This window comes from Astyanax mexicanus, chromosome 21 (genome assembly GCF_023375975.1).
Source record: "Astyanax mexicanus isolate ESR-SI-001 chromosome 21, AstMex3_surface, whole genome shotgun sequence".
In the NCBI taxonomy this organism is placed as follows: Eukaryota; Metazoa; Chordata; class Actinopteri; order Characiformes; family Acestrorhamphidae; genus Astyanax; species Astyanax mexicanus.
Genome location: NC_064428.1, coordinates 11,752,326 through 11,807,741, shown reverse-complemented (window position 1 = coordinate 11,807,741; position 55,416 = coordinate 11,752,326). Strand labels below are relative to the sequence as shown.

The following is a 55,416-nucleotide window of genomic DNA, read 5'->3' as shown; positions in this document are numbered from 1 at the left end:
CCACTCCTTCTACCTACTCTTCCTCTTCTGCTGCCAAATGGAAGGTAAGCCTTTCATCCATTATTCATCCACTGCTGCTGTTTAAAAATGTCTGGTTTTGTAATTTTTGTCATTTCATGTCTCTGAAACAAACAGGTTGGATATCCAGATGTAATATTTTACTCTCAGGAGGAAAAAAGCACCTTCAGTACTCGTAAAATATGTGTTAAATATAATTGGACCCTCATATATATATATATATATATATATATATATATATATATATATATATATATATATATATATATATATGCACAAATTACTGTTACAAACTTAATCTACACCTGAACTTAATCCACACCTAAACCGAAACTTAATCTACACCTAAACTTAATCCACACCTAAACCGAAACTTAATCTACACCTAAACTTAATCTACACCTAAATCTAATATTAATCTAAACCTAAAATTAAATATAATCTACACCTAAATGTAATCTAAACCTAAACGTAATCTACACCTAAACCAAAACTTAATCTAAACCTAAACCAAAATATAATGTACACCTAAATCTAATCTACACATAAATTTTAATTTAATCTACACCAAATTGCCTAAACCTAAACTGAATCTACACCTCAACCTAAATTTAATATATACCTAAACGTAATCTACACATAAACCTAAATTCAATCTACACCTAAACCTAAATTTAATATATACCTAAACTTAATCTACACATAAACCTAAATTCAGTCTACACCTAAACCTAAATTTAATCCATACCTAAACTTAATCTATACCTAAAACTAAATGTAGTCTACACCTAAACCTAAACTTAATAAACACCTAAATCTAAACTTAATCAACACCTAAACTTAATCTACACCTAAACCTAAACTTAATCTACACATAAATCTAAACATAATCGACACCTAAAATTAAACATAATGTACACCTGAACCTAATCTTAATTGATGCCTAAACCTAAACCTAACTTAACTAAAATCTTACCAAAACTTAAATATGAACCAAATCTACAGCTAAACTTAATCTACACCAAAACCTAAATGTAATCCACAACTAAACTTAATTTAAACCTAACCTAAACTTAATCTACACATAAACTTATACTTAATCTACATCTAAACTTAATCTACACCTAAACCTACACCTAAATGTATTCTACACCTAACCTTAACTTAATCTACATCTAAACTTAATCTACACCTAAACCTACATATAAACTTAATCTACACATAAACTTAATCTACACATAAACCTAAACTTAGTCTACACCTACATTTTATATATACATAAACCTTAATCCACACCTAAACTTAATTTATGCCTATACATAAACTTAATCTACACCTAAACCTAACCTTAATCTAGACCTAAACCTAAAATCAATCTACACATAACCCTAAACATAATCTATACCTAAACCTAAGATTAATCTACACCATAACCTAAATTTAATCTACTCTTAAACCTAAAATTAATCTAATTAATCTACACCTGTACTTACTGTAATACCTGTAATAACTGCTAATCTAATTCTTACCTTTAAAAAAGCAGTAGTTCTGTAGATAAACATGACCACTTAAAGATGATTGTTGAAGTTTTTGGGAGGTTTTGAGACGCCGAAGGGAACAGTATTCTGATAATGACCCAGGTAAGACTGTTAAAACTGCTAAATTTGGTGGAAAGCTCTGGAGAATCCTGCAGAACAGATCCGTCTTAGTCAGGTTTCCAGCAGGTGGACCTAAAATCCTGGAAGTGAGAAAAAGCGGAGAGCGACGGAGCGATGCTGGCAGTTCTGAAGCTCTCTTCAAAGGCCTTTGGTCTTCCCGTGTCTCTCAGGAACGCTGCTTTCCCCGGCTCTCGCTCTCAGAGCGACAGAGCACGGATCGTTCTTTCCTCCACTGGAGAACGGAGGCCTCTGCCACATGACGCCGCTTTGAGAACTCGCCTGTGAAGAGACGACGGGGGGAAAAGAGCGGAAATCGATGCCGGAGCCTGACAAAAGCAAAGCAAAGCGTTTCCCCACCTTCCTTCCGATGGGATCGGTTCGGAAGAGGGCGGCCTCGTCATCCCGCCTCGCCTCCACGCCTCGTCTCCGTCTTTTCGGGGGGTATGAAGGTGGTTCTTCAAAGGTGCCACTCGAGCACCTTGCCTCAAACGCTTTCGAACTTTCGCTTTTACTCTCTCTCTCTGTATTTCTCTCTCTTTACCTCGCTCTCTTACTCTTCCTCCCACGTGTTTACTTACCTTTTCTTCCCCCCGTCTTCCCTCCAGGCTTTATTCCCTACAGAACTGCAGCAGAGACGGAACGCCGAGCGAACAGGAAAGTGGGGGAATGATATAACGGAGTGGAAGTGGTGCAGCGAGAGCTTCGGCTTGCTTGCTCAGCTCTAATGTGTCTGTAATCGCTTTTCTTCAGGACTCGGATTCTTCAGAATTTGAGTTTGAAGCATTGCTGTTGTTGTTGAAACAGCTAATCTTGTTTGTTTGTTTGTTTGTTTGGAGTAGGTAGAAAGATCCTTGAACTCCTAGACTCCTTGAATTTCTCTAGTGATTCTATCCTGGCAATGGGAATTACAGGTGCGCCACTGACCGATTAAAACCCTGTCAACAGTCAACAGTCAGCCACCCAAACCTATCTTAGCCATGCAGGAGCGTTGTGGATTACAACATTACTCAAATAGAGTTATTCACTGTATACCTGTAACTCTACCACTGCACAACTTTACATAACTGATGCTCTCAAATACTTTATTAAGAGACAAGAAATTCAAGTAATTAACTCTTGACAAGTTCAGCACAGCTGTTAACTGAAAGCCTGAATTCCATGTGACTCTACCTCATAAAGTTGACTGAGAAAATCCAGCAGAGATGTGCAAAACTGATCATCTAAACAAGAGGTGCTGCTTTGAATAATCTAAAATATAAAACATATTCTGGTTTGTTTAACACTTTTTTTTTAGCAAAATAATTTATATTGCTTTTCTCCATACTTTGGATTATATTAGTATTAACCTACAATACATAATATTTTTAAAATATTGAAAAAAGCATAAGCAAAACATCTAGACAAAACAGCAGACAAATTATGAGGGTTAAAAACCAGAGCAAAACACAATGTAAAACAAGCAAAAAGAGCAAGTCAAAATCAGAGACAAAAATACTGTAAATAGACAAACACAGAATTAATGCTCATTTTGCAGCTGAATCAACAGAGGCAATACTTCACCACAGGCTAAACAATCAGTCAGATATTTATACATGGGAAAACAGGTGAACAGAATCAAAACTCAGGTGAGTCTGATCTACCAATCAAGTACTGATTGGCTGACTGAGACACATGACTTAGAGGTGCATTCTGGGAATTAGAGTTCATAAAGGTGTCTGTAAAGGATTTGAAAGGCGTGACACTTTAACAGTATTTTAATTTATGTTTTTACAACAATAAGATGCTGTACATTTTTTGATAACTTATCTGGAAACAATGTTGTTTTGATTGATTATAATTAGCAGTGCAAAAATTCCATATCGGTGCATGAAAACAGTATATTTAATCATACAATAGCATAATGACACTGTATTTATTACAATTTGCAAATGTGCAATGATCCCTAAATAAAAACTTAATATATTTATCCATCTAACATCTATACATCTGTAATTTCATAGTTTTCCTTTTTTGTTTACAGAACAAAAGCGGCACTCATAGCTATGATGCGCACCATTTGAAATTGAGTGAAAACACCCATGATAAGCATTATAAGAGTATATTTTTATATATGTATGTATATATATATATATATATATATATATATATATATATATATATATATATATATATATATATATATTTTTTTTTTAAATGTAGATCTTCCTACACAGCTATAATCCTAGCCAACTATGTGATACATCAAATATTTACTTATTCAATTGCCAGACAGAGCACAGACTGAGCTCTCCAGAGCCTCTGGGCTGAGAATTGAAGCACTGCTGACCTTTCTCTGCTCCTGGACGACATGGGACTCTGTCCTCGTCCTCATCCCCGCGGTGAACAGAGCGCAGTAATGACTCCGGGGATCCTCCTCCAACTACACACTTCTAAACCGAATTAATCCAGACTGGCAGCCAATTAAAGGCACAATCAGGGATTTCAGAGCAAGAAATTGAGAAAGTCAGCGCAGAATTCTCTTAATCGAGGGGCTGTCGCTGCGCTACACATCTTACACATCTGATGTGAAGAAGCAGTGGAGAAAGATTTACAAGGCTGTGGAAGATCATTCAAGAATATACAGCACTCCATGCTTCCCTCTGCTGACAAGTTTTATGGAGATTTATGCAGATTTCATTTTCCAGCAGGATTTGGCACGCTGCCCACACTGCCAAAAGCACCAATTGGTCTTATAATATAATATTCACATTTTCTGAGACACTGATTTTTGGGTATTTATTGGCTGTAAGCTATAAAATAGAATAAAATAGAATAAAAAGTATATTAATATTATGCTTTCATTAAATGTTTAAAAGTAAACTTTGATCACACTTTTTTAAAAAGTACAATATAGTGTATTTAAAAAAATAGACTACTATGAAGTAGACTTTTGGTTTAATGTAATTCAATATACTTCTAAAATACTTATTTCCAAATATACTTTTGTACAAGTATATTTTCAGCAAAGTGTGTTAAAAAAGCTGTTACAGTAGTTGATTTAAAAAAACAATGTATCATATGACTTTTTAGAAAGTAAATAAATTACTATAATAAATTACTACTACTAATAAAAAAAATAAAGTACATTTGTAACATGCTAAGAATTGTCGTACAGTATATTAAAATATATTTTTCTACCCAACGTATACCAGGTACATATACTAGAAGTGTGCTACTTGCAAAAGACAGGAACAAGAAGCATGCATATTTGTACCCTAATGTACAGTAAATAGATCACATATATTTAACATCAGTTCTTCAGTACATCCCTAATATATATGTGGTGTATAATATATTAGTGATACAGTTGTAGTACTCTAATAATTAAATGTATTATAATTTTACTGTAAGCATATTTAAAATATGGTGTTACATACATGAAGTAGTTTAAATGTTTAAATGTCACTTAATTATATTTAAAATCCATTTAAATATACATTTTAGAACAGTTTAGAAAAGTACACTTAGCACAATTTAATAAGTAAGACTTTTGTAGTGTTTTTATACTGTAATTAAAGTGTAATAAGCACAAAAACAGGTTGTTCCATTTTAGTACACTTTAAATATACTGATTAATAATAAAGTGGCTACAAGAACACTTTAGTGCACTATTTAAGCAATAGAACACGAGAGGGAGTGTGTTATCACAATAACATCAGGGCTGTGATCCGGTCGCAGGCACGAGCCGAAGGCAAGTACAGTAGATCATCACAGCCGTGATGTTACTCGTGATAACACACGACCTCGAGTGTTCTATTGCTTTTATACAACAGTTTCTTTTTTTACTAAATGAATAAAGAAAATAAATCAAAGAACTTCAGAATGAATATGCTTTAATATGGACTGTGCCTTCCGCCAAAAAGTAGTTCCACCACAACTGTAACAGAACTGAAACTTAACTACAAAACGGTGTATGATTCATACAGACTAACACCACGAAAGTTAGCTTGAAATCAAAATTGGAATAAGAGAAGATGGTAACGTGAAATAACGCTAATACTCTCCTCTCCTGCTCTGTGGAGTCGTCTTCAGGTGAACGCTGCCCATTTTTAGAGCATTTCTGCTTGTTTTGCTGGGTGGTGTTGGTTTTAGCTAGCCGGCTGGACTGTGGTTAGGTTAGCGTATCTTGATTTCTAGCTCAGCATTAGCTTAGCTTAGCTTAGCCTAGCCTGGCTGGTTAGCGTTTTGGCTGTCAGACGGCATTAGCCGAACGATTTTCTTTCCCTTTTTTTCCACGAAAGACGAGTCAGCGCTGCGGGCGAGCGTGCCGCGACTGAGCACTAGCCTGTGCTAAGCTAACGCAGCTGCGGGTGTCTTGTGTGTATACGCCGTTACTCGGAAACGCGTCGGCGGAGTGATACAAGTTTAGTGTGAGAAGGCCGTGATATTATCACAAATATCAGCACGGCTAGAACACTTCTCAACCAATCAGATTGTGAGGTCGGAACTAACTGTTGTATAAAGCATAATAATGCTTAGTATACTTTAATCTACTTTTTTCACTAGGATGACTACAAGACACAAGAGACTGCAGCTCACTGTACGAACAGAAACTCTGAAGCGCTGACTCGGAGCTGCAGGGTGGGCGGAGTTTGTACACAGATAACACGAGGCCGTCCAAGTCTTGGGTGGACGTCAGCGGTGGACTTGGCTGAGCTCAGGCTCCGTATGCAGAAGGAGACAGCTACAGGGGAGACACTGGCACGGTGAAGCTCCGTCTGGAGAAGACACCTGTTCGAAGATCCTGAGATTAAAGAGAGAGGACGGCTGGATGGAGAACTCTGAATGAAACCCTGCTGAACGCTGAAGCTTCATGTTCACGGCTTCAGATAAACCCACTGGCTATGACAGCATGCATACAGACTCTATAGAGAGCATGAATTGGCTTTAATAACTGGGGATTTGAATAATCAAAAGGAACACAGAAGTTGGGATTTGTAGAGCTGATTGCAACATATAGTGCAATTCTCACTAGAATTTATCAAATCAAAAAAGTTCTAGCTCTCCCTGAAACCTGTATTATGGCCCCAATTGCTTTGTCACGTCCTCGCCCTGTTCCTGTCTGTCCTCGTGCCTGTGTGTTATTCCCACGTGACCCCTGCTCCTCTGTGTCTCCTGTCTCAGTAGTTTTCCACCACGTGTCTCATTTGTAGCTCCGCCCTTCCCCAGGTGTTCATTGTTTCCTGTTCCTATTTATAGATCTCTCGTGGCACTGTGTCTTCGTCGGTCTTTGCACCTTCCTCTGTTGTTTTGTCGCTCCTCGTTTTCTCTAGTTTATTCTCCTCGTCCCCCAGTTCCTTGCTCTGTGTTTTTCTCTGTTTTTGTCTTGTATATATATTTAGTCTATTTCCTTGTTTTTTTCTTAGTGTATTTCTTGTATATATATTTCCCTGTCCTGTTTAGTTTGTTTCTTATTATTATCCCTAGTTGGTTTAGTTGGTTTATGTTCTTTAGTTTCTCTCGTTTGTTTTGGTTTTTGGTTATTTGTTTATCTATTTTCAGTTATTTAGTTTATTCCCTAGTTCCTTGTATATGTACCTCCCTGTTTTATGTTTACGTGTTTACTTGTTCCTTGTTTCTTTGTTTATTTGTTATTTATTTATTAAATATTCTTTCTTACCTGCATTTACGTCCACCTCCACGTCTTCCCTGCACCACACCCTGACATGCTTATTCTAATCATGCTTTTTTCCCATAAAAGCAAGAGGGATTATTATTTAGAAAAACTGTATATTGAAGGTACTTTTGTATCATTCTCTCAACTCAAATTGAAGATTGATCTGCCCACATCTCATTTTTTTTTTCTCGATATCTCCAACTACTTAGTTATGTCAAGGCCAACCACTGGCATAGGGACCATCAGAAATTGGTGAATTTGTCCCCCCAAAAATAATAGAGCAGAAAAAGCCCCCGCCGTAAAAAAAAAGTGTTCCTAATTCCTAAAGTTAGCTAAAGCAATTATCTCTGAGTGAGTGAGAGTTGTATGCAAAGTTTAAAAAAAATATAAAATAAATGCAAAAGCATACCTCAGGTGACTCTGTTTGTGGCGTGCTTGCAGAAATGGCTTCTTTCGCATCACTCTCCCATACAGCTTCTCCTTGTGCAAAGTGCGCTGTATTGTTGACCGATGCACAGTGACACCATCTATAGCAAGATGATGCTGCAGCTCTTTGGAGGTGGTCTGTGGATTGTCCTTGACTGTTCTCACCATTCTTCTTCTCTGCCTTTCTGATATTTTTCTTGGCCTGCCACTTCTGGGCTTAACAAGAACTGTCCCTGTGGTCTTCCATTTCCTTACTATGTTCCTCACAGTGGAAACTGACAGGTTAAATCTCTGAGACAACTTTTTGTATCCTTCCCCTGAACAACTATGTTGAACAATCTTTGTTTTTAGATCATTTGAGAGTTGTTTTGAGAGAGCCCATGATGCCACTCTTCAGAGGAGATTCAAATAGGAGAACAACTTGCAATTGGCCACCTTAAATACCTTTTCTCATGATTGGATACACCTGGCTATGAAGTTGAAAGCTCAATGAGGTTACCAAACCAATTTTGTGCTTCAGTAAGTCAGTAAAAAGTAGTTGGGAGTATTCAAATCAATAAAATGATAAGGGTGCCAATACTTTTGTCAAATTTTGGTTTAATGCATATTGCACATTTTCTGTTAGTACAATAAACCTCATTTCGATCCTGAAATATTACTGTGTCCATCAGTTATTAGATATATCAAACTGAAATGGCTGTTCAAACACCCAAATATTTAGAACTAAAATGATTAAGATTAATAGGGGTGCCCACTATTCACTAAGAATGTTTACTAGTGCATTACAAAAACAATAATAATATCATTGAAAAGTTACTTTATTTCATTAATGGAATTAGTGGAGGTGTAGGAACAGACCACAGGACTGAGTAAAGCCAAATGTCCCATACACCCCCCCCCCCCCTTCCCCCATCCTCCCATCCTCCCATAGTTAGGAACACCAGCAGCTCTACGGAGGTGACCTTGATAGAGAGAGTGTGTGTGTGTTTGTGTGTGTGGGATTCAGTGTCCTACTGTCTGAGAGTGTCCTAATACCCCCCCGCCCTGATGTCTTTCTGTCTCAGTGTCAGGAGGCACCCATGCAGGAACGCCATGCCTGAGAACACCCAACATTTATCATGTCCACAGTCGGCCACCAGCCATCACCAGCGACAAAGATCTGTGTTTGTGTGTGTGTGTGTGTGTGTGTGTGTGTGTGTACTGTAGGTCACCAATGATTTTTCTCATAAATCACTGTCTAAACAAAAAAAAATACAGTACCAGAGTTTACACACAACTTAAATTCAGTGTTTTTCCATTATTTTAAATGTTCTGCATTGTAGATTAAAACTTTAAATATACTTAATTATTTAGTAAACAAAAACGTCTTAAACAAACCAGCTTTATGAGGTAGAGTCACCTGGAATTCTGAAGGCTTTCAGTTAACAGCTGTGCTGAACTCATCAAGAGTTAATTACTTGAATTTCTTGTCTCTTAATAAAGTGTTTGAGAGCATCAGTTAAAGTAAAGTAGTGAAGAGGTAGAGTTACAGGTATACAGTGAATAGTGAATATTTGAGTAATGTTCGAATCCAGATTGTACAGAATAAGTTTATCAGAGTTACCAGCCTCAGAAAACGCACGTTAACAGCTCCCCAGAAATGAGCATCCAAGTATTATATTGTTTTTTTTTTAACACATTTAAGTTACTACATGATTCCTTATGTGTTCCTTCATAGTCTGATAGATCACTTTACTATTTATTGCAGCCTAAAAATACTCTATAAACTTATGGTGTAGCCTAATCCACACCACTCCAGAAATATAACCAGCAGCAGGAGCAGCTGTGATTGCATTCCTGCCTTCACCACTAAACTGCAGAGCGAAGCAGAGACACCAACACACAACTGCAGGTTCAGGTCAGGGCAGTGGCTGGAGCTCTTAAGGACATTTACTGAGTTCTCACTAAGCCACTGCTGTGTTGTTTTGGCTGTGAGTGTAAGGTTGTGCATTCTCTTGTTGGAAGGTGAACCTTCGTCTCAGTCTGAGGTCCTCAGATCTCTGGATCAGGTTTTCTGGAACCTTCCTCTTTGGCAAAAATACTGGTTTAATTAGACAAGATTTTTTGTGGCCCACACAAATTTCGAGTCAAGTCTCAAATCATGTCCCAAGTCTTGTTCCAAGCCTTGATACTCAAGTCCTGAGTCAAATTCAAAGTCCATATAGTCAAGTCCTGAAACAAGTCTTAAGTCTTGACACTTTACTCCAGAATCAAGTCCCAAGTTTAGATACTCAAGTCCCAATTTAAGTCCCAAACCTTGGCACTCAAGTTCCAAGTATTTACGCTCAAGTTCCAAGTCCTTATATGCAGGTCCTGTGTCATGTTCCAAGTATTTTCACTCAAGTCATGTGCCCAATTTCAAGCGTATACACTTAAAACCAAGTTTTAACACTTATGTCCTGTGTCAAGTTCCAAATCTTGATACTTAAGTCCTCTGTCAGGTTCCAAATCTTTGCACTCAAGGCCTGTGTCAAGTTACAAGACCCTATAGACAAGTCCTGGATCAAGTATCAAGTCTTGACACTTTCAGGTTCAGTGTCAATACAGGCAAGTCTCAAGTCTTGACACTCTATTCCTGAGTCGAGTTCAAAGTGAACATAGACAATGCCCAAGTCAAGTCCCAACTTTTGACACTGAAATCTCAAGCCAGGTCTCAAGTCTTTACATTCAAGTTTCAAAACTTTACACGTCTAATCCCAAGTCTTGACACTCAAGTCCCTTTTCAAATCTCAGGTCGTTTCACTCAACCCTGTGTCAAGTCCCAAGTCAATATAGACAAGTCCTGAATCAAGTCTCAAGTTGTGACACCTTAGTCCTGATTCAGGTTCCAAGTCAATAAGAAGTCACGAGTCATGTCCTAAGTCTTGACACTCTAGTCTCAAGCCAAGTTCCAAGTCTTTACATTCAGTTTCCAAGTCAAGTCCCAGGTATTGACACTAAAGTCAGGTCCCAATTAAATATAAAAACTCAAGTGCATATTTATGGTCAACACCTGGACACTTAAATTCTGAGTCAAGTTCAGTTATTATAGTCAAATCCAAGGTCTTGACACTTTAGTCCCACCCCAAGTCCCAGGTCTTGACATTTAGTTCCCAAGTCACATTTCACCTCAAATTCCAAGTCTTGACCCTTAGGTCCCTTTTCAAATCCCAGATCTTTACACTCAATCCTGTCCAAGTCCTGAATCAAGTCTCAAGTCTTGACATCTTAGTCCTAACTCAAATTCCAAGCCAATGTAGACAAGTCATGAGTCAAGTCCTAAGTCTTGACATTCTAGTCTCAAGTCTTTACAAGTTTCAAGTCTTTACATTCAGGTCCCAAGTCAAGTCCCAGGTCTTGACACTTAAGTTTTGAGTCAAGTTTCAAGTCAATATAGTCAAATCCTAAGGCTTGACACTCTAGTCCCAAGCTGAGTCCCAAATCCTCAAATCTCAAATCTTGACTCAGGCCTCTAATCCAAGTCTCAGGTCATGTAGTAATTAGTATTAAACTGAAAATAATAATGGACTTTTTAAACTTTAAATAAAGAGATGGTCATAATGTAATGCTTCATCTGTGTATCTCCTAAATAATAAACACTATTGATTAACAACTAATAATATACAACATTATCACCATTAACATCACAACTGTCCAACTCATATCCCTCCCCTCCCCCTGAGCTTTCTGAGCTCTCTCACATCCAGCACACTGAGCACTCTGCTCTAATGCACCCCTTCATTTCACTCCCCGCCTCTGCTGCTCTCTGATTGGCTGGGACAGGAATGATAGGGGTGCATTCGACTCCGCGAGAGGGAGACGGAGAGCCAGGCTGGAGGAGAGACCTTCACACTGTTCCCCTAAAAAATAGTCCAGGTCTCGGAAGCTGGAAGTGGCGGCATGTATGAGCTTTCATTACGGAAAGTGCAAACGCTCACATTCACATTAAGAGTGTAGCAGAGTGTAGGGTGTGGGGGGGGGGGGGGGGGGGGGTTCCACACATTATCCTAATGGGAGGAGGAGCACTAATGACATTACTACACCGGGACGTGAGACGCAGTCCAACAACAGCTCTTACACTGTAACAGGGGGACGTCTTATTATACAGCATGTCCCAGTAGACTTTAACCCTTAAAACCCTACAGACGGATTTTCCGTCCAAAATCTCACCTTGTGTTCTCAGCTTAATTACTCAGGAATCCCTTCACACATAAACATAATCCATATATGGGTAGAAAGGGCGGAGCTTACTCTTTCTAAAAATAGCAATCACATCCCAGTGCGGTAAAGCTAAATCTACAAGAAACTCATTGAGAAAAACACCTAAAAAACGTGAAAAAATCTCCTTCCCCAACCAATATTATTTACCTTTAGTGTTTCAAACATATTTATATGATGTTTCAAACCAAATCATTTTTGTAAATTACTTTATATAGTTTTTATTTTACCTGCTTATTTTTACTAAGTAGTTATTTTGCACTAAACATTTTTATTTATTTAGACTAAAAAAAGTTTACATTTTTGTATATAAATTGTTTTCTTTGTGTGTCCTGATTAAAATACTGAAAGGCATAGGCTGCTCTGAGTATCAGGTTTTTAGTATCTACATGTATCCTAGAGGTGTGATTATTGATTATCAAGAAAAATAAATCCGCCTGATGCTGTTTCTCCATGTATTTTATCAAAGTAATAATTAATAAATATTTAAAGTCTATACATTCAAAAATAAGTAAAAAAAAAAAAAAAAAAAAAAACAGGCGCTTGGTAAAATTTTGAGCAAAACCTGATCAGTTCCAGGAAAATATAACAATTCTGCTTCCTTTTACATTTTAAATGATTATATTTATGAGCAGTCATATGTCTTCTGGAGTAAAAGAGATCAGGGCATGTGACTGTCTGATGTAATTACTGTGTTATAAGACCTGAAAGAGGAACTAAAAACAAAAACTGAGAAAAAACACACCAATACAGACTAGAGTTTAAAGGGTTAATTTACCTATAGGGCTGGGTGATACCACTAAACACTAATGAGCATATATCAATAACCTGATAAATATTTATATAAATTTTTTTTTAAATTAGAACCCTATTTTTTTGCTAAGATTTTTCTTCTTCTTCTTCTTATTATTAGGGGTTCGAGCACGTAGTGCTAGAAACCCTATTGTAATTGTTCTGATTATTATTATTAGGGGTTCGAGCACGTAGTGCTAGAAACCCTATTGTAATTGTTCTGATTATTATTATTCTTATTCTTTTTCTGCCATAGAAGTGATCGGGCAGAAGAAACCGTAAGGCCCACAGGGCTGAGACTTGGTCATATGGTAGTACTTCTCACCGCTACTCAGATTCAAAAGATGAGCCCTATCGGCCTCAAGGGGGCGCTATGGCAAAGCAAAACGCCTTTTGCCCTGTAACTCCCACGCCCTGATAGCTAGAGCAAAAATTCTTGCATTATATGATTCCTTGGTTAATGGCAAATCAAAAAGGTCAATAGAACCACTAAGCTCCGCCCACTTAGATTTTTTGCTATTTAGCATAATATGCAAAACCTACTTTTGAGAACTTGTCCTAGGGTCATTGACCAATCCTGTCATATTTGGTGTCAAACAACTCAACAGAGTCCCAACCTTAATAATTATCAAAAAAATTGTGAAATTTGTAAACAATATGGCCGCCATATGCAAATTAATCTTACCGTAGCACACCTAAATTTACTCTAACAGCTGTAACTTTTGAATGCTTAAACCGACACTAATGCCACTTTAGACCTTTGATTCCAACATGATTCTAAGGTAGCCTGTCAATCTGTGTAGACATACGCCTCCAGGGGGCGGAGCCAAAGCTAAAAATCTGTTTCTCAGGAACCGTACAAGCTACGAAGCTCTCCTTTGGCATGTATCATCTATGGCCTATGTTCTAATGTTTGACAGAAGGAAAATGTGATATGCAAATTTTAGCAATCGCTATTAGCCAATCAGGTTCCAGCAAGCTTTTGACAGGCTAAACAATCACCAATCAGGACGATACTTATAACCTACATGTATCTCAGGGCCTTCTATCATCCATTAAAATATGGCGTTGATTGGCCTCAAGGGGGCGCTATAGCAGAAAATCAGTTATATCTAAAGGTACAAGTAGCCTAGGCTTGTTATTCTTTTTTAGTTGCATACTTTGCTGTAGCCTTTACAACTTTGTAATTACATATGTTTACCAAAAATGCAAAGATTTTCATCAGTGGCCAAAAGAGTAAAAATTGCTCTTTTCGAACTTGTCTTTAAGTCCTTAATCAATCAAAACAAATTTGGTCTTGATGCAATCTTGAGACCCTGTAGGTAAATAATTATCAAAAAAATCTTGACATTTTAACTATTTGAGGCCCATAAACCTTGATCAAACATGTACGTGAAAGCCTTTTCAGAGTTATTTGGCCAAAACTCTGTCAAAGTTTAAAACATGCCAAAACTGTTGAAGCTACTAATTAACAATGACATTTGAAGTACATGTGCCAAGTATGAGCCAAATAAGTCTTCAGTAGGCTCTACAGTGAAAAAATAACTATTTTCAATTTATTCTATTTATCGCTATTTTCCAACCTAAATGTACAGAAGACAGGAACCTTTCACCCTATCAACACACACATTTATACACATATATAGACTGATAATCTGATCTTGATTGCAAATTTTCAGCCAAATCTGACATGTTTTGCCTCTACAACTGCTGGAAAACTACAGCGATTTTGTAGGCCTCAAGCCTGTATTATCGCTTTTTTCCAATCTAAATGGACAGAAGTCAGGAACCTTTGACCCTACTGACACAGAAATTGACATACATATATAGACTGATATTGTGATCCTGATTGCAAATTTTGAGCCAAATCAGATATTTTTTGCCTCTAATATGGCCAAAGAGCAACAGCCATTTTGTAGGCCATAAGCCTGTATTATCACTTTTTTCAAACCTAAATGGTCAGAAGTCAGGAACCTTTGACCCTATCAACACACAAATTTACATACATGTATATACAGACCACTTGATCATGAGTACCAATTTGGAGCCCAATCGGACTTTTCTTCTCTTTTTAATAAATAGAAACACACTGATAGGGAATGTTCTGTCTTTCTGATAGAGTGATAGATTTCCAGCAGGTTATATGTGGTCTCTTGCTGCGCTCTGGTGGTCATTTGGTGAAACAGCTACAGGTGAATTAATCTAAATTAAAGCTCTGCTGAACTTATTCAATCTTGCTTGTCTTGCTTAATTGAACATCTTTATCCTTCTTGGTCATGCTGGTCAGCCGCCTGGGTCATTCTTGTTTATGCTCCACCCACTTAATTTTTTTTTAAATTTGCATAATATGCAAAACCTACTTTTGAGATCTTGTCCTTGGATCCTTGACCAATCATGACATGTTTGGTGTCAAACAGTTCAGCAGAGCTTACTCCTCAATAATTATGAAAAAAATATTTACATTTATAAACAATATGGCCGCCATATGCAAATGAGTTCTACCATGGTGCAGTAAAATGTCTTTAACACTTATAACTTTTGAATGCTTAACCTGACACTAATACCACTTCAGTTCTTTGATCATTACATGATTCTCAGATACCCTGTCAGTTTAAGTAGACATACACCCCCCCAGGGGGCGGGGCCAATGCTCCATAGCTGTTTCTCTAGAACCATACAAGCTATCAAGGTCATCCTAGCCAATTATCATCTATGGCCCATGCACTAATGGTACACCAAATGAAAATTTGATATGGACACTTTTGTGGTCACTATTAGCCAATCACATTCCAGCAAGTTTTTAACAGGCGGAATGTTAATCAGGTCAAAACTTATATACTATATACGGGTTATTTATATGCCCTTTTTATGCCTTGTGTTTTTTCAATTTAAGAACTGAATTTGTTTCACCAAATGCCCACTAGAGTGCAGTAAGACACCACATAAAACCTGATGAACACTACAGCTCAATTTATCAATGCTTTTCAACTAGTTTACTCACACCACTCATCTAGCATTGCCATTATGGTCTTTATGGTCATGCTGGTCACCCAGCTTGGTCATGCTGGCCATTCACATTGGTCATTATGGTCCTGCTGGTCATTCAGCTTTGTCCTCATAGTAATGGTGGTCTTCCAGCTTGGTCATACTGGCCAACCACCTTTGCCATGCTGGTCATCCAGTTTGGTCATTATGGTCTTCCAGCTTGGTCAATATGGTCAACAAGTTTGTCATCCAGATTAGTCATGCTGGTAATCTAGCTTGGTCTTCACGGTCATGCTGGTCATCCTCATCCAGTTTGGCGATGCCGGTCAACCGGCAACATGTTTTAAGCCTAACTGGCCTCCAGGGGTCTCTTTGCCTGTAACGCTCGAACCCCGTAAATCGCCGCTTGCGGCTATATTTATTATTATTCTTATTCTTTTTCTGCCATAGAAGTGATTGGGCAGAAGAAACCGTAAGGCCTACAGGGCTGAGACTTGGTCATATGGTAGTACTTCTCACCGCTACTCAGATTCAAAAGATAAGCCCGATCGGCCTCAAGGGGGCGCTATGGCGAAGGTCAACGCGTTAGGCCACGTAACTCCCACGCCCTGATAGCTAGAGCAAAAATTCTTGCACTATATGATTCCTTGGTTAATGGCAAATCAAAAAGGTCAATAGAACCACTAAGCTCCGCCCACTTAGATTTTTTGCTATTTAGCATAATATGCAAAACCTACTTTTGAGAACTTGTCCTAGGGTCATTGACCAATCCTGTCATATTTGGTGTCAAACAACTCAGCAGAGTCCCCACCTCAATAATTATCGAAAAAATTGTGAAATTTGTAAACAGTATGGCCGCCATATGCAAATTAATCTTACCGTGGCACACCCAAATTTACTCTAACTGCTGTAACTTTTGAATGCTTAAACCTACACTAATGCCACTTTACAACTTTGATGCCAACATGATTCTGAGGTAGCCCGTCAATCTGTGTAGACATACGCCCCGAGGGGGCGGAGCCAAAGCTAAAAATCTGTTTCTCAGGAAGCGTACAAGCTATGAAGCTCTCCTGTGGCATGTATCATCTATGGCCTATGTCCTAATGTTTTACAGAAGGAAAATTTGATATGCAAATTTTTGCGATCGTTATTAGCCAATCAGATTCCAGCAAGCTTTTGACAGGCTAAACAATGACCAATCAGGACGATACTTATACCCTACATGTATCTCAGGGCCTTCTATCATCCATTAAAATATGGCGTTGATTGGCCTCAAGGGGGCGCTATAGCAGAAAATCAGTTATATCTAAAGGTACAAGTGGCCTAGGCTTGTTATTCTTTTTTAGTTGTATACTTTGCTGTAGCCTTTACAACTTTGTAATTACATATTTTACCAAAAATGCAAAGATTTTCATCAGTGGCCAAAAGAGTAAAAATTGCTCTTTTCGAACTTGTCTTTAAGTCCTTAATCAATCAAAACAAATTTGGTCTTGATGCAATCTTGAGACCCTGTAGGTAAATAATTATCAAAAAAATCTTGACATTTTAACTATTTGAGGCCCATAAACCTTGATCAAACATGTACGTGAAAGCCTTTTCAGAGTTATTTGGCCAAAACTCTGTCAAAGTTTAAAACATGCCAAAACTGTTGAAGCTACTAATTAACAATGACATTTGAAGTACATGTGCCAAGTATGAGCCAAAAAAGTCTTCAGTAGGCTCTACAGTGAAAAAATAACTATTTTCAATTTATTCTATTTATCGCTATTTTCCAACCTAAATGGACAGAAGACAGGAACCTTTCACCCTATCAACACACAAATTTTCACACATATATAGACTGATAATCTGATCTTGATTGCAAATTTTCAGCCAAATCGGACATGTTTTGCCTCTACAACGGCTGGAAAACTACAGCGATTTTGTAGGCCTGAAGCCTGTATTATCGCTTTTTTCAAATCTAAATGGACAGAAGTCAGGAACCTTTGACCCTATTGACACAGAAATTGACATACATATATAGACTGATATTTTGATCCTGATTGCAAATTTTGAGCCAAATCAGATATTTTTTGCCTCTAATATGGCCAAAGAGCAACAGCCATTTTGTAGGCCATAAGCCTGTATTATCACTTTTTTCAAACCTAAATGGTCAGAAGTCAGGAACCTTTGACCCTATCAACACACAAATTTACATACATGTATATACAGACCACTTGATCATGAGTACCAATTTGGAGCCCAATTGGACTTTTCTTCTCTTTTTAATAAATAGAAACACACTGATAGAGAATGTTCTGTCTTTCTGATAGAGTGATAGATTTCCAGCAGGTTATATGTGGTCTCTTGCTGCGCTCTGGTGGTCATTTGATGAAACAGCTACAGGTGGATTATTCTAAATTAAAGCTCTGCTGAACTTATTCAATCTTGCTTGTCTTGCTTAATTGAACATATTTATCCTTCTTGTTCATGCTGGTCAGCCGCCTGGGTCATTCTTGTTTATGCTCCACCCACTTAATTTTTTTTTTAAATTTGCATAATATGCAAAACCTACTTTTGAGATCTTGTCCTTGGATCCTTGACCAATCATGACATGTTTGGTGTCAAACAGTTCAGCAGAGCTTACTCCTCAATAATTATTTAAAAAATCTTTACATTTATGAACAATATGGCCGCCATATGCAAATGAGTTCTACCATGGTGCAGTAAAATGTCTTTAACACTTATAACTTTTGAATGCTTAACCTGACACTAATACCACTTCAGTCCTTTGATCATTACATGATTCTCAGATACCCTGTCAGTTTAAGTAGACATACACCCCCAGGGGGCGGGGCCAATGCTCGATAGCTGTTGCTCTAGAACCATACAAGCTATCAAGGTCATCCTAGCCAATTATCATCTATGGCCCATGCACTAATGGTACACCAAATGAAAATTTGATATGGACACTTTTGTGGTCACTATTAGCCAATTGCATTCCAGTAAGCTTTTAACAGGCGGAATGTTAATCAGGTCAAAACTTATATACTATATACGGGTTATTTATATGCCCTTTTTATGCCTTGTGTTTTTTCAATTTAAGAACTGAATTTGTTTCACCAAATGCCCACTAGAGTGCAGTAAGACACCACATAAAACCTGATGAACACTACAGCTCAATTTATCAATGCTTTTCATGTAGTTTACTCACACCACTCATCTAGCATTGCCATTATGGTCTTTATGGTCACGCTGGTCACCCAGCTTGGTTATGCTGGCCATCCAGCTTGGTCATGCTGGCCATTCACATTGGTCATTATGGTCCTGCTGGTCATTCAGCTTTGTCCTCATAGTAATGGTGGTCTTCCAGCTTGGTCATACTGGCCAACCACCTTTGCCATGCTGGTCATCCAGTTTGGTCATTATGGTCTTCCAGCTTGGTCAATATGGTCAACAAGTTTGTCATCCAGATTAGTCATGCTGGTAATCTAGCTTGGTCTTCACGGTCATGCTGGTCATCCTCATCCAGTTTGGCGATGCCGGTCAACCGGCAACATGTTTTAAGCCTAACTGGCCTCCAGGGGTCTCTTTACCTGTAACGCTCGAACCCCGTAAATCGCCGCTTGCGGCTATATTTATTATTATTCTTTTTCTCCTGTAAAAACAGTTGTGCAGCCTAAACCGTAAGTCATAGAGAAATGAAACTTGGTAGGTAGATGTAGGATCAGTGCATCTCGGTGGACAACAAAAATGGCACCGATTGGTCAAGTGGTGGCGCTATAAACAAGGAAATTCATTTTTCACAATTTTCTCAATAACTCAAAAACCATAAGACCTACATTCAAAATTCTTTTTTTGATGGATTCCTTGGGTCAATACCAACAACTTTCCAATTTGGATCATGCACTTCCGTCTATATAGATTTTGTGCTAATTTGCATAATATGCAAAACCTACTTTTGCAAAGTAGTCTTAGGAATTTTGACCAATCCTGGCATGTTTGGTATCAAATCACTCGTGAGAGCATGCGCTTCAATATTCATTAAGAAAAAGTTGAAATATGTAAACAATATGGCCGCCATATGCAAATTAGTCCTTCCGGATATATGCCCCATTCACTTCAAGAGGTAAATTTGGAGCACTGTTTCTCAGCAACCGTGCAACCTAGCAAATTGAAACTTTGCATGCAGAATCTATCATACAGCCTCTAAAGGATGTTCAAAGGGCAACTTAATCAATCAACATGGCTGAACACCATCAGCCAATCAGCATTCAGCAGACATTTTGGCAGGCTGAATGTTGCCCAATCTGGATGATATTTGGCAGTTATGTTCAGGTGGAGACACTGTAGTGACCTGCAAAGTGCTGAAACAATCCGCCCACTGGGGGGCGCTATTCCAAAAAAACGAGTATATGTCAATCATGCTGTACTATTTTGACATCTAATTGTTTTTGCCATATTTAGTACAGTGGCTCTGACAAATTTCTCAATACAACTATGTTTAAAAAGTGCTTTGTTCATTCATAATTGCTAATTGTTTGAAAATAGCTATATTGAAACTACTCTCTGGATATTTGGCCTATCACCTCCATTTCAGTCTTGCTGCACACTGTAGAGTCTCTAGGTAAATGTTCATTAAAAACATTTGTGAAAATTTCACATACAATACTCTCCAGGCATCAAGCAATCTGTGCGTCCTTGGAATTTCTAACCTAAATTGCTGTAACTCTGCAGTATTTGCTGTAATCTCACAATGTTAAAGACCTCTGTACAATATCACTCTGATGAAGCGCCATTTAATACAGAACTAGATTAAGAATAACTTGACATTACATGTCATATCAGAACATTCACTCCTTTGTGCCTCTTCTCAACATTAATAACAGGTGAAAGACTTTTGATCATTTTAAATGTGACAGAATGTCTCCAATTGTGTTAGACCTTCTTACACATCACCATCCTATGCTCTAGTAGGCACCATTGTGCTAGTTGGTGCTTGATGAAGCGCCATTTAATTCAGAACTAGATTTATAATAACTTCGTAATTACATGTCATATCAGAACATTCACTCCTTTGTGTTAATTTAAACTTGTTTGGTCAAACATTTCAGCTTGTTCTGCAAAGGTTCAAAGGTCAATCTGAATACCACTTTGTGAACATTCTGGTTGAAGCCACCTGATCAATACCAATAACATGTAGACACCTTTTGACTAGTTCTAACTCACTTAATGAATATCCTACAAAGTTCACTAGATTTACATGTGAATTTAAGCACTGATCAGGTTGAAAGGCCTCTGCTCAACATTAATAACAGGTGAAAAACTTGATAATTTCTAAATGTGACAGGGCATCTCCAATCATATTAGACCTTATTACACATCACCATTCAATGCTCCAGTAGGCACCATTGTGCAAGTTGGTGCTTGAACCCGATGATTGCCGCTTGCGGCTATATTTATAATTGTATTTATTAAAGGAAAAATATATATATATATATATATATCCAAACCAATCTAGCCCTGTGTAAAAAGTGTTTGCCCCCTAAATCTAATAACATGGTTGTGCCACCTTTGCAATCAAACTTTACTGATAACTGATAATGATTCTTTCTCATCTGTGTGGAGGAATTTAGTTCCACTCTTCTTTACAGAATTGTTTTAATTCAGACACATTGGAGGATGTCAATCATCCAGACTTTAACTGGACCCTCCAAAACCTTCATTTAATCCAACCAGTTTTTTTTTAATCCATTCAGAGGTGGACTTTGTGTTTGTGTGTTTTAGGTCATCGTCCTGCTGCAGAACCCAAGTACACCTGAGCTTGAGATCACAGATGAACAGATGGACGGATTCTGATTCTCCTTCAGGATTTTCTTGTAAACAGCAGAATTCCTGCTTCTATCTATTACAGCAAGTTATCCAGCAGTTAGACCATCACACACACACACACACACACACACACTACCACCACCATGTTTTACTACATTCAGTATGATTTCAGTTCTTTTTCTGGAATTATGTGGTTTATAGTTTTACTCCAGATGTAATGGATGGACACAAACCTTCCAAAAAGTTCCACTTTTGTCTCGTAATTCTAAAGAATATTTACCCAAAAAGTTCTGGAGATCATCAGGATGTTAGTTGGTAAATGTGAGACGGGTGTTGTGCTGTTTTTGTTCAGCAGTGTTTTTTTATCTCTTTCTCATTATTGAATCATTAACAGTGATCTTAACTGAGGCGAGTGAGATCCTGCAGTTCTTTAAATGTTGTTCTGGGTTCTTTTGGGACCTCCTGGATGAGTTATTCATGCCCTTTTGGAGTAATTTCTGTAGAACAGCCGGTCACTCCTGGGAAGGTTCACCAGTGTTCCATGTTTTTTCTCCATTAGTGAATAATAATAGTGAATCACTGTGGTTCTCTGGAGTCCCAAAGCTTTAGAAATGACTTTATAACCTTTTCCAGACTGATTGATGATCAATGACTTTGATTTTTCTCATCTGTTGTTGAATTTCTTCAGATCATTGCAGATATTTTATCTGCTTCATGTTATCAGACAGGTTCTATTGATTGTGATTTAAGTGAGTTCTTGATCTACAGGTCTGGCAGTAATCAGTCCTGGTTGTGGTTAGTAGTGAAATCAAACTCAGCTTTCCAAAAAGTGATTAATCACAGTTGATTCATGAGAGGCAAACCTATTTTTTACACAGGGCTAGATTGGATTGGAATGTTTTTTTTTTCCCTTAATAAATGAAATTATCATTTAAAAAGTGCTTTTTTATTTACTCAGGTTATATTTCTTAATCTGAAAAATGTAGGGTTGGTTGGGCCCACTTTATAATAAGTGTCTCTAATAACTGTGTAGTTACACATTAGCTACCCATGTAACAACAGTGTAACTACAAGTGAAGTACACATTGTTACAGATTAATTATAGTCATACTGGTTATGTAATCACATGTGTAATTTCATGTAAATTTTTGGAATTATTCCAAATAAATTGGGAACATTTTCATAATGGTCTTGCCGGAGATGATATGTGAGAAACATTCTTATAACAATGTGAGGAAAACAATGAAAAAAACTTTTATTTGTCATTATTAACATTTTATATACACTGGTACAGACTGGGTAGGTCGGCATGAGGACTCAATCAATACAAATCAAATAAAAACACAAATTTACTGTTATAATCACATCCACCCCCTACTGGTCAGGAAGAATAAAATTAAGAGAAAAAAAATGAAATAAAGTTTATTTTGCTGTGGAATCTGATTTTGTGTTTATCTTGTAGTTGTGTATTCACTGCACAGCTTTTCTACTCCCAGCATGACGCTCTTACTTTGACACTTTTTGTAAATGTTTGGAAAAGCAAGGTTCTCCTGAACGCAGCAGTAATTTATGCGGCGTGGCCTCGGGGAGGACGATGTGCAGAAGGTAAACTGTGTATCTTCATCGCTACTGACTCATGACCATTAGCATATGTAAATAAAGCTGCCGCTAACTTTCTGGGGCGTATTTAGGGAAGCATGTGTACATTTGTTTATACGCTGCGTGACCTGTGGGATCTAAAACATTTGAACAGCACTTAGTTGTAGGACTTGCAGGACATGCAGCAAGACACTAGTGCTCTATATTATTCTTTCTGTACCTCTGAGAGACATTTGATCAAGTGCGAAAGCTGTTTTTACGCTGTTAGACGTCCGGAGGTGCAATGAATCTGAAAAATGCCAAGGCAAAGGAACAGGACAGGTAAGGCAGAGTAAAGATAGGTCAGGTAAGGTAAGATAAAGTAATGTAAAGAAAGGTAAGATTAAATAAGGAAAGCTAAGTTATAGCAAAGTAAAGTAAGATAAGGACAAGTAAGGTAAGATTAAATAAGATAACGGAAAGTACAGTAAGATGGCATAAGGTAAGGTAAAGGTTAGGTAAGGTTAGATCGATAAGATAAGAAAAGATAAGGCAAGGTAAGGTCAGGACAGGTAAGGTAAGGCAAGGTAAAGTAAGATACAGATAAGTAAGGAAAGGTAATGATTAGTAAGGTAAGGTAATGTAAGGAAAGGTAAGATTGAGTAGGGTAAGCTAAGGTAAGGCAGCGTAAAGTAAGATAAGAAAAGTAAGGTAATATAAGATTAAGAAAATATAACGTAAAATACAGTATGGTAACAAGGTAATATAAGTAAAGAAATGTAAGGAAAAGTAAGATAAGATAAAGTAAGATAATGGCAGGTTAGATAGGTAAGATAAAAATAAGGCAAGGTAAGGTAAGGTGAAGTAAGAAAAAGCAAGGTAACCTAAGGAAAAATAAGATTAGCAAGGTAAGGGAAGATATGGTAAGGTGAGATAAAATATGTAGGGTACAGAAAGGTAAAGTAATGATAAGTCAGGTCTGGTAAAGTACCTTAAGATAAGGTAAGTTATGGTTAAGCAAAGTAAGGTAAAGTAAGGTAAGCATAAGTAAGGTAAAGGAAGGTATGGTAAGACAAGGATAAGTAAGGGAAGGTCATGTAAGGAAAGGGAATGTAATAATGGTAGGGCAAGGCAAGGTAATGTAAGAAAAAATAAGATAAAATAAGATAAGGTAAGGACAGGTAAGACAGCTAAGATACGGTAAGCTAAGGACAGGTAAGATAGATAAGATGAAAAAAATTTAAGGCAAGGCAAGGTAGGATAAGGTAAGGCCAGGCCAAGACAGGTAAGGTAAGGCAAGGTACAGATAAGAAAGGTAAGGTAATATAAATTAAGGTAAAGTCAGGGAAGGATAAGTAAGGTATGGTATGGTTAGGGAATAGTAACAAAAGATAAATTAAGGTAAGGACAGGTAAGATAAATAAGATAAAGTAAGGTAAGGTAAGGCCATGTAAGGTAATGTATGGAAAAGTAAGGTAAAGTAAGATAAGGATAAGTAAGGTAAGGGAAGGTAAAGTAAGATAAGGATAAGTAAGGTATGGGAAGGAAAGGTAAAGTAAGATAAGGATAAGTATGGAAAGGGAAGGTAAAGTAAGATAAGGATAAGTAAGGTAAGGTAACGTAAGATAAGGATAAGTAAGGTAAGGTAACTTTAGGAGGGATAAAGATAGGTCAGGTCAGCTAAGGTACCTTAAGATAAGGTAAAATATGGTAAAGTAAGGAAAGAAAAGATAATGTAATGTAAGGCAAGGCAAGGTAGAGTAAGATAATGTAAGATAAGGTTAAATAAACTTTATTATGCCGCCAGGAAGACAATTTGTAGCACAGGCAGCAGTTAAATACAATAAAAAATTCTACATCTTTCAACATTAAAATACATGCACTGATAGGCCTTTGCACATAAATTAGTTAATTATTAAATGAATCTGGTCAAATTAAACGACTGATAAGTAGTCCCTTCCTTTTAAAAAATGTGCGTTGGACTCTTTGGTCCGGATGTGAAATTGAAACAGTTGATATGCGTGTTGACGCCACCAGAGCCCTTTAGAAACTTCCAGGAATGTAGAAATGGACGGAGGGAAGGAGGTGTGGGGCGGTCCTGCCATCTGCACCAAGTGCTCCTGCCAACGCTCTAATCAGGCTATCCATCACACCCCTACCTGCCCCTGCCAAACGCTCCCTGATCCAGCCGCCGGACCCGGCGCCAAACAAATCGGCAAAGCATTTACACGTCCCTCTAAACCCCCTGCACCTGAGTCCGGCTGAGCCACACCAACACAGCCAACAGAGCCAACACAGCTCTCACACAGAATGACTGATAACGTACATCAGGAAACAGGATAACTAAAACCCATGCTGAGTAGTAGATGTTTGTAATTGATAAAAAGGTCCAAAATGTATATAAAGAAAATAGATAACACATATAAAAAAGCTATCTTTATAAACGGTTTATAAATGGTTTATAAAGGAGTATAAAGGATACTGATTTTACTTTGTGTTTTCCATCAATCAGCATTAAACCTGCCGTATTAATATAAGTATAAGTATGTTTAACTATTTACCATAAATTAAATGACTAAGTTGCCACTGTTGCTTTTTGACTTATCAATGGTTTTTAAGGCATTTACAACCTAATCAATAATAAGTAATAATCGAATTTACAAACCATTTATAACTCCGGTATAAAGGTAGTCTTATTTTAAAGTGGTACCAGAAAATGTAGTGTTTAATTTTAGCTTAATTTACTACATTAATATACTGTACATTCATTTATTCCTTATAGTCTAAAATAAGTTGGGACAGTAGAGAATTTGTCACTTTGTAATTTTGCAACCTCTTCTGACAATACCTTTATTCATTTATTTATTTATATTTTATTTTGATTCTTATGATCTTAGTTTATTATTATTATTATTTTTACCATTTCTTATCACCCTATCATTTCATTGTATCATTTACTTTTACTATAAAAATAAACATTTTATACATACAGTTTATTTATCTAGATTAAATGTATTCATTGATAGTGTGTATTTCTTTATTTATTAATAAGTTTTAATTATTTTTTCTATTTACTTCTCTTCCTATTTTGAATTTCTTATCTAACGTTTTTAATCCCTTATATGATGTAAATGCTCTACTGCATTGTAAATGAGGATCACCCTCAGTGTACTCTCAAGTTAAAATAAAGGGTTGATTGATTGATGGATTGATTACTTTAGGTGTATTGTAGAGAAGTGGGCGGAGCTTCTTCTGGTCATGGTGAACATAATAAGGCTTGTGTTGTGTACAGTAGTAAAGTTGTAAGTGGTATTAGTGAATATAGTAACTCTGTATTGTAGTAGAGAAGTGGGCGGAGCTTCTTCTGGTCATGGTGAACATAACAAGGCTTGTGTTGTGTACAGTAGTAAAGTTGTAAGTGGTATTAGTGAATATAGTAACTCTGTATTGTAGTAGAGAAGTGGGCGGAGCTTCTTCTGGTCATGGTGAACATAATAAGGCTTGTGTTGTGTACAGTAGTAAAGTTGTAAGTGGTATTAGTGAATATAGTAACTCTGTATTGTAGTAGAGAAGTGGGCGGAGCTTCTTCTGATCATGGTGAACATAATAAGGCTTGTGTTGTGTACAGTAGTAAAGTTGTAAGTGGTATTAGTGAATATAGTAACTCTGTATTGTAGTAGAGAAGTGGGCGGAGCTTCTTCTGATCATGGTGAACATAATAAGGCTTGTGTTGTGTACAGTAGTAAAGTTGTAAGTGGTATTAGTGAATATAGTGACTCTGTATTGTAGTAGAGAAGTGGGCGGAGCTTCTGGAAGGTCATGGTGAACATAATAAGGCTTGTGTTGTGTACAGTAGTAAAGTTGTAAGTGGTATTAGTAAATATAGTAACTCTGTATTGTAGTAGAGAAGTGGGCGGAGCTTCTTCTGGTCATGGTGAACATAGTAAGGCTTGTGTTGTGTACAGTAGTAAAGTTGTAAGTGGTATTAGTGAATATAGTAACTCTGTATTGTACAGCTTAGGCTTGTGCTTTTACCCTTTCCACACTGAAACTCCTCCCCATTCCTTGAATGGTTTAATTATATTATTATGGGCTGTAGAGGGAGAAATATGTGAATCCCTTACAGTCTTTCTTTGAGGAGATCCTTTGCTCATCTTTACTCCTCAGAGACTCATTAATAATTTAAATTAAGTTAAGGTTTGGGTTTATACTGTCTACAATCAAATAAAAGTCAAAGTAAATGTAAAAAACACTATATTTATTTATTTTAATTTTTACTTTCCATACTGTCCTGAGCTTTCTAGTTTGGAACAGTACTGTATATATTCACAGAAGCCACCATAAGGAAGTTGATAAGAAGCTGGTAACTTCTGCCAGTGCTTTAAGGCCATTGCACACCATTACATAACCAGTTATAAAAGCTCTCAATCTCACGCTGGGTGCTGGAGATCCTGCTGATTCCACTTTGAGAATCCATTCTCATTGCAGTCAGTCTGGCAGATCGTACATGTGTTTTCCACCCTGCACTTTCTCGCTGCCTGGACCCATCTTCAAAGCCTCCTTTCCGCTCAACGCAGCACCAACCAAAGATCAGAGACGAGCCAACGGCGTCTTCTTAGCCGAGCCCTCCGCTAACGATCAGCTTCAGCAGCACAGCAGGCCTAACCACCAACAATCTACAATCTTTTAACTTTATCTTCACCCTGCAAGTTTAACGACTCACCAGCGCACTTTCTCTCTTTAAAAGAAAAGAGCTAAAGAAGATACAGATCCTTGGATATACAGTAGAAGTATCACTTAAGGGTTTCTACAGAACCTTACAATTGGTGGTTCTTTAAAGTACTGCAGGAGAGTTGAGGTGCACATTGAATTTTGAACATTAAACATCCCTTTTAGACAGCTTCCTCTTACAGTGTCCACAGTTAATCCTGTTGGATGTGGTTCGACCTTCTTCGTGGTATGCTGACATTACCCTGGATACCGTGGCTCTTGATACATCACAAAGACTTGCTGTCTTGGTCACAGATGCTCCAGCAAGACGTGCACCAACAATTTGTCCTCTTTTGAACTCTGGTATGTCACCCATAATGTTATGTGCATTGCAATATTTTAAGTAAAACTGTGCTCTTTAGCCATGAAACCTCCCACACTAGTGGTGTTTCAGTTTCATTGTCCAACCCCTGTATATAATGTGTGTTCTATATAAGGTGTTCCTTTTAAAATATACCGTCGCTGTCCAATTAAAAAAAACAAGTATCTCTAAAACAGCAACTTTACAGGAGAGAGAAAAAAAAAACTTCCCAACTTTCAATGCAAGTCAATGTAAAAAATGTTTATTTCAGGGCATGTTGAAGTACTGTATTTATATTGGTCTGTTCATCAAGAAATCTTGGCACAGTGTAAGGGACAGTTTGTCTCTTCAAATTAGGTAGTAAACTACAAGTCGACAAAAATGGAGATACTTTTTTTTTTATTGGAAAGCCATGATATACATGGAAAAATCTAATTATTATTATATCAAAGATGGATGATCACAAGCCATCAAACACTCAAGCTGAACTGCTTGAATTTTTGCACCAGGAGTAAAGCAGCATAAAGTTATCCAAAAGCAGTTTGTAAGACTGGTGGAGGAGAACATGATGCCAAGATGCATGAAAACTGTGATTAAAAACCACCAGGGTTATTCCACCAAATATTGTTTTTTGAACTCTGCATCTTTTTGTTATTTTAGACATTTCTCATTTTCTTCAAATAAATGCTCTTAATGCCAATATTTTTATTTGGAATTTGGGAGAAATGTCTGTAGTTTATAGAATAAAACATCAATGTTCATTTTACTCAAACATAAACCTTTAAATAGCGAAACCAGAGAAACTGATTCAGAAGCTGAAGTGATCTTTTTTTTTTTCAGAGCTCTATATTCAGGGGCACTAATACTATTTAAATGATGCTGGCGGAAGGAGTGAAAATAGATGGTTGGTTGGGGTGTAAGTTAGCAATGAGCATTGCAATGGACCTTTTGCAGGGTGTAAGATAGGCCAGTAGTCTTAGAAAGAGGAAAAGGTATGATTAGTCAAGATTAATCAATATTAATTATTTTGAGATTAATTTGATTTATTAAATCTCTCAACTCTGCTTGTTTTGATGCCGCTCCTAACCATAGTATGCTACATAATAATAATTTTGTCAATTGTATGTTGGAAAAATGAGCCCATTAAACTAAATCAGAAGTTAGAACTTTTGTAGTTTAGACTCACAAATTTTGCTAGGAAAAAAATATACCAAACAAAAGTATTAACTTTTTTTGTATTAAATTGAACTGACGTCAAATTACAAAATTTATATTAATCTTTTATGTATTTCTCACTGCCTGAGGAACACTGCTCCTGACCAGAGCTTTTTAGAGCATCAAAATCCATCTGAATAAAAGCTAATGGGCTTAATGTGCTGATGTGCTTATTGTATCACTCTCTCTTTTTATCTCTCTTTATTTCTCTCCCTCTCTCTCTCTCTCTCTCTCTATATATATATATATATATATATATATATATATATATATATATATATATATATATTTATCTATCCCTCTCTTTCTCTTGTTCTGGCTCGTTCTCTTAGACCCTTTTTATTCATATGAGTGCCAATGAATATCTTTGATGCTTCCAGAATACCCTCTCTCTCTCTCTCTCTCTCTTTCTCTCTCTCTTTCTAGTTTTTCTCTCTCCCACTCTCTCTCTCTTTTTTCCTCTCTCCCCCTCTCTCTATCTTTATCCCTTTCTTTCCTGCCCTGCCTTTCTCTTTTTCTCTCTTTTGCTTTCTTTTTTCTCTCTCTTCATCTCCCTCTCACTCTTTTTTCTCTTTCTCCCTATCTCTCTGTTTATATTACTTTCTTGCTATGCGTTTCTCTCTATATCGGTCTCTCACTTTTTTTTTATCTTTCTTGTTGTCTCTCTCTTTATCTTACTTTCCTGCTCTGCCTTTCTCTGTATTTCTCTCTTTGTCTCTTTCCCTCTCTCTCCCTCCCTCTTTATCTTTCTTTCCTGCTCTGCCTCTCTCACTTTCTCTCTTTTACTCACTTTTTTCCTTTCCCTTTCACTCTCTCTCGCTCTCTATTTCTCTCATTCTGTCTTTCTGTCTCTGTTTTATGTCTTTCTTGCTCTGCCTCTCTTTCTATTGCTCCATTTCTCTCTCTCTTTTTTCTCTCTCCCTCTCTTGCTCTTTATCACTTTCTTTCTTGCTCTGCCTTGTTCTCTCTTTCCTTTTTCTTGCCCATACAAGTGCCATTGAATATCTTTGATGCTTGAGAATGCTTTCTCTTTCTCTCTCTTTCTCTCTCACTTTTTATTTCTTACTCTCTCTCTCTTTATCTCTCTTTCTTGCTCTGCCTCTCTCTATTTCCCTCTTTCTGTCTCCCTCTCTCTTTCCTGTTTTGTACACATACGAGTGCCATTGAATATCGTTCAGATGCTTTCAGAACTCTTGCACTTTCTCTTTCTGTCCCCCTCTCTCTTTCCCTGTATCACTTTCTTACCTGCTCTGTCTTTCTCTCTCTCTCTCTCTCTCTCTCTGTATTTATTTCTTTCTTCCTCTCTTTCTTTTCTCTCTCTCTCTCATTCTCTCTCTCTGTTTAGAGTGCCATTGAACACCTCTGATGCTTCCAGAATTCTCTCTTTCTCTCTCTCACTGTATTTCTCTCTTTCTTTGTCTCTCTCACTCTCTGTTTTCTCTCTCTTTCTTGCTCTGCCTCTCTATTTCTCTCTTTCTCTTTTTCACTCTCTCTTTTTCTCTCACTCTCGCTCTCTATCTCTCTCTTTCGCTCCCTCTTTTTCTTTCTCTCTTGCTCTCTCTCTTCCAATCTCTCTTTTCATCTCTCTCTTACTCTCTATTTCTGCCTTTGTCTGTTTTGCTCTCTCCTTGTCTCACTCTTCCTGTTGTTCTCTCTCTCTCTCTCTCTCTCTCTCCCTCTCTCTTTTTATCTCTCTCTTTCTTGCTCTGCCTCATTCTCTCAGCCCCTGTTTTACGCATCCGAGTGCCATTGAATATCTTTGATGCTTCCAGAATACTCTTGCTCTCTTTCTCTCTCTCTCTCTCTCTCTCTCTCTCTCTCTCTCTGGGGGATTGTGGGTAGAGGGTGCTGTGGGAGCGGGACTGGGGGAAAGTTTGGGTCGTTTCTTTTCCGTTTCTTTTCCTTTTTTTTTCTTTTTTTCCGTTCCATCCATGGGTATTTTTTAGTGTATAGTGAAAGTGTAAGTAGTTTTTGTTTTTTTTTTAGCGTTTTTTCTTCTTTCTTACGGATATTGTTTCTTTTCTGAGTAGACCGACTAGGCCTGGTGGCGGGGCGCGGGGATGGCGTCTGCCCCGTTTGGGGACGCCCAGCACCTGACGCTCCGCCACGGCGTGAGGTGTGAGGTGGGGCCCGAGGTGTCTGTGGAGAGCGTGCTGCTCGCTGTAGGTGAGCAGGTGAGCTGTGAGAATATAGCGTCTGCATCGCGGATGTACCGGGCGGTGGTGGTGTTTGTGAAGGACAGAGCGCTGGTTCACGGGCTGGTTGAACGGGGAATCACGGTAAGTGATCAGTTTTATACTGTTACTCCGCTCTTCACTGCGCATCACAGAGTTATTATCTCTAACGTGCCGCCGGTCATCCCCGACGAGCTGATCCAGCGGGAACTCGCGCGCTTTGGAAAAATTGTAAGTAGTATTTCACCTATCCCGTTAAACTGCAAAAGTCCGGGGTTAAAACATGTGATGTCATTCAGACGCAGAGTTTTGATGGTGTTAAACGAGCCTACTCTGGATGTTTCGTTCAGAGTTATTCATGAGGGGAAGTCTTTCATGCTTTTTGCGAGCACTGGAAACATGGGATGTTTCGAGTGTGGAGACATTGGTCACAAGAGACTGGCGTGTCCACACAGCGCTGGGGCAGCGGGGCCGAGAGGGGGGAGCAGGGGGGGGAGTCAGGGTGCAGCGGGGACGGTCCCAGACCGGAGCGCTGCTGGTAGGGAGGCGGGGTCCTGTAGTAGCGAGGAGGCGGGGCCTAGTGGCGGCGGAGAGGCGGGGCCTAGTGGCAGCGGTTTAGGTAGTGCACAGACAGGTGCACCTGACGGAGCAATGAACAGGGATGTGTCTGGTATCAGTGAGGTGGTAGGTGGAGGAGTTGGGCAGGAGGAAGGGGAAGCTGGTACAGTCGATACAGGCAAGGGTGAGATTGTGGGAAAGAGAGCTAGGCAAGAGGAGGTGGAGGAGGGGGAGAGCGATGTAGAGGTTGGTACAGGTGAGGGGGAGACTGTAGGTAAGAAAGCTAGACTGGAGGAGGGTGATGGTGGTGTACTGGGTGTAGATGAAGTTGAGAATGTTATAGATGGAGAAGGTGAGGTTGCTGGTGCTGGATTGGTTGAGGCGGGGTTTGGTGGTGAGGTGAGTTTAGGTAATCCAGGTGGGGACAGTGGTGCACTGTGTGATGTGGCTGAATTGCTGTCTATGAGTGATGGGGCGGAGATGGTGGAGCAAGGTGATTCTCAGGTCATGGCTAGCTCTGGGGGGACTGAGGGTAGTTTGGTGTCAGGTGAGGAGCTGGCAGATATGTCAGGTGACCTCAGTGTTGATATGTTTTCAGATGTTTCTGATGTTGCTTTTCAAGCTGATGATGATCTGTACTCGGTGCAAGACATTAATACATTTTTGGATGTGACTTTTGGAAAGCATGTGGAGGTCCGTGATTATTTCCCGGATTTAGACAAATTCTTGGCATCTGTAGCACACATCCAAGTGGCGGTGAGCTATGATGTACTGAGTAAGAAAAAGAGATATAGGTTGAAAAAATTTGTGACAAGTATACGAAAGGGTAAGGCTTCTGTGAAAAGTTAGTGTGGATGGATCGGTCACAAAGGGTGTTTCTTTCTTTTTTTTGTGTATCTTTTCTCTTGTTTTTTCTGCTCTCTCTCTCTCTGTTTTTCCGCATGAATAGGCTTAGGGTGGGATCTTTAAACATTAATGGGGGCAGAGATGCAAATAAGAGAGCTCTTGTTGCTGAAATAATTGGGCATAAGTGTTTGGATGTAGTGTTTTTACAGGAAACACATAGTGATAAGGATGATGAGACAGAGTGGAGAATGTGGTGGCAGGGTAGCTTGTATAATAGTTTTGGTTCAAATCTTAGTGCTGGCCTTGCCATATGTTTTGTAAAAAGTCTACACTTGTCTAATGTTCATTGTATTGAGGTAGAACCTGGGAGGATTTTAATGGTAAAGGCGGATATAGAAGATTTTACTTTTCTTTTTGTAAATGTGTATGCGTCTACTAATGGAAGTGACAGAGTAAAACTGTTTCACAGGTTAAAGAGAGCTCTTCAACAGCATAGTACTAACTCAATTGTAGTTTTGGGGGGTGATTGGAATTGCACTGTTGATTTCACCTTGGACAGAACTGGAGAGGAGCCTTATCCACAGTCTGCCTTAGTGTTGAAGGGGTTAATCAGGGAGTGTGGGCTGGTGGATGTGTGGAGAAACAGGAATGAGGGAGTAAAGCAGTACACCTGGGTAAAGATTACTGAGGAGCGGATAAGTGCAGCTAGGCTGGATAGGTTCTACTGCTTAGATATGAATAATAATATGGTTTTTAATGTTCACATTACCCCTTCTGGCTTCTCTGATCACCATCTGATCATGATGGATTTAATGTTATCCAGGACTAGGAAATACAGTTGTTACTGGCGTTTTAATTTGAAGTTACTCCAGGATGAGTTTTTTCTTAAAAACTTTGTGGTTTTCTGGGAAGGGTGGAGGTCGTATAAAGGGGATTTTAATAGTTTAGTTTCATGGTGGGAGGTGGGCAAAACACAAATTAAGATTTTCTCTCAGCAGTATTCTGCGCATTCAGCAGCCATTTATAATAGCACAGTTCAGGGGCTTGAGAGGGAGATTGAGGTACTGGAGGCTGATATCACTGGATGTGGTGATATGAGTAGAAGGAATGTTTGGGTGAGAAAGAAGAAAACTTTGAGCTCATTGCTCCAAGAGAAAGCCAAGGGGGCGCTGATTAGAGCTCGAATGTCCAGCATTAAGGACATGGATGCTCCTACTAGCTTCTTTTTCAATCTGGAGCGTAATGTTAGGCATCAGAACCAGATGCTGTATCTTCGTGATTCTGACGGGTCTCTCATCACTGCACCTGCTGCCATGAGAAGAATGGCTGCAAATTTCTACACGGATCTTTACAGCACTGACCCATGTGACCTACCCTGCAGGAAGGACTTCTTGCAGGATTTACCAAAGCTGGAGGCTGCTCGTTCTGAAAAGTTGGACTCTGAAATTGAACTGCAGGAGCTTACAGCAGCTGTCCAACAGCTCTCGAATGGGCGAGCACCAGGCATAGACGGCCTTCCAGCTGAGTTTTATAAAACCTTCTGGTCTTTAATTGGGACTGACTTGTATGCTGTTTTTAAGTCATCTTTGGACACTGGGATTTTACCAGTCAGCTGTACTAGGGCAGTACTGTCTCTGCTGCCTAAAAAAGGTGATTTGGGACTCTTGAAGAACTGGAGACCTGTAGCACTGCTTTGTACAGACTATAAAATCTTGTCTAAATCACTGGCTAACAGACTGAAGGAACACATAGGTTCAATAGTCCATCATGACCAGACATATTGTGTGCCTGGTCGCACAATTATGGATAATTTGTTTCTTGTTCGGGATGTTCTTGATCTGTGTACTACTACCTCTTGTGATCTTGGTTTATTGTCCATAGATCAAGAAAAAGCCTTTGATAGGGTAGACCACTCCTACCTGTTTGACACACTTGAGGCATTTGGTGTGGGGGATGTTTTTATGGCCTGGATGAAACTCTTGTACACTGATGCCACAGTGCTGCTTAAGGTTGGAGGAGGACTCAGTCGTCCTATTACAATGTCACGAGGGATTCGTCAAGGCTGCCCAATTTCTGGTCTTTTGTATAGCTTGGCTGCTGAGCCTTTGTTGTGTAGACTCAGAGCTAAGCTTAAAGGACTGTCGGTGCAGGGGCTGCAACAGAACGTTGTGCTCTCGGCCTATGCGGATGATATTTCTGTTGTTATTAGAGGGGAAGAGGATGTGCAAGATCTCACACAAAGCTTATCTCTATATGGAAGAGCTTCCTCAGCCAGGGTTAACTGGGCTAAGTGTGAGAGTTTCATTACAGGGCAGTGGCAGGACAGAGGTTTCCCAGTGTTGCCAGCAGGTTTGCAGTGGGGGACCACCGGGCTAAAGTATTTAGGAGTATACTTGGGTCCTCTAGAATTTCAAAACAAAAACTGGGAGGGGCTAGTGGAAAAAGTGTGTGCCAGGTTGTCTAAATGGACCTGGGTCCTGCCGCGGCTGTCCTATAGGGGGAGGGTTTTGGTGGCCAACAACCTGATTGCTTTCATGTTGTGGCACCGGTTTATTGTGTTGGAACCACCTGCCTCCCTAGTCCAGGAGATCCAGAGGAGACTTGTGGACTTTTTTTGGTCTGGACAACACTGGACACGTGCCCCGGTTCTCTATCTGCCATTACATGAAGGGGGTCAGGGTTTGATTGACTTGAACTGTCGCATACGGACGTTTCGGCTACAGAGTGTGCAGAGATTACTGTACCAGGAAGGAATGGCGTGGGCTGCTACAGCCTGTGTACTTCTACAGCGTGTGGAGAACTTGGGCTATGGCAAGCATCTTTTTGTCTTGCAACTCAAGGACATGGACTTTTCTGCGACCACTCCTTTCTACCAGTCTGTCCTGAAGGCGTGGTCTTCTGTGCTGGTGATTGAAAGAGCAACGGAACCCTGTACCTGTGTGGAAGATGAGCCATTGTTTTATAACCCCCTGATCCAAACCCGGAGTCTTGTATCAAGGAGTATTCGGCGCTGTTTGGTACGAGCAAACATAACCACTCTTGGGGGCCTAAGGGTCACGGGAACTTGGAAGACTGTGAGTGTTCTGAAGGCTGAGATGAGATTTCAGTCTGATCGTCTGGTGCAGAGGTTTCTCGAGGAAGTGATGTCAGCGATGCCTGCTCAGTTTAGAGAGGCCCTGGAGCGTGGCGATGGGGTGGATCTCCTGCCTTTCCCCTCTCTGTCTGTAGGGATGGCTGCGGGGGACACCCTGGATGAGAGGGGATGGCTACTGTCGTATGCGGTTCCTGAGATGACGACTCTGGCAGATGCCTCTAGGAAAGCCTTATATGGAGCAAGCGTAAAGATGGCCTTTGGAAATGCTCTCTTTGGTCTACCGGAGTCCAAGTGGTCTGGGTTGTTGGCACCAGGCTCTTCTCCACGAGGGTGCTGGAGGTCCCTGTACAAGCCTCCCATAGAGAAGCGAACGGCAGACCTTCAGTGGAGGATTGTGCATGGGGCCGTGGCCACGAACAGATATGTGGCACATATTGATCCGAGTGTAGGTAGGGGGTGCCCGTTTTGTGGCAAAGACGAAACGCTGGGTCACCTCTTCCTGCAGTGTGAAAGGTTGGCAGGTCTGTTTGCACTAGTAGAAGAATGGTGTAGGGGGCTCGGGGTGGGTTGGACTGAAAGCCTCTATATTTTTGGTCCTAAATATGTGGCTGCTCGGAGAGGCACGCTCTGTCTCGTGAATTTTTTGGTGGGTCAGGCCAAGCTTGCTGTCTGGCTCACGAGAAAAAACAAAATTGGTGGTAGAGGGGCATTAGATCCTGTCCTGTTGGTTAAAGCGCTGGTACGGACCAGGATCCGTGTCGAGTTTGTTTTTTTTAAATTGACTCACAGACTGATGGAGTTTTCTGAGGTTTGGGGAAAGGGGGAGGTGTTGTGTTTTATTTCTGAGGATGAGTTTCTAATGTTAAACGTATAGCTTTTTCTCATGTTCTGTGTTTTTTTCTTTTTTGTGGTTTGAAAAAGAGCTATTTAATGTTTAATTTGTTTTAATAAATGCATTTTTAAAGGTCTCTCTCCCTCCCTCTTTATCTTTCTTTCCTGCTCTGCCTCTCTCACTTTCTCTCTTTTACTCACTTTTTTCCTTTCCCTTTCACTCTCTCTCGCTCTCTATTTCTCTCATTCTGTCTTTCTGTCTCTGTTTTATGTCTTTCTTGCTCTGCCTCTCTTTCTATTTCTCCATTTCTCTCTCTCTTTTTTCTCTCTCCCTCTCTTGCTCTTTATCACTTTCTTTCTTGCTCTGCCTTGTTCTCTCTTTCCTTTTTCTTGCCCATACAAGTGCCATTGAATATCTTTGCTTGAGAATGCTTTCTCTTTCTCTCTCTTTCTCTCTCACTTTTTATTTCTTACTCTCTCTCTCTTTATCTCTCTTTCTTGCTCTGCCTCTCTCTGTTTCTGTTTTTTTGCTTTGATTTCTCTTTCTCTCCCTCTCTCTGCCTCTCTCTATTTCCCTCTTTCTGTCTCCCTCTCTCTTTCCTGTTTTGTACACATACGAGTGCCATTGAATATCTTTCAGATGCTTTCAGAACTCTTGCACTTTCTCTTTCTGTCCCCCTCTCTCTTTCCCTGTATCACTTTCTTACCTGCTCTGTCTTTTTCTCTCTCTCTCTCTCTCTCTCTCTCTGTATTTATTTCTTTCTTCCTCTCTTTCTTTTCTCTCTCTCTCTCATTCTCTCTCTCTGTTTAGAGTGCCATTGAACACCTCTGATGCTTCCAGAATTCTCTCTTTCTCTCTCTCACTGTATTTCTCTCTTTCTTTGTCTCTCTCACTCTCTGTTTTCTCTCTCTTTCTTGCTCTGCCTCTCTATTTCTCTCTTTCACTCTCTCTTTTTCTCTCACTCTCGCTCTCTATCTCTCTCTTTCGCTCCCTCTTTTTCTTTCTCTCTTGCTCTCTCTTCCAATCTCTCTTTTCATCTCTCTCTTACTCTCTATTTCTGCCTTTGTCTGTTTTGCTCTCTCCTTGTCTCACTCTTCCTGTTGTTCTCTCTCTCTCTCTCTCTCTCTCTCTCTCCCTCTCTCTCTCTTTTTATCTCTCTCTCTTTCTTGCTCTGCCTCATTCTCTCAGCCCCTGTTTTACGCATCCGAGTGCCATTGAATATCTTTGATGCTTCCAGAATACTCTTGCTCTCTTTTTCTCTCTCTCTCTCTCCCTCTATCGCTCTCTTACTTGTTCTGTCTCTCTGTCTGTATTTCTCTCTTTTCTCTCTCTCTTTATCTCTTTCTCTCTTGCTCTGCCTCGTTCTCACTTTCCCTTTTTTACGCATACGAGTGCCATAGAATATCTTTGGTGCTTCCAAAACACACTCTCTTTCTTTCTCTCTCTCTCTCTCTCCCTCCCTCTCTCTCTCTCTCTGGTTTGCTCTGCAGGCCTGGCAGCAAAAGCCAGAATGAATTTTAAACACCTGTTCTGGCCCCGGTGATGTGACTGGGCATGAGCAGCCTCACTTCAGACAAATTAAATCTCTCAGCAAAAAGCCTGAGACACACACACACTTTACACACACACACACACACACAATACACACACACACACCGGCTGGAAAAGCAGCTAGAAGGCACCAGAGGGCAGCACCAATATGCAGGGCAGGCGGAGGAGATCAGGTGTGGAAATTCAGCGTCCACCCTTCGGGCTGGACGTCCCCCAACGGTCATTTACACCGCCCACAGCCGCTTAGCATCTGCCACGGCTCGCTGTAAACGCCCCCAACTCCCTTTCTGTAGTAATTTCAGCAGCAGCAGCCCCATCTGCTCCAGCAGCCTAATATATAGCCTCGCCCCGACCGGAGCCAACTGGAGCAATCACATCCCCTGTATGACCTAATGGATCTCCCCAAGGCAGCGCCAGGCCTGGAGCGGGTTTCCTTTTGGACGCCGCTGTTATTATAACTCACTCGCCCAGGAGCTCCGTGGAGAACGTGTTGTTGGAGCTATAACTTCAAAAAACATGGATTTAAGGTCTAAAGTTGTCAGAAAATACCCATATAGTTTATATACGAGTGGACGGGATGATGGCATTTCAAAGAGTGAAGCTAAAACATCTCCTACGCCCTCTGCTGGCTGGATGCTGGACAGCATTTAACCCTGCTCATTCCCATGTAAGTAAATAGAGCTTAAAGGCAACTAAAAAGTATGGCAGTGATAATGTGGGTTTATGATGATTCCTAACATTTTTTAGTTTAATTTAATTGTAGAAAGTAATGATGTAACAAATACCAATCGTTTTGAAGTACTCTGTACTCCGTAGGCTAGTGAAATACTCTAGTAGAGTACAGAATACAGCGGTACTAAATTACTTAGTACTTAGGTACTAAATTGCTGAAGTAGTAAAGTAGTTCTACTTTGTTATTATGTTCCAACTGCTAAATCTATTGTCATCATGGCTTTAATCATGCAGAGCCTGGCTATTAGCATTGTGGCTAACCAACTCCAAACCAGGTTCAAAACTTCCAATAGCTGAATCTATTGGCATTGTGGCTTCAAGCATGCAAAACTTGGCTATTGGCATTACAGCTAACCAGCTCCAAACCAGTTCCAAATCTTCCATCTGCTGTTGGCATCATGGCTTTAATCATGCAGAGCCTGGCTATTAGCATTGTGGCTAACCACCTCCAAACCAATTCCAAACCTTCCAACTACCGAATCTATCGGTATCGTGGCTTCGACCATGCGGAGCCTGGCTATTAGCATTGTAGCTAACCAACTTTAAACCAACCCCAAACCTTCCAACTGCCGAATCTATCGGCATTATGGCTTTACCCATGCAGAGTCTGGATATTAGCATTGTGGCAAACCAGTTCCAAACCTTCCAACTGCTGAATCTGTTGGCATCGTGGCTTTAACCATGCAGATCCTGGCTATTAGCATTGTGGCTAACCAACTACAAACCAGTTCCTAACCTTTCAAAATTGCTGAATCTATTGGCATTGTGGCTTCAACCATGCAGAACCTGGCTATTAGCATTGTGGCTAACATGCAACAACCCTGTAAAGCCTGGTTACTGTGTCTGTTAACATAGTAGCCCCAACCCTCCTGAAGCTGGCTGTTAGCATTGTGGCTAACCCACTCCAAACCTTCCAAGTCTAAATGCCGTTTCTAGTTGCATTGCATCTCTAACTATGCTAAAAGCTGTGAAAGGCTGGCGTTTAGCATTGCAGCTAACCAGCTACAAACCAGTTCAAAACCTTCCAACTGCCAAATCTATTGGCATCATGGCTTCAACCATGCAGAGCCTGGCTATTAACATTGTGGCTAACCAACTCCAAACCACTTCCTAACCTTTCAAAACTGCTGAATCTATTGGCATTGTGGCTTCAACCATGCAGACCTTGCTATTAGCATTGCAGCTAACATGCACCAACCCTGTCAAGCCTGGTTACTGTGTCTGTTACCATAGTAGCCTCAACCCTGCTGAAGGTTACTGTTAGCATTGTGGCTAACCCACACCAAACCTTCCAAGTCTAAATGCCATTTCTAGTTGCATTGCATCTCTAACTATGCTAAAAGCTGTCAAGGCTGTCTTTTAGTATTGCAGCTAACCAACTCCAAACCAATTTCAAACCTTTCAAGAGCTCAATCTGTTGGCATTATGGCTTCAACCATGCAGAACCTAGTTATTAGTATTGTGGCTAACCAACTCCAAACCAAATTCAAATTTTTCAATGGCTAAATCTATTGGCATCATGGCTTTAATCATGCAGGGTCTAGCTATTAGCATCGTGACTAACTAACTCCATACCCATTTCAAACCTTCCAACTGCTGAATATGTTGGTATTATTGCTTTACCCAGCAGAACCTAGCTATTAGCATTGAGGCTAACCAACTTCAAACCAGTTCCTAACCGTTCGAAACAGTTGAATCTATTGGCAACTATACAGAGCCTGGCTATTAGCATTGCAGCTAACATGCACCAACCCTGTAAAGCCTGGTTACTGTGTCTGTTAACATAGTAGCTCCAACCCTCCTGAAGCTGGCTGTTAGCATTGTGGCTGACCCACTTCAAACTTTCATAGCCCAGTTGCTGTATCTGTGGTTTCAAATATGTAGAGGCTGGCTGTTACCTTCAAGGCTAACCTACTTCAAACTATTTAAGTCCAACTACTGTGTCTCTTAGATTTGCAATATGAACCCCTGCAAGGCCAAGTGTTAGCATCATGGCTAAAACACTCCAAAACCTTCCAAGCCCAGCTAATATATATGTAGATTCACAATATAAACTTGTTAGCATCAAGGTTAACCTACCGTGCTGTGTCTGTTAGGTCCACAGCACCAACATTGCTGAGCTTGGCTGTTAGCATTGTGGCTAACCTGCTTCAAGCTTCCAAATTTAGAATGGTGTATACAATATTAAAATACTGTTGGATGACTTTAAGTATAAAAGAATGGAGATTTCTTCTTTCGTGGAGGATTATTTGATGGTGCATTTAACCTGAACGTTTTATCGTGCACTCTGCCATCTTGCATGTGCAGTGCATTGTGGGTGAGTGGTCACTCGTGTATTTGTAAATGTGAACGAGTCTGGCTCTGTCTTGGGTCCCTACTCAACAATTTTGGCTTCATTTCTATAGAATGGAATAGTATATTTTTTATTTATTATTAACGTGATAAAAAACATGGTATCTGAAGATCTGAGGTTGTGAAGTTGGTGCTGCAGCTGCTCGGTCTCGGTGCTTCGTCATTGTGTGTGTAACGCCGGGTCTGGCTGTGCTAATTAAAGAGGGATTGTGTGGCCTGGTGGTCCGTCTCAGAGGAACCGGCTAATTAAAGAGCTGACACCAGAACCAAACACACACACAGTCCACCACTGACTCAAACTGCCTCACTGTGGCAGGCATCAATCAAATCTACACAGCCTGATCAGCAGATAGTTACTGCTCACTATAAAGAGCACAAGGCAGGTAGGTGTTCCTAATAAAGTGGCCACAGTGAGTGGAAGCACATGATAGTAGTAGTAGGTGTTTCTAATAAAATGGCCAAAGTGTGTGAAAGCACACAGTAATAATACAGTAGGTGTTTCTAATAAAGTGGCCACAGTGAGTGGAAGCACAAGAAAGCAGAAGTAGGTGTTTCTAATAAAGTGGCCACGGTGAGTGCAAGCACAAGGAAGTAGGTAGTAGGTGTTTCTAATAAAGTGGCCAGTGGAAGCACATGATAGTAATAGAGTATGCAAAGTAGGTAGTAGGTCTGGGGATGTTTTCAATAAATTGGCCAGCAGTGGGAGGAAGTACAAGATTGTAGTACTGTAAGTGTTTCTAATAAAGTGGCCCCAGTAAGTGGAATCACACAGTAGTATAGTAGTTGTTCCTAATAAAGTGGCCACAGTGAGTGAAACCACACAGTTGTATTATAAGGGTTTCCAATAAAGTGGCCAGCACGTGGAAGTGCAAGGCAGTATAGCAGGTGTTTCTAATAAAGTGGCCAATGACTGGAGGCACAAGGTAGGAGTAGAGTAGGTGTTTCCTATAATGTGGCCAGTGAGTGGAAATGCAAAGTAGATAGTAGATGTGAGGGTGTTTCTAATAAAGTGGCCACAGTGGGTGGACGCACAATGTAGTAGAGTTGGTGTTTCTAATATAGTGGCCAGTATGATAAAAGTTTGTGTTTCTAATAAAGTGGCCAGTATGCAGTAAGTAGGTGTTTCTAATAAAGTGGCCAGTATGCAGTAAGTAGGTGTTTCTAATAAAGTGGCCAGTAGTGAATGGAGGAATAGTGTGGGAGGGGGTGTTTCTAATAAAGTGGCCAGTAGTGGATGGAAGAGCAGGGTGGGAGGGGGTAGTTCCAATAAAATGGCAAAAGATAGTAGTACTGTAAGTGTTTTTAATAAAGTGGCCAGTATGCAGTAAGTAGGTGTTTCTAATAAAGTGGCCAGTATGAGGAAAGTGGGTGTTTCTAATAAAGTGGGCAGTATGCAGTAAGTAGATGTTTCTAATAAAGTGGCCAGTATGAGGAAAGTGGATGTTTCTATTAAAGTGGCCAGTATGGGGATAGTGGGTGTTTCTAATAAAGTGGCCAGTATGCAGTAAGTAGGTGTTTCTAATAAAGTGGCCAGTATGCAGTAAGTAGGTGTTTCTAATAAGGTGGCCAGTAGTGAATGGAGGAATAGTGTGGGAGGGGGTGTTTCTAATAAAGTGTCCATTAGTGGATGGAAGAGCAGGGTTGTGGTTCCAATAAAATGGCAAAAGATAGTAGTACTGTAAGTGTTTTTAATAAAGTGGCCAGCATGCAGTAAGTGGGTGTTTATAATAAAGTGGCCAGTATGAGGAAAGTAGGTGTTTCTAATAAAGTGGCCAGTATGAGGAATGTGGGTGTTTCTAATAAAGTGGCCAGTATGAGGAAAGTGGGTGTTTCTAATAAAGTGGCCAGTCAGTAGAAAAATAAAATTATATAATATGGGTTTCTAGAGCATTGTAGCTTTTTGAATATTATGGTATGATATTCTCCTTTTCACATGTTTTTGGCCACTTGCCTCACTAGGCCAACTCCATTATTTATCACACCACACACACACACAGACACACAGACACACACACACACACACACACACACACACTCCTCCAGCTCCATCCCAGGCCCCTGGGGCAGGCAGGCAGTGTAAATGGTGCAGAATAATTCTGCCTCACCCTCAGCAGTACAGAGGCGGTGGAGTGATATGAGATAAAGGAAGTTAGCGCTGTGAGGACACACTGCGGCTACATCCCCTCAGCTGCTCTGATTATAATGACAGCGGGTAACGTCAGTTTCCCTGTATGGAGAATACTCTAACGGCTGATGGCTGGATGATGTCATGAACTGCTGTGAATATATTTAGCAAAAAAAAAACAACAATAATAAAACTTTTATGAATGTATTTCAGCTCGCATATTTCACATTTGTTCTGGCTCAGGTTTGGCCCATATTCTCTATTTTCATCTGGCATACTTGCTACAAGATTTAGGCCACATATACAGTACCATTCAAAAGTTTGGGCCTAAGTTCAGTTTTTTAATTATTGATTCATTCTAGATTAAAACTAAAGTCATCCAAACTATAAAGCAAAAACAAATGGAATTATTTAGTAAACAAAAAAGTGTTAAACAAACCAGAAGTTTTATATTTTACATTCTTTGAAGTAGCACTCCTGTCATTCTTTTGATTTTGATACCTTTAGCACTAATTATTGGAACAATGTTTTTTGTAAGCTCATTGACCCTTGACCTACGTACACAGGTGAATCCAATTATGAGAAAGGGTTAAGGTGGTTAATTGAGTGGCAACATGGGAGTTTTAAAACCAAACTCTCAAATAACCTAAAAACAAAGATTGTTTAACATCATGGTTTAGAGGAAGATATAAAAAGCTGAAATCTCAGAGATTTCAGCTGCAGTTTCCACTGTGAGGAACAGAGTGAGGAAATGGAAGAACCACAGGCACAGTTCTAGTTAAAACCTGAAGTAGCAGAAAAAGAAAAATCTCAGATAATCAGAGGAGAAGGATGGTGAGAACAGTCATAGTCAACCCACAGACCTCCAGGCCAGCTCCAAACACCTACATCACCAACAATCTGCTGCAGATGGAGTCACTGTGCATCATTCACTATTCACTATTCAGTGCACTTTGCATGAGGAGAGGCTGTATGGGAGAGTAATTAATGCAGAAGAAGCCTTTTTTGTGCCACAAACAGAGTCGCTTCAGATATGCTAAAGCTAAATAAAGCACATTTGGACGAGCAGCTTCATTGTGGAATAAGGTTCTGTGGACTGATGAAGCTTAAATTCATGAGTTATTTGGAGGGCGGTTATTTATGCATGGAGGAAAAAGAACAGCATTCCAACACAAACACTGACTTTACTGCTCCCCACAGTAAAATTTGTGCCAGTTCCATCATGCTGTGGGGCTGTGTGTTTAGTGCAGGTACTGGGAATCTTGTTTAAGTTGAGAGTCACATGGATTCCAGTCAATATCAACAGATTCTTCAGAACAATGTTGAAGAATCGGTGAGAAAGTTGAAGTTGAAGCGCCGGGGCTGGATACTTCAACCAGACAACGACCCTAAACACTAAAGCTCAAAATCTACTAAAGCACTAAAGTATTCATGGACACCAGCAATTCAACAGCTATTAGTCTCTAAACTCTAAAACGATCATAATTATAGTGCTAGAATTGATTATATCACCAGTATGGTGATAAGGTGTAAAAGCCAATCCCGCTCTCTCATCCACAGGAGGTTTTGAGATATCTTGTGTCTGATAGGCTGCCTGTGATTTCCCTGTGAGTAGTGATTTAGCGTTGATTGTGCTGTGGAACGACTGCTCTGTAAACCCCTCTGGAAGTGCTGTGTAATCCTGTGAGAGCTTCTGAGTGCTGTGTTTATCTTAGCATGACGCATTAGCGGCTCAGCTGAAGACCAGACTCTTATCTGTATACTCTACTGTCTTATTACAGAGTCCTTTAAGGGATGCGCCAGACTGATGGTTTCCGTTTCAAAGAGTAACAAGCATTTACTGCATGTTTTAAGTTTTTTTTTTTTTGTCAAAAAATATGCAGATTTGTTAGGAGTGAAAAATGCTGAATTGCAGTTTACAAACCTATTTACTACAAACGTACTGAGATTTTAAAGCCAAGAGCCCATGGTCACTCTGGAGGAGCTGCAGAGATCCACAGTTCAGATGGGGGGTAGTGCACTATAGATCTCTGTGGTTCGGCCAAAGCCATTTTTTTGTTTTTAATGGCTTTATTTTTTCCTCTTACATTACTTTCACTTTTACACTGTAAATGGTTGATCTTACTTAAAAAATGAGGAAACTGGTTGCCTTGAAAAAGTTAAGCAATTATAACTGTTATTTTCAAGTTAAGTTCACTTCATGCTTGCTATTTAAGTGTACTCAAATCATGGTTAAATCTACACAGTTTACTTGAGTTGTTTCTACTTTAAATAACCTGTAAATGCAAGTTGTTGTTTTTTTAAGTGTGTAAAACCTGATAAGTTGTCTATATTCAAAACTTTTGTTGTAACCGATTATCTAATACATTTTAAGTTCATGTAATATAATTTTTAAGTACAGTGAACTTAACAAATACATATATATATATATATATATATATATATATATATATATATATATATATATATATATATATATATATATATATATATATATATTTAAAATTAATATTTCCTGAACTTGTTTTTGGTCTTCTTTTTGGTTTTATTCAACTATTTTTTTAAAAACTCATAGAAAAGTAGATAAAAGAAAACAGTAAAAAATTAGTACTGAGAGCACAGTGAGAACACAGAGTTCACTACACACTGATGGTGAGTGCCAGAAACTGGGGGACACACCCAGTATGTAAATCGATTGTGACAGAAGCCAATGGAAAAGAAGCTGCCAATGGCGACAGACTAAACCCAGTTATTATAAGTTGATTCAACTCAAAGATCTCAGTTTAAGTGTAGATGTGCCCACAGATGTTCATCTAACTCAAAATAGTTGAGTATTGTTTAGAAATCTCCATTTTTATGTAAAACAGACTTAATTTATTTGAGTTCAAACAACTCAAATAAACAACTGAGTTGATACTTAATGCACTTTGCCATCTTCTTTTTGTAAATGACTGACGGTAATGGCCTGTCTCAGTCTACTACTCAGTGGTTTTATGAGGAAACGTGACTCAAGACTGTTCAAATCAGTATAATTTGGATTCTTTCCCCTTTAAAAAATGATCGTACAAAATCTGATAGTGCTTGTGGTCGTTCTCAACCATCTGAAACTGATGCATGAACTGATAAAAAGTGATTAGGACCCATATCTTCTACCAATCACCCCCCCTCAAACACCTCCACCACTGACATATGTGTAACTTTATCTAGCACAGTGTTGTACAACGCCTGCCAACAGCAAATATATTATGGAAATGAGATGTTGAAGCATGTTGCCTTCGTGGATGGAAATATTATTTACATAAAACAAACAGAGTAAGAGGAAGTATCCTGAAGCTACACTCTCATTTCAAAAACAGAAAACAACACATCTAGCGTACCTAATGAGTGTATCAGAAAAAGATATGGATTTAAAGGATTTTATATGTATTAAAACATACATACAATTTCATACTTTATTATTATCCTCCATTCACCCTGTTCTTCAGTGCTCAGAACCCCACAGCCGAGAAACAGAGAAACAAATGCAGGACTAATGTCTAAAATTTAAAGTTACAGTATATGTTTGATTAAAATGAACATTGTTGTTTTATTCTATAAACTACAGACAACATTTCTCCCAAATTCCAAATAAAAATATTGTCATTTAGAGCATTTATTTGCAGAAAATGAGAAATGTCTGAAATAACAAAAAAAAAAGTGCTTTCAGATCTCAAATAATGCAAAGAAAACAACAAGTTCATATTCATAAAGTTTTAAGAGTTCAGAAATCAATATTTAGTGGAATAACCCTGGTTTTAATCACAGTTTTCATGCATCTTGGCACCATGTTCTCCTCCACCAGTCTTACACACTGCTTTTGGATACCTTTATGCTGCTTTAATCCTGGTGCAAAAGTTCAAGCAGTTCAGTTTAGTTTGATGGCTTGTGATCATCCATCTTCCTCTTGATTATATTCCAGAGGTTTTCAAATTGGTTAAATAAAAGAAACTCATCATTTTTAAGCGGTCTCTTATTTTTTTTTTCTAGAGCTGTATATGATCAGTGGAGCTATTTTAGTGATCTATAGGTGAACTGAATTAATCATGGGTGTGTTTTGGGGCGAAGCGTAAAATAAACCAATCAGCGTGTCACTTGCCATTGCCTTTAAGAGCCAGGTATGTTAGGACTTTGGCGGATTGCTATTTTAATGGTGCAGTTCCCTAGACGTGTCCAACGCTTTTCAACAGAGGAAACTGACCTGCTTTGTTGCCAAGATAGCAATAAACGTCTGACCGTTGATATCTGTCTAGGCTGTGTTTAGTCTGTACTTTCTGTTGCCAAGAAATTTACCTGAGCACACCTCCTTTCCAGACCACCACGCCCATTGGTGTAGATATTTTTCCTGTTTAGAGGCATAGTTGCAAGAAATGAAAATAGACAGTTTGTGGGGTGTAGGATAGCAATGAGCATCTGATGCAGTCATAATGGTATTCTTCATTGCTATCTATACTGAACATACTGTGATTCATCGTGTAGGGCCTTCTAAAGTTGAAGTTAAGAGTTAAGAGTGATGCTACGATGCTAAAAGCAGCTCAGTGCTATTCCAGGAGCATACGGTAATGCTGATGTTCCCCCAGTGAGGTCTGTAGCGTGATGTAGCTGAGGGCCATGGAGGCCAGGCTGGATCGCAGGCTGAGGTAATGCTTCAGTTCCTGGAGCAGAGCACAAACTCATTGCCCTTGTTTTCTGCTTATAATGTTTACCAGCATGATAAAAATAAGAATCACTGTCAGCATGAGTAACAGTTTTGAAAAGAAGTGACTGTGACCAGGCAAATGCATACAGTACTGTTATTTCTCAATCTTCTTTTTCTTAGTCTTCTTATTATTATTATTGATTGCATATTATCACTTGTACACAGCTTTTTGATTGGACATTCAGTTTTCGTAAAAAAAAAATAAATTTGCACGGCCATGTATGTCACAATTTTTTGAAATATGAAGACCAAGGTCTCTATATACACCCTGTGCAAGGCGACAAAAGTTTGGATACCCACACGTCAGGCAGCTCTCCACTACTCCACTACACTACATGGAGCTTAGCAACACAATATAAACCACCATGGATACCATAGCAACACCTTAGCATAGGAACACCACAGCAACCTCACACTAATCAGTACTAAAATCACAGATATTTCTTGTCTGAAAATGTCAATTTTTTTCTTTAAATATATCTCCCCCTCCACCACCCTCTGTCAGCTGCCTCTCCTCATCTGTCTGCTGTCTTTCCTCCTCTGTCGGCTGCCTCTCCTTCTCCCCCTCTCTCTGCTGTCTCTCCTTCTCTATCTGCTGCCTTTCCTCCCACTCTCTGTCTCTCCCCCTCTGTCTCCTGCCTCTCCTTTTCTGCCTGCCTCTGCTGCCTCTCCTCCTCTATCTGCTGCCTCTCCCCCTCTGTCTGCTGCCTCTCCCCTTCTATTCCCCTCTATCTGCTGCCTCTCCCCCTCTGTCTGCTGCCTAGCCCCCTCTATCAGCTGCCTCACCTTCTATGTCTACTTTCCTCCTTATTTGTCTGCTGCTTATACACCTCTATCTGCTGCCCCCCTTATCCCTCCTGTCTGCTACCTATACTCCTCTATCTGCTGCCTCCCTCTCTATCTGTTGCCTGCACTCTGTCTGCTGCCTCTCCCCCCTTTATCCTCCTCTGTCAGCTGCCTCTCTCCTCTGTCAGCTGCCTCTTCTCCTCTATCTGCTGCCTCTCCCCCTCTGTCTGCTGCCTCTGCCTTTTTGTCTGCTGTCTCTCTTGCTCTCTCTGCTGCCTCTCCCCCTCTGTCTGCTGCCTAGCCCCCTCTATCAGCTGCCTCACCTTCTATGTCTACTTTCCTCCTTATTTGTCTGCTGCTTATACACCTCTATCTGCTGCCTCTCCTCCTCTGTCTGCTGCCCCCCCCTTATCCCTCCTGTCTGCTACCTATACCCCTCTATCTGCTGCCTCCCTCTCTATCTGTTGCCTCCACTCTGTCTGCTGCCTCTCCCCCCTTTATCCTCCTCTGTCAGCTGCCTCTTCTCCTCTATCTGCTGCCTCTTCTCCTCTATCTGCTGCCTCTCCCCCTCTGTCTGCTGCCTCTCCCCTTTTGTCTGCTGTCTCTCTTGCTCTCTCTGCTGCCTCTACACCTCCATCCTGCCCATCCATTTCTAAATCAACTTAACAATGATGAAAACACAATAGACATCAATTCCTTGAATGGTTACTATGTGCTTTCTTTAAGGAACATTGTTTTAAAACATTTTTTTTTTAAATTCTGACATATTTCTTACTGGAAACTCATATGCTTATCTTTATTCCTCAGACACTCAGATTTTAGTGGATACTGCTTTTGTACCAAATCATGATTATAATCACCTGTTGACATCATCTTATTTCTAACCATAAATAAAAAAAAAAAACCTTTTTCAACTTCTGGCCTGAAATGCAGGAATGGATGTTTATTAATGAATACAATTAAAAAGTTAAGCAGATTAAACATGAAATACTGAATTTTTTTATTTACATTTCAATACTTTTACACTCTAACCCACAGTATATTTGGTTGCTCTAGGCTGAAAGCCACCACTGTGCACTGTATTTGTTTATATGGCTAGCCACGTGGCTGTGTAGGTGGACATTTGCATAAAGCTGTGGCAGGCGTAAACACATACAGAGGCCACAATAACAGAAACTGTGGTTAATTATTACCTAACCAGATAAATACACACCAGATATCACACCTACTACACACTGAACATATTCAAGTCTTTTGAAGAGCTTCTTAGGAACTCAACTGTAAAATAATTTACTTTATTGGTGCACACCAATCAGTTATAACATCAGTTATAACCAATGATATTCTGTTAAGTCAAGAGAATTATATTGATCATCTGGTTACAGTGGCAGTGGGATCTACACTGTAAAAAATGAGGCGTTGAAAGAACTTAAAAAAATTAAGGCAATAGTTTGCATGGATCTTTTTGAGTTGAAATAACTTTCTGTTCTTTTAAGTAAATGGAACTTGTCTAAGCCACTTAAAATATACTTAAATAAATTATCATAGTATAACTAAAAAACACCAAGTTATATCAACTTATTTTTTTTACCTACCATTAACTTAAAATATTTAAGTTATTTCTACTATTTTTTTAATAAACACAACTACATTAAATCAAAATTAAAATCTATGAATTTGAGTTGTTTTAACTAATTTGTTAAAGTTCTACCGACATAGAAAGATCCATGCAAACTATTGCCTTAATTTTTTTGCTTTTGTATTTCTTAAAATATAACTACACTTACTTACCACTCAAATAAATCAATTCTCAGACTTTTAACCACTTTTGCATTTATTGGCAGGTTTTAGTATCATGTTTTATTACACCAAGTCAACTTTACACCAGCGTTCTCCTTCAAGCCTATTCGAGATAGCAAGGCTTAATTAACAGCTGTTGTTTTAAGAGACAGCACCTTGGGAGAAAGTTTCAGTCCATCCTGTTCCATAAAAAGCTTCTGAAACACTTCCAATGTGTATCTCAGTGGTTTAGGGTACTGCAAATTCAAGGCATATATGAACCCCAGAAGTGCAGCACATGCCTGTGGGACATTTCCAAGACCAGCCAGTACCTCTTGACCCTCAAAGACGGTACCTTCATCCTCTGTTGCACCCTCTTCCTTCACTGTGAAGATCTTCATGATGTGCTGTGAAATATTGACCTCACCCTCATCCTGTTAAAAAATGAAAAAATACACATGTAGATGGTTATCTACAAAAAAAATAATTGAAGACATACTTTGTCCTTAAATTAACTAGGGTTGCTGAATGCGAGATTGTTGTTAAATTAGAAGAGGAAAGTAAATCTAAGTTGCGCTATCAGCACCGAAAACCTTCGAGCGCATCTAAACGGTGTATTATCTTAGTGTATTACGTAGGTTTGCGCTTCTCCTGCAGAGAATGAAAATGGAACAAAAATTTGTTTTACAGCTAAATAAACATAATTTAACCAGATCTGTAAAAGTGTAATATTTTAAAAAATGACCTAAAAAGAATGCTGTGCTATGAAATAAGCAAATCAAAGGGTTATCAAACAGCACCTCAAAAGTCTTACATTAATTGTATTCATTATGTATGTTTCCAGTAATAATTCTGAAAAATAAAACAGCTTGGAGTCCTAGAAAACAGGTTTTCAGCCTGACATTAATGCACTTCTCTAAGCCCAAAAAGTCCAGATTTCTCTCACTGAGCTAAAAAAAGAACTGAGGTAGAACAAACATACAAATGCATTTATTGCTTTATTATTATAAATGCTGTACAGCCCTACAGTATACATGTATTGTGCAGAACCAAGCTATGTATAATAGTCTGGCCCTCTAAAACCGTTGCAATTCCTCATTTGGCACCTTGGAAAAATGTATTGCCCTCCCCTGGGTTAAATATAAGGATACAAGGGAATATTTTGTAGTTTGAAGTTACTGTTAGGTTTAGTGATTGTTTTATAGTAACAGGAAAATATAGTGGAGAATTAAACAAATACAATAATTTACTGAAGTTATAGAACACCCTTAAGAAATATATGGTTTCAGATGTGTCCATCAGACAATTAATGCTATGAGTCTGAAAAAATGTGTCTTTAATGAGAAATTAAAATAAATACACAAATATTTTGTTCCACACTTGAACACAATAGAACAAGGGAACACTTGGATTGTGAAAAGCAAAAACAGCAACAAACGCCCAAATCTGGACTTTGCAGCTGTGAACTAGAAAATACACCTAAAATACAAAAAAAAGTTATGTTTTATTGATCTTTTGGGCAATGTTCTGTTCTGAATAACTCGCACAGTGCACAAAGGGTGGTCTATGTATTGCACTGTACTGTATATAGATAAATGTTATTTAAAATAAAGTTACAACGCTAATAAACACAATAAACATTGCCACCCCTGAGAAATGTCAACAAACCAGGCAGTAAAAATAATTTTGCATAACTGATCTTTACTTTAAAATATCTGTGCGCCACAACTGTGAGCTGGCACAACTAGCACCCTTAAAAAAGAATTCTAAAGAACTGCTGGGTAATTGTGTGAGAATTTTACTTTCAGCTCATGCATATGCTCCTGTAGTCAATAATGTTAAAACCTCTAGTACAGTACTACCCCAAATGGTGCTTAGTTCACTGTAATGTCAATCACTGCAGATTTTACTTACAAAGTGTTCTGCGAGCAGGCCATGTTCCCCCCACATACTCCACCAGGCTCAGTGGTGACTGCTCCCTAGACAAACAAAACATTTTTTAATCAATTTTATAAAAGCACAAGTAATGCTGCTGTTTTTGTTCTTAATAAAGTGCCACAAACAGGCTCATTGTTGTTTATTCCAACAAGATCCAACAAAGATGGAGCTTCTCCTGAGAATGAGATTACTCATGTCGGGTGCTAAAAAAATCTGTTGCTAATTCAAATATCTCTTTTACAGTGTTCTCAAAAAACGTGAATTAAAATTGTAAGAAAAACAAAAACATTCCTACAGTACTGCACATTTATTGGCACCTTTATTTAAAAATAAAAATAAACTTACCTTGACCAAACAGCTCATTATGCCTTGCATTCTTCTTCCTGACGCTCCGGCCTTGGCACTGAAGATAGAGAAGTTTTTGTGTAACGTATACTGGTCAAGCTTTAACATGAATTTTGACTCCAGATGCAAAGTAACGTTAGTTATGCGCTGGAACTCCTCTTTGATATTTAAATGAACAAGTGCACAACTCAAAACAGTGTGAAATAACTAAATCGCTAAGTGCATCTAAAAATATGGTCAACAGGCAAGTTAAATTTTGAACAAATACAAAACAAAACTAGCAAGGTTAGCTAACTCTATTATCCCCAGTCCTTATCCACACACTGAGCCCCCACGTTAGCAATTTACCCGCTAAAAACGCTCTCCAGACTAGCTAGCTAGCTAAGCTAACTCTTATCCCCAGTCCTTATCCACACACCAAGCCCCCACGTTAGCATTTTGCCCGCTAAATATGCTCTCCAGACTAGCTAGCTAGCTAAGTTAACTCTTATCCCCAGTCCTTATCCACACACCAAGCCCCCACGTTAGCATTTTGCCCGCTAAATATGCTCTCCATACTAGCTAGCTAGCTAAGTTAACTCTTATCCCCAGTCCTTATCCACACACCAAGCCCCCACGTTAGCATTTTGCCCACTAAATATGCTCTCCAGACTAGCTAGCTAGCTAAGTTAACTCTTATCCCCAGTCCTTATCCACACACCAAGCCCCCACGTTAGCATTTTGCCCGCTAAAAACGCTCTCCAGACTAGCTAGCTAGCTAAGCTAACTCTATTATCCCCAGTCCTTATCCACACACCGAGCCCCACGTTAGCATTTTACCCGCTAAAAACGCTCTCCAGACTAGCTAGCTAGCTAAGCTAACTCTTATCCCCAGTCCTTATCCACACACCGAGCCCCACGTTAGCATTTTACCCACTAAAAACGCTCTCCAGACTAGCTAGCTAGCTAAGCTAACTCTTATCCCCAGTCCTTATCCACACACTGAGCCCTCACGTTAGCATTTTACCCGCTAAAAACGCTCTCCAGACTAGCTAGCTAGCTAAGCTAACTCTTATCCCCAGTCTTTATCCACACACCAAGCCCCCATGTTAGCATTTTGCCCGCTAAAAACGCTCTCCAGACTAGCTAGCTAGCTAAGCTAACTCTATTATCCCCAGTCCTTATCCACACACCGAGCCCCACGTTAGCATTTTACCCGCTAAAAACGCTCTCCAGACTAGCTAGCTAGCTAAGCTAACTCTTATCCCCAGTCCTTATCCACACTCCGAGCCCCACGTTAGCATTTTACCCGCTAAAAACGCTCTCCAGACTAGCTAGCTAGCTAAGCTAACTCTTATCCCCAGTCCTTATCCACACACTGAGCCCTCACGTTAGCATTTTACCCGCTAAAAACGCTCTCCAGACTAGCTAGCTAGCTAAGCTAACTCTTATCCCCAGTCTTTATCCACACACCAAGCCCCCACGTTAGCATTTTGCCCGCTAAAAACGCTCTCCAGACTAGCTAGCTAGCTAAGCTAACTCTTATCCCCAGTCCTTATCCACACACCGAGCCCTCACGTTAGCATTTTGCTGTGTAGCCAAACAATCTTCTAGCTCACCAGAAACGTCAGCCAAAAGTGAGGGCTGACTAGTTATCTAACCACGATGTATGTATTTCTACAATTAGACTCTTATAATGTTATTTGGCAAGTAAACTTTTAGGTTGGACATGAATATTTTAGGAGAAATGTATTTAACATTGCTTACCTGCCAGTCGAACGGCTGTAAATGGTGCACGTCTTGCTCTGTATTTGAACCAAAGCTTCTTTTAATTTGAACTGATTCAAATAAAGTTGTGTCAACTCAGTTCAACATTGTTGCTTGAAACTTAAAAAAAATTAAGTAGATTTTGACAAGCTTGTTTAGTTCAGTTTATAATGCAGATTATAAGTTCAGAAAACGTAAAAAAAATAATAAACAACATTAAAGTAATTTAATTGTTTGCGTTTCATATAATTTTTTAAGTAATATTTACTTCGAGCTAGAATCACTTTTTACAGTGTAGAAGTAGAAACCCCAATTCCAAAAACTATGGGATGCTGTGTAAACAGACAGACTGAGGAGGTCCTTTGTCCCCAGATGTA

At 39.3% G+C, this 55,416-nt stretch overlaps 1 long non-coding RNA gene and 1 pseudogene across 2 annotated transcripts; both read right to left on the bottom strand.

Moving 5' to 3' along the window:
• Nucleotides 1-37,712: 37,712 nt before the first annotated feature.
• LOC125785879 (RNA-binding protein 25-like) lies at nt 37,713-49,046 on the bottom strand (annotated as a pseudogene).
• Nucleotides 49,047-51,044: 1,998 nt separating this feature from the next.
• LOC111193742 (uncharacterized) lies at nt 51,045-55,197 on the bottom strand. 2 transcript variants are annotated; one of them, XR_007428197.1, is made up of 4 exons: nt 55,040-55,197; nt 53,294-53,351; nt 52,925-52,989; nt 51,045-51,444 (listed from the first exon to the last, which is right to left on the bottom strand). It is a non-coding gene; the product is annotated as an uncharacterized LOC111193742 (long non-coding RNA). The 2 variants fall into 2 exon arrangements; XR_007428196.1 differs by lacking the exon at nt 55,040-55,197 and having other exon boundaries at nt 53,294-55,001.
• Nucleotides 55,198-55,416: the final 219 nt, after the last annotated feature.